The sequence below is a fragment of the Nomascus leucogenys genome, chromosome 14 (genome assembly GCF_006542625.1).
Source record: "Nomascus leucogenys isolate Asia chromosome 14, Asia_NLE_v1, whole genome shotgun sequence".
Taxonomy (NCBI): Eukaryota; Metazoa; Chordata; class Mammalia; order Primates; family Hylobatidae; genus Nomascus; species Nomascus leucogenys.
The window spans coordinates 29,981,730-30,048,173 of NC_044394.1; the positions used below are offsets into that span (position 1 = coordinate 29,981,730).

A 66,444-nucleotide genomic window follows, 5' to 3' on the forward strand; every position below is an offset into this window, starting at 1 on the left:
ATGTGTGTATTTGCTTCCCTGTGGTATCATTTAACTTATTCCTCTACCCTTTTTATTTCCTCTAAATGGATGTTAGCTCTAAAAATCCAATTTTATTCTGGTTCAACATTTTTGGCAGGAATACTTTATAGGTAATGCTCTGAAAATTCTTGGGTTTAAAATAAATATTTATCTCAACATGCTGGAATTAGTCTCAAATCAAGAAGATTAAATTAACCAGAATAAGATTTTAAAAGACTCTGTTTTAGGTTTAAACATTAAATCACAAAGTACAAATTGAAGACACCTGGATAAGCATTCGGGAAGAAGACCAGAAAATTTTAACTGAACATGAGTTCAAAATAAGAAAACTGTATGAGCCGGGTGCGTTGGCTCATGCCTGTAATCCCAGCACTTTGGGAGGCCGAGGCAGGCAGATCACAAGGTCAGGAGTCGAGACCATCCTGGCTAACAAGGTGAAACCCCATCTCTACTAAAAATACAAAAATTAGCCAGGCGTGGTGGCGGGCGCCTGTAGTCCCAGCTACTTGGGAGGCTGAGGCAGGAGAATGGCGTGAACCTGGGAGGCAGAGCTTGCAGTGAGCCGAGAATGCACCACCGCACTCCAGCCTGGGCAACAGAGTAAGACTCTGTCTCAAAAAAAAAAAAAGAAAACTGTATGATATAATTGGTTAAAGGTAATGTTTCACTGCACTTTTCTAGTATATCCTTTGCAGGTGGTGAAACAGGTTTTTGTTTTAGTTTTTTGGAGAGTCTTGCGTCTTGCTCTATCGCCCAGTGGTGTGGCCTCACTCACTGCAACCTCTGCCTCCCGGGATCAAACGATTCTCCTGCCTCAGCTTCCTGAGTAGCTGGAATTACAAGCACTTTCCACCATGTCCAGCCTTTTTTCTTTTCTTTTCTTTTTGTACTTTTAGTAGAGACATGGTTTCGTCATGTTGGCCAGGCTGGTCTGGAACTACCAACCTCAGGTGATCTGCCCACCTCGGCCTCCCAAAGTGCTGGGATTACAGGTGTCAGCCACCGCGCCTGGCCTTGGTGAAACAGTTTTTTGTTTGTTTGTTTGTTTGTTTGTTTGTTTGTTTTAGACAGGGTCTCACTCTGTTGCCCAGCTGGAGTGCAGTGGTGAGATCTTGGCTCACTGCATCCTCTGCCTCCTGGGTTCAAGCGATTCTCCTGCATCAGTCTCCCGAGTAGCTGGGATTACAGGCATGTACCACCACACCTGGCTAATTTTTGTATTTTTGGTAGAGACGGGATTTCACCATGTTGGCCAGGCTGGTCTGGAACTCCTGACCTCAGGTGATCTGCCCGCCTCGGCCTCCCAAAGTGCTGGGATTACAGGCATGAGCCACTACCTCTGGCCAATGAAACAGTTTTTTATCCGACTGCTGGAGGCAACCATGTGCTGCAGTGGATAATAATGCAGATGCTGGAGCTGGATATGATAGGTTTGATTAGCTATGTGACCTTTGGCAAGTAAGCTAACTTCTTGGTTTTCTCACCAATCATAGTAATATTACAGTCGGCGCTCAGGAAATATTGACAGCTAGTATTTTGATTACTTCTAGGTCTAGGAAATACTACACTAGAAAAACTTGTATGTGCACAAGTCACATACAAGGATATTCATTGCAGCAAGCTTTGTAACAGTAAAAAAAACCGAAATGTTCATAAGTTGGGGAAGGGATAAATAAAATGTGACATATTAATATAATAGAATCCTATGCAGCATTAGAGGAACTAGTTCTCTGTATTAGTTTGGATGGATCTCAAAATTGGAATGTTGAGTAAGCAGGCAAATTTGCAGAATGACACTTTCAGGATGATACTACCTATGGAAAAGACACATACAGCAATCAATAGTATGAATTTTATATAGGAACATATATGCATTTAGTGGATACTTTTCAATTTGGCTTTTTAACTTTTTAATAATTATAAATAAACAGAAATTGCAAAAAATAGTACAGGGAGGTCCCACATCCCCTTCATTCAGTTTCCTCCAGTGATAATATATTACATAAGCACAGTTCAATATCAAAACTATTAAATTGACATTGATATAATCCACAACCTCATTCAAATTTCACGTGTTATATGCACTCATTTGTGTGTGTACTTCTATGCAATTTTTATCATATGTGTAGATTTGTGTAACCACCACCACAGTCAAGATATAGAACTGCTTCATCATCACAAAGATTCCTCATGCTACCTGTTTATAGTCACATCCATCCCACTCCCTGCCTCCCACATCCTAATGCCTGGCAACAACTAATTTGTTCTCCATCGCTATAATTTTGTCACTTCAAGAATGTTATAGAAATGGAAGTATACAGTATGTCAGTATGTAACTTTTTAAGAATTAGTTTTTAAAAACTTAGCATAATTACTTTGGGATCTATTCAAGTTGTGTGTATCAATAGTTTCTTTCTTTTTATTGCTGTATAGTACTCCATGGGATGAGTGTATCACATTTTGTTTAACCATTCATTCATTGAAGGACAAAAACCGGTTGTTTCCAGTTTTTGGTTATTGCAAATAGAACTGTTATGAACATTCATGCATACATTTCCGTGTGAATAAATGTTTTCATTTCTCTGGGGTAAATGCCCAATTGTACAGTTGCTGGGTTGTATGGTAAGTGCACATCGGTTGTACAGTTGCTGAGCTGTATGGTAAGTGCATGTTTAGTTTTATAAGAAATGGTATTTTCCACACTGAGTGTATCATTTCACAGGCTGATCAGAAATATATGAGAAATACAGTTTCTGTATTTGGTATTTCAATAGCATTTGGCATTATTTTTAAAAATTTTAGTTACTCAAATATTTTAATAGGTATGTAGTGGTATATCGTTGTGGTTTTGTTCATTTTTTTGTTTGTTTTAGAGACAGAGTCTTGCTCCACTGTCCAGGCTGGAGTGCAGCTTACAGCTCACTGCAGCCTCAATCTCCTATGCTCAAGTGATCCTCCCACCTCAGCCTCCTGAGAAGCTGGGACTACAGGTGCATACCACCACGTCCAGCTAACATTTACATTTTTTGTAGAGATGAGGTCTCACTATGTTGCCCAGGTTGGTTTCAAACTCCTGGGCTCAAATGATCCTCCCACCTCAGCCCCCCAAGTAGCTGGGATCACAGGTGTGAGCCACCATTCCCGGCTAATTTTTTATTTTTTGTAGAGATGGGGGCCTCACTATGTTGCCCGGGCTGGTCTCCAATTCCTGGGCTCAAATGATTTTTCTGCCTTGGCCTCCTGAAGTGCTAGGATTAAAGGTGTGAGCCACCATGCCCGGCCTCATTGTGGTTTTAATTTGCATTTCCATAATGGCTCATGGTGTTGAACATCTTTTCATGTGCACCTAATGAGTGTTTTTTTAAATGGTCTCTAAGAACTCATCACGATTTAAGGCACTACTACTTCTTGGGAAAGTGAGAGGAAACTGGGAGTGATACTGGGAAGAAAAGGGGACTCATGGTACATCTAAAATGCTCTATATGTTAAAAAAAGAACAAACTTGGCCAGGCGTGGTTGCTCACGCCTGTAATCCCAGCACTTCGGGAGGCCGAGGCAGGCAGATCACCTGAGGTCAGGAGTTTGAGACCAGCTTGCACAACGTGGTGAAACCCTGTCTCTACTAAGAATACAAAAATTAGCCGGGCGTGGTGGCGGGTGCCTGTAATCCCAGCTACTCGGGAGGTTGAGGCAGGAGAATATCTTGAACCTGGGAGGCAGAAGTTGCAGTGAGCTGAGATCAAGCCATTGCACTCTAGCCTGGGCAACAAAAACAAAACTCCATCTCCAAAAAAAAAAAAAAAACAGAACTGATAAATATTTGAGGTGATGGATATCCCAATTACCCTGATGTCATCATTACATATTGCATGTATGCATCAAAATATCACCTGTATCCATGAATATGTACAATTACTACGTATCAAGTAAAGAAAAAGAAGTAATCCCCCAGGGAGGTTGACAACATAGACCTTAGGCTTCCAGGCCAATGAAAGAGGCAGGATCTGAGCTTAGTTTTACTAGGCTCTATTTCTATTTCCACAAATTCACATATTTTTTTATTTTAGACGTGTTTGTTAAGCTTCAAGGCCTGAAACAGCTTGTGAAAAAAAGCTCATTCTGCTCCAGGCACACTGCCTTTGGGGGACTTGGCCATGGAATATATTCCTTTTTAATTTTTCATTAGAGACGTAAATTTATCACTGAACACACAAGTCTTCTGTGTACATGGCTATCCAGAACAAGAGCCTCACTGTGTCGCCCAGGATGGAGTGCAGTGGTGTGAGCTCGGCTCACTGCAACCTCCACCTCCCAGGCTCAAGCAATTCTTGCGCCTCAGCCACCTAAGTAGCTGAGACCACAGGCATGCACCGTTATGCCTAGCTAATCTTTGTATTTTTAATAGAGACAGTGTTTTGCCATGTTGGCCAGGGTGGTCTCAAGCTCCTGGGCTCAAGTGATCCGCCCACCTCGACCTCCTAAAGTACTGGGATTACAGGTGTGAGCCACCATGCCTGGTCTGTTCTCTTTTCATTTTTTTTTTTTCTTAAACGGTGTCTTGATATATTGCCCAGGCAGGTCTCGAACTCCTGGGCTTAAGCTATCCTCCCACCTCTGCCTCCCTAAGAGCTGGGATTACAGGTATGAGCCACCGCACCCAGACTGTTCTCTATTCAACTGCAAACTATTATATAAGATTTTAATCACAAAGTTGAGACTATAGCATATCTTATTTAGGTTAAAGATTTATAAATTCTGAATTTAATCACATTTTATACATCTTATCTAGATGGTCCAAATGATTCTTAAGTTTAAACATTTGCAATTGCTGTGATCATTTACTTTTCTTTTAGTGATGACAGATCATGTGGAGGTCAGAAGTTCACATTTTGATGTTGAATACTGTTGTCAAGCTTTTCTTTTTTCCTTAAAATCACATGAAAAGAGAAACTCAAATTTATTTATCTTTAAAACTAGGGGCACTGGACATTTATTGAAAAGTCAGCTACTAGAAGTCAAATTCTGAGAGCAATAAAAATGATACATAATTGTGTAATAGATCCTATAGGCATAAGTTTTATCATCTATGTGTTTTATTGCATATATGTTTATATTTATAGGAGTGATAGACATTTAATTAGTGTAGACCTATTATACAACTTACAATAAAACTTAAACAACAGGAGCATCATTGTTCACTTGTTGGACAGCACATTGGGTCAGCAGGCCTCAAGGACAAAAAAATTAAACTTGGAAACAAAAGCCTAAAAGAATCAACAGTAAGTGGCTGAGTTTTGGTAGCAACACGTATTAAAATGTTGCAAAGGTTTGTAAAAGTGCTGTTGATGAATTTATAGTAGAGTGCCTTCCATATTTTATCCAGAAGCCCAAGGGAGCTCTAGGCTTAACATTTAACTAAACAGGATACACTATCGTCTTGCAATTTATAGTGTGTAAGGTAATGGAGCCTTGACAAAAAGAGAAACAAAAAGCAAAAAATCTGCCATTGTTTATTTAGTACTGAGTATTCCATCCACAACCTACCTACCTACCAATACGTATGCATACGCATGTGCGCGCACACACACACGTGCGCGTTAGAAAGTTAAATGGTTTAACAAGATTTAGAAAGATGAGCATCAGACCCCTGCCTTATTCTCTCTACTCCTAATTTCTTATTCTCTCTACTCCTAATTTCTCATTCTCTTTACTTCTAATTTCTGCTCCCATAAGGCAACAACTTTAACTCCTTTAGTTGTTTCTTCTGATATTTAACCCTCTAATTCTAAACATCCTTATTTGACTATTTCTTGATCTTTTCCAGTGTAGACATCGTCTATTAACCATCTACTGTGGAAGATCATTTAATTATCTTAGGACACCTCTCCAACACACATTTCCTTTCCCCTTATCATCCTAACACCAATATATCATATTGGATTAGACCAGTATTCAATATTTACATTCATACTAAGTCATATAGTCCATAAGATGACATTTCCTTGGTATTACAATTTTATTTATTTATTTTTGACATGGAATCTCACTCTGTCACCCAGACTGGAATGCAGTGGTGGGATCTTGGCTCACTGCAACCTCTGCTTCCCAGGTTCAAGAGCTTCTCCTGCCTCAGCCTCCTGAGTAGCTGGGATTACAGGCGCGTGCCACCATGCCCAGCTAATTTTTGTATTGTTAGTAGAGACAGGGTTTCACCATCTTGGCTCGTCTTGAACTCCTGACCTCCAGTGATCTGCCTGCTTCGGCCTCCCAATATGCTGGGATTACAAGTATGGGCCATATGCGCGGCCTACAGTTCTAAAATTCTTTCCTAGACTTAATCATTTCATAGACTTAATCATTTTTCCCTTAGGTTTTCTTTTTTTCTTTTCTTTTCTTTTTTTTTTTTTTTTTTTTTTGAGATGGAGTTTCTCTCTTGTTGCCTGAGCTTGAGTACAGTGGCGCGATCTTGGCTCGCTGCAACCTCTGCCTCCCGTGTTCAAGAGATTCTCCTGCCTCAGCCTCCCGAGTAGCTGGGATTATAGGCATGCACCACCATGCTCAGCTAATTTTTTGTATTTTCTTTTTTAGTAGAAACAAGGTTTCACCATGTTTGCCAGGCTGGTCTTGAACTCCTGACGTCAGGTGATCTGCCCGCCTCAGCCTCCCAAAGTGCTGGGATTATAGGCGTGAGCCACTGTGCCCGGCCCTTAGTTTTTCTTTGTTCTTGCTATCACTAATTCATCACCAAACTACAAGTATATATTTCTCGAAGTTTTAAAATACATCAGCAAATCTATTGTGTGTGTGAGTAAGAGTGCATGAAAGAGAGAGAGAGAGAGGTTGATTTCCTTCCTTGGGATTTTTGTTCCATCAGCATTCATGGAATTCTTGTCTCCCTCCTGTATTGGATCCCCGGCCTCCTAGTTCCTTTGATTTCATTATTTCTTGAGTAACTCCCCCACTTCCCTTCAGTAACTATCTGAGGAAGAGAGCATATCTAGAAAATTGTTTCTAGACTCTTGAAAATAATATTTTGTTTTTCTCAAATAATTTTTTATCGCTGCTTTCTGCTCTTTCTTTCTAGAAATAATATTCTGATATTGGTCTGATGAGTTTAGGCTGTCATGCCCGTAATCCCAGCACACTGGGAGACCGAGGTGGGAGGATTATTTGAGGCCAGGAGTTCAAAACTGCAGTGAGCTCTGATTGAGCCACTGCACTCCAGCCTGGCTGACAGATCAAGACTCTGTCTCTAAAGAAGGAAAGAAAGAGAAGAAAAGAAAAGAAAAGAAAGAAAATAAATGAAACACTAAAAATGAAACAAAACCAAAAAAGCCCCACTGATTGGAAGCTGTGTATTGAATGCTGAGTCTTGCTGACTAGTGGCTTTCACTGTCAGCAGGGGTTTGACTACTTTTGTTAGGGGACCACCAGCTGTCAAAATCTGATGATGTTGTCTCTGAATAGGTTTTTTTTTTTTTTTTTTTTTTTCACCAAAAGAGAAAGATGAATGAGGTAGGGTGGAAGTGGAAAATTGACTATCGGCTTATTGGGAAGGAGATTAGGTTTCTCATCCTTTGGATATAGACTTCTCATTACCTCCCTGTTTTTAATAAGGCTCTCATCCTCAGATATGCATGTCCCTGAGAACAGACTGCCTTTTTCTTCAACTAACCTGAGAGTAAAACTGCTCTATTCCATTACAGAGGAGTGGGTCATTGGCTGCAAGGGCTGAAGGAGGTTATTTAAGGGTCCAACTGATTTGGACATGTTTTCAACCAGGTCCTTTTTGGGATTCTGCTTCATGAACAGGCTTGCTTTTTTTCCCTCCATTTTCACCTCAGGCATTAAGTTTTCAGCCTTCTAAAGTTTTCTTAGTTAATTATCATTCCTTCATCTGCTCTCCAGTTTATATTTGCTGATCATCTTCTTTTCTCTCTTTTCCATGTCTTTTTGTCTTCTTGTGGGTTTTGTTTTTTTAAAAAACCCAAAACCTTAGCTGTCATTTTGTTGGAATCAAGGAAAGAGTGGAGAAAATGTGTCATGCTTGACCAGATGTCATTATTTCTCAAAGTCTAGTTTTAAAACAAAACCTGCCAAAGGTATGCCACTCTTATTGGACTAGAAGCTAATCTTACTATGGTTTACAAAGCCCTCCATCTACCACTCTTCCCTTTACTTAGTATAGTCTAGCCCCACGAGCCTTCTTCCATTCCTTGAATGAACACACTAAACTAATTTTTTTTTATTTCGCTCTTTCTTTCTTTTCTTCAAAGCAAAGATCACTAGTTGTCCCCCAATATCCATCCTTCCCTCTTTCTTGGAAATAAAACTCCTAATATTATCTCGGCACATGGCTATCCAGAACAAAGACTACATTTTCCAGCTTCTCTGACAGGTAAATAGGACTAGCAAAGTTCTAGGTAGTGAGATGGAACTAGAAACATAGAAATATGGAGCTTCCAGAAACAGTCCTTAAAAGGAAGAAGCTTGTACTTCATCATCTCCATGTCCCAAACCCCACCCTTTCCTCTTTCTTACTGGCTGAGATGTAAAAATGATAACAGTAGCACAAACAACCATTATATACTATGAAGCAGAAGCTGTATGATGAAGATGGCAAAGCCACAAGGACAGGAGGCCAGATCCCTGTTACTGTGGAGTGTCATTCGGCCCTAGAATGTTTACCTACCAACTTCATTTAGGTGGCAGAGAAATAAACATCGATGTTCTAAGACACTGTTACCAGGGTCTTCTGTCGCTCATAGCTGAATCTAACAGTGACAAAATGTTCAGGTTGTGTGCCACCTCCTTAGAGCGGTGTTCCCCATTCGAAGTCACTTTTAATTATTTTTCCTTATAGCACTTCTCATTATCTGAATTTATCACATTTTTTAAGTTTGCCTATTCAGTATGTCTCTCCCAACAAGAATGTAAGTTTCATAAAGGCAAAAACCATGCCCAGGGCCTAGAATGGAGCCTGGCATACCGTGGGTGTTCTGTACATATCTGTTGACTAATAACACCTGGTTGGGTCAGAACTCTACTGGTGTTAGGAAGAGAGGGAGATTCTCTAAGCTCTCTCTGCATGGAATAGTTCCAGCCTCTCTGTTCAGATACCACACTTGCCTATCAATTTTCTGATTACGAATTCAACTCTTCAAGTGTTTTAAAACCAGAAAATGAGACTTCTGAAGAGATGGCTCACATCTGTTGATTAATAAAAGGTATGGGCCAGGCGTGGTGGCTCACATCTGTAATCCCAGCACTTTGGGAGGCCGAGGACGGAGGATTGCTTGAGCTTAGGAGTTCAAGACCAGCCTGGCCAACATGGTGAAACCCCGTATCTACCAAAAAAAAACAAAAACCCAAAATTAGCTGGGCCTTAGAAATTAGCTGGGCCTTGGTGGTGCCTGCCTGTAGTCCCAGCTACTGGCTGAAGTGGAAGGATTGTCTCAGCCTAGGAGGCAGAGGTTGCAGTGAGCCGAGATTGCACCACTGCACTCCAGCCTGGGTGACAGAGCCAGACCCTGTCTGAAATAAATAAATAAATAAATAAATAAATAAATAAATAAATAAAATGTCTTCCATTCTAAATTGATAAACTGGGATGATTATGATTTATAATTGATTAGGATGCACAGTTTTGGAGGTACGTAGACAAAGCTATGAACAGCAGTTTTACTGTTTATGGAAGTGTGAACTTGACCAGTTACTTAAATTTGCTGAGCTTTAGTTTTGTCATTTGTTTAAAAAAAAAAAAAAACTTTGGGAGGCCGAGGCGGGCGGATCACGAGGTCAGGAGATCGAGACCACGGTGAAACCCCGTCTCTACTAAAAATACAAAAAAAAATTAGCCGGGCGTAGTGGCGGGCACCTGTAGTCCCAGCTACTCGGAGAGGCTGAGGCAGGAGAATGGCGTGAACCCGGGAGGCGGAGCTTGCAGTGAGCCAGATTGCGCCACTGCACTCCAGTCTGGGCGACAGAGCGAGACTCCGTCTCAAAAATAAATAAATAAATAAATAAATAAATAAATAAATAAATAAATAAATAAAAATAAAAAAACACAAACAAACAAACAAAAACGGAGAGGAATAGTAATACCCGCATTTCAGGACCAATGGGAGTATCAAATGAGACAATCCATTAAGAGATTAAACAATTTCCTCAAGGAGAGAGCTAAGAAGTAGGGGGTCCAGGTTTTAAATTCAAGTCTTCGATATGATGCTGGATTCTTTGCTCTTAGCCTCTATACTGTGCCACCACTAAAAAGGCCTCTGTGACGTCCTTGTCAGAGTTGGATCATCACTTCAACTGGCTTAAAGAGAATATTTTTTTTCTCTCTAAAAATCTCAGCTTTATTTGGTGAAGCAAGACTCAGCATTTAGGATTTGGAGTTAGTTCAGTCACAGAATCAGAGTATTTGGTAGGAAAGATAACTTTTGGATTGGAAAAAGTACTGACAAAATCAATGAATCAAGTTCTAGTCCTAACAGCGGAGCAGCGTATCCCTGAATGAAGTGCTTTAACTTTCATCCCCAAATTTCTTTTCCTGAAATAATATTAATAGCTTTATTGAGATACAATTAACATATCATATAATTCACTCATTTGAAGTGTATAATTCAATGGTAAAGTTGTGCAACCATCACCACAATCAATTTTAGAACATTTTCATTATCGCAAAATGAACTTTCATACCCGTTAGCAGTCACTCCCTATTTCTCTGCCACCTGCTCCCCTCCCACCCAGTTCAAGCAACCACTAGTATACTTTCTGTCTTTATAGATTTGCCTATTCTGGAAACTTAATATAAATGTAATCATACAATATGTGGCCTCTTGCGACCAGCTTCTTTCCCTCAGCACAAGTTTTGGAGGTTCATCCATGCTGTGGCATGTATCGGTACTTCATTCCCTTTTATGGCCGAAGATAGTCTATTATATGGATATATGAGCACCACATTTTATCCCCTCACCAGGTAATGGACATTTGGGTTGTTTCCACTTTTTGGGTATTGTGATGAATGTTGCTATGAATCTTTGTGTACAAGTTTTCGTATGGACACGTTTTCATTTCCCTTGGGTATATACCCAGGAGTAAAATTATTGAGTCATATGGTAAATCTATGTTAAACCTTTTGGGGAACTGCCAGACTGCTTTCCAAAGTGGCTGCACCATTTTGCATTTCCACCAGCAATGCATGAGGGTTCCAGTTTCTCCACACCCTCATTAACATTTACTGTCCTTTGGCTGGGAGCGGTGGCTCACGCCTGTAATCCCAGCACTTTGGGAGGCCGAGGCGGGCGGATCACGAGGTCAGGAGATTGAGACCATACTGGCTAACACGGTGAAACTCCGACTCTACCAAAAATACAAAAAAAGAAATTAGCCGGGCGTGGTGGCTGGCGCCTGTAGTCCCAGCTACTCGGGAGGCTGAGGCAGGAGGATGGCGTGAACCTGGGCGGTGGAGCTTGCAGTGAGCCGAGATCGCGCCACTGCACTCCAGCCTGGGCGACAGAGTGAGACTCCGTCTCAAGAAAAAAACAAAAAACATAAAACATTTACTGTCCTTTTGATGATAGCCCACTTAGTGGGTATGAAATGTAATCTTGCTATTTTTATTTGCATTTACCTGATGGCTAATGATTCGTGTACTTATCGGCCATTTTTATATCTCCTTTGGCCAAATGTCTGCTCAAATTGTTTGGCCCATTTTAAAATTTTGGTTGTTTGTTTTTTTATTTTTAGAGTTGGGATGTCGCTCCGTCACCCAGACTGGAGTACAGCAGTGGTGTGATAATGGCTCATTGCAGCCTCAAACTCCTGGGCTCAAGTGATGCTCCCAACTTAGCTTCCCAAGTAGGTGGGATTACAGATGCCAGCCACTGTGCCTGGCTATTTTGTTTTGTTTTTTGGCTGTTTTGTTCACTGAGTTGTAAAAGTTCTTTGTATATTCTACATACACGTCCCTTATAGGATATATGATTTGCTGATATTTTCTACCTTTCTGTGAGTTGTCTTTTCACTGTCTTGATGGAGTCATTTGCAGTGCACACATTTTAAATTTTGATGAAGTCCAATTTATCTATTTTTTCTTTTGTTGTTGTACCCTTGGTGTTATATCTAAAAATCTATTGCCTAACCTGAAGTCATAAACATTTATACCTATCCCTTTACGTTTATGATTTTAGCTCTTATATTTAGGTCTTTGATCCATTTTGAGTTAGTTTCTGTAGATGATGTGAGGTGAGAGAGAGATAAAAGAATGAGGGGCCAGGCGCAGTGGCTCACACCTATAATCCTAGCTCTTTAGGAAGCTGAGGCAGGAGGATCCCTTGAGACCAGGAGTTTGAGACCAGCCTGGCCAACATAGTGAAACCTCATCTCTACTAAAAATACAAAAATTAGCTGCATGTGGTGGCACACACCTGTAGTCCCAGCTACTTGGAAGGCAGAGGCAAAATGGATCAAAGACCTAATGGACCATGTTGGCGAGGCTGGTCTCAAACTCCTGACCTCAGGTGATCCACTCGCCTCAGTCTCCCAAAGTGCTGGGATTACAGGCGTGAGCCACTGCGCCTGGCCCTTTTGCTTTATTTTCTACTTTTTTTTTTTTAATTGCTTTTTGCCTAAGACAGACCAAGATTTTTTGTGGTTTTTTTTGTTTTCTTTTCTTCTTCTTTTTTTTATTTTTTTGAGATAGGGTCTGGCTGTGTCACCCAGGCTGCAGCATAGTAGCGCAATCTCAGCTCACTGCAAACTCTGCCTCCTGGGCTCAAATCATCTTCCCACCTCTGCCTCCCAAGTAGCTGGGACTATAGGCACAGCTAATTTTTGTATTTTTTTTGTAGAGATGGGGTTTCACCATCTGGCCTAGGCTGGTCTTGAACTCCTGAGCTCAAGTGATCCACCCACCTTGGCCTCCCAAAGTGCTGGGATTACAGATGTGAGCCATTGTCCCAGTCTAGATTTTTTGTTTCAATACATGAACTAAAAGCTTTACATTTCTATTATGTCAATTATCAATTTTTTCTTTTATAGATCATGATTTTAGTGTCATATCTAAGCAAACTTTCCTTAACTTAATATCAAAAGATTTTCCTGTTTTTTTTTCTGAAATTTATAGTTTTAGCTTTTATATTTAGGTCTATGAGCCACTTAAATCAATTTTTATGTGTGATGTGAGGTAAGAATCAAAGTTCTTTTTTTTCCCTCCAACATCATTCGCTGAAAAGATTACCCTTTCCCCATGGATTGTTTTAGCACCATTGTTGAAAATCAATTGACCATAATGTAAAGTTTTATTTGTGGACTATTTGATTCCATTGATTGATATAACTGCCTCTATGCCAGTATTACAGTCTTCATTACTGTAGCTTTATAATAAGTTTTGAATTCAGGTAGTGGAAGTTCTCCATCTTTATCTGTTTCAAAATCCCTTTATTCTGGTTCCTTTTCATTTCATATAAATTTTAGGGCCAAACTTGCCAATTTTTTTTTTTTTTTTTTGAGATGGAGTCTTGCTCTGTCACCAGGCTGGAGTGCAGTGGTGAGATCTCTCTCACTGCAACTTCTGCCTCCTGGGTTCAAGCGATTCTCCTGCCTCAGCTTCCTGAGTGGCTGGGATTACAGGTGAGTGCCAACATGCCCAGCTAATTTTTGTATTTTTAATAGAGACGGGGTTTTGCCATGTTGGCCAGGTTTGTCTTAAACTCCTGATCTCAGGTGATCTGCCCTCCTTGGCCTCCCCAAGTGCTGGGATTACAGGCGTGAGCCACTGCGCCCGGAATCATGTTCTTTCTTTAAAAATACAAATTAGCAATCCCCTTAATTCCACAAAGAGGAAAAGTAAAAGAACACAGAAATGCTTGAGTTCAATTGGCTGAGACCAATGCACTTTCAAGAAAACTGCACAGCACTAGCATTGGAGGCTACAAAAAAAAGATATGGACTCTATACTCAAGGAATTTATGAACAGATAAATTTTTCTGCTGGCTGAGGTACTTCTCTGACTGTTAAAGCAGGTAAAAGGAAGAAATGTTCCTCCGAGACTTCCTACCTATTCTAACCTCTCAAACTTCCAATTGCAACAATGGCAGCTTTATTTTTATCTTAGTATTTATGTGTTGAGGGTTCCATATAAGATTAAATTTGAATAAAGCACTGTATGCCTTTAAAAAGCTTTGAAAATCACTGGTCTAATGAAAGAACAGTGAAAACTGACAGGCAGCTATATTATAAAAAGAATACTGGATTGAGGGTTCATGATGCCTGTTTTATTCTAGTTGTTGAACATGTACAGCCATGTAGAAGGAAAAGTTCTAGTTCTCACCTCTCATAAAGGATGGCATTTTAAAGGTGAATTTTAATGTCATTCATCTAATAAATATTTGTTGCATGTAATAAGCACAATGTTATTCATATATTCATAGTAAAGTAATAGGGAGAAAGGAAGTAAGGAACATCCTGAGGATATCAGCCGTCATCAGAGATGTGACAAGCTGGGTCTCAGAGCACAAGTTTGCCAATTGATTAAAAAGGAAAAAAAAATGAGGCATCGTAGATAGAATCATAGGTCCAGAAGAACAGAATTAGAAATAGTTACCACTGAATGAACATTTCCTCTATGCATAGACTTTTATCCTTACCACACCTACGGAGATAGAAGTTATTATCCCCATGCAGACAGGGGTATGCCAAAATCACAAAATTCGTGAGTGGCAGCGCCACGTTTGAAACTGGGGTTGTCTGATTTCAAAGCCAAGGCTCTGGGTTCACAGAACTACATGTACTTTAGAGGTGTGATGCAACATGGGACTACTAGAAGAAGGAGGCGGTGAGCCACGAGACTGGAAATGCAGGCACCTGCTCTCGCTCACTTGACCATGGACCAACTTGGGCAAAGAAGGGGTGGGCTGACATTGGAGTACGGAACAAACGCATGATTTCAAATAAGCATGTGTGTATCCACCCCAGTTCTGTCCGCTGAAAAGGCCTAGAAGCAATGACACACCAAGCCCTGTCGAATGGTGGGGTCCGCCAGGACCTCCAGGCTTGCTCCTCGCCCTACCCGCCAGCTTCTCCGCCACATTCCACTGCCGCAGCAGAACCGGTGTCCTTCACCTGCCTGCGTCTTCTGCAGTTCGTTAAGCGACGCCCTTAGCTCCTGTGACACTTTAGGGAGAAAGCCTCAGCACCCGCGATGTTGGCCGCCATTAACGCCCGGCAAAGCGCCGGGAACTAGAAGCAGCGAAGAACCCGGGTGGGCACCGACCGTGACGGCCGAGCCGGAAGCGGAGCTGCGGGCGGGGCCTCGACGCTCCTCCATCTTTTATTGGAGCTCACCGCTGCCAGTCGCGCTGCCCGCCCATCCCACCCTTTTCGTGCGGGCATTCAGCTAAATGACGGGCGGAGCCCGACGGCGGCTTCCGGTCGGGGGAAAAAAGTTGGGCCGAAGGAGGGGCCGGGAAGACGCAGGAGGAAGAAGAGAAAACGGCCGGACGGCGGTGGCTGTAGGTTGTGCGGCTGCAGCGGCTCTTCCCTGGGCGGACGATGGACAGCCAGGGCAGGAAGGTGGTGGTGTGCGACAACGGCACCGGGGTAAGCGCCGGGCGAGGAGGCCTTGGCGGCTACAGACGCGGGCGGGGACGAGCAGCGGGCGCGCGGGCCCTCGGCCCCCTGGGCTGCACCTCCGGGCCCTCGGGGCGAAGGGGCGCGGGGCGGTGCCTCCCACCTCCGCGGGCGTGGGAGCGAGCCGGCCGTTCCCTGGTCTCCCCTGAGCCTGCTACCCATTTAGCCTGCCACCCCCTCCAACCTTCCGGGTCGGGGCGGCGGGCGAGACCGGCACTGGACGCGGAGCCTACTGGCCGCCTGGCAGGGACCTGCTCCGCGCTTATGCGGGGGCAATTGGGCTAAAGCGGACGGAGGGGTAAAAGGCTCGGTTTGTGTGTTCCGAGAAGGGTTCTTTTCCCCAGGGCCGCGGGTTTGTAAAAAGGAGAAAGACCTAGAGGCCTTCCTCTTCCTGTATAGTTGAAGATACACCAAACGAGAAGCAGGAAGCGGGTTTACTTTAAAAAAAAAAAAAAGGGAAGTGCTGTCATGGAGTGTGGACATCAGCCCTTTCGCTGTGTTTGTTGGGCTTTTTATTAGTTTTTTCGAGGGAAGGGGTCCAGATCGGCAGCGCATCGTTCACTTTTTGTTCTACTTACTGGTGATTTGGCCCAGGAGCAGGCCGGCGGAGACCAGCATGTTCCATTGAGTGGTTTTGGGTGACCTAGGACCCCGCAAGACTCAAGTGTTAATTCCACTGGCCTTAGGGGAAGTTAATTAGTGTTGGTTATCCCACCCCCAGTCCCCTTTTTCCCCTTCGTTTCAGAATACAGGTAATGTTAGCCTTTAAGATTAAAAAATTGTAAAATCTGACTAAAGCACTGATTTAGAAACTATTTGAAAATTGTTTCTGTAATCCCAGCACTTTGGGAGGCCCAGGCGGGCAGATCTCCTGAGGTTAGGATTCGAGACCAGCCTAGCCAACGTGGTGAAACCCCGGTCTCTACTAAAAATACAAAAATTAGCCGGCCGTGGTGGCGCATGCCTGTAATCCCAGCTACTTGGGAGGCTGAGGCAGGAGAATCGCTTGAAGCCAGGAAGCGGAGGGTGCAGTGAGCCAAGATTGCGCCACTGCACTCCAGCCTGGGCGACAGGAGTGAAACTCCATCTCAATTAAAAAAAAAAAAAAAAAAAAAAAAGTTGTTTCATTCAGGCCTCCCTCTTGCCAGATTTAAAAAAAAAAAAATGTATTTTGGGTAGCAAAGTCAGCAAATTAGAAGATGGAAATATTATTTATTCTGGATGACTTCTATAGTGATTTCTAACCATTTTGTGACTTTTCTCCCCTCCCTCCCATAAATATGATATATGAATTAAAGTACATTTTACTTGAACAAAACACTTTGGAATCTGAATTGTTGAGGGGGAAAAGAGCTGGTATTTACTGCCATAATACTGCCCTTGATTAGATTTGTTACAGAATTTTACAAGCAATAATTATGGTAGCTTCATCTGAACTGTGTTAAAAATGGACTAGAGTAAAAAGAGTGTTAACATACAATGAGACCAGGCGCAGTGGCTCATGCCTGTAATCCCAGCACTTTGAGAGGTCGAGGCGGGCGGATCACCTGAGGTCAGGAGTTCGAGACCAGCCTGGCCAACATGGTGAAACCCCGTGTCTACTAAAAATACAAAAATTAGCTGGGCGTGGTGGCTGATGCCTGTAATCCCAGATACTTGGGAAGCTGAGGCAGGAGAATTGCTTGAACCTGGGAGGCGGAGGTTGCAGTGAGGCAAGATCACGCCACTGCACTCCAGCCTGGGCGACAGAGTGAGGCTCTGTCACAAAAAAAAAAAAAAAAAAAAAGAAAGCTGATTGTAATATGTTATTGGTTAGTCTTGTGTCTAATCCATATTTTTAAGATTCTTTTCCTTAAGACAAATGATCAATTCCTGTCATAAATGAAAAAAGTGACTGTAATTAATTCAAATAAACTTTATTTGTTCTTATGCTTCTAGTTATTTTGAAATTTTATGCAGATTTTCTATGGACATGATTGGTTTCAAATGAAGAAACAGTGCTGATAAAATACATGAATCATATAACAGGAATGCTGTAATAGTTCTGAGTATGTAGAGGACTGGGAACCGCTTAGATTGTGTATTCTGTTTCTTACCATTTGTAGACATGAATAATCATCTTGATTTTATTTAGATACCTGAAGTTATAATGATTCCTTTATAATTAAATATTAAAGAAGATATCAGATGTAATTTTGAACATTTATGGAAATAGTTGTTATCCTAAGGTGTTTTCATTTGCTCCTTACATGCCTTAGGTTTTAAAATTGTAGGCTGGCTGGATGTGGTTCCTCATGCCTGCATTTCCAGCATTTTGGGAGGCCGAGGTGAGAGGATTTCTTGAGGCCAAGAGTTTGAGACCAGCCTGGGTTAGTATAACAAGACCGCATATCTAGTAAAAACAAAAATAAAAATAAAATTATAGGCTTTTTAAAAAGTTGATGATTCTTTTAACCTCTCTGGCAGACCCAAATTAAATATTCTAGGGCAGGAGTGTCCAGTCTTTTGGCCTCCCTGGGCCACATTGGAAGAAGAATTGTCTTGGGCCACACATAAAATACACTAACAATAGCTGATGAACTAAAAAAATCGCCAAAAAAATGTCATAATGTTTTAAGAAAGTTTATGAATTTGTGTTGGGCCTCATGTGGGCCATGGGTTGGACAAGCTTCCCTGGAAACAAGTTTGTTCTTAACGATCACATGCCCAATGTTGGTCCCGCTCGATTTTCTATCTCCCAGCTTGACCAGTGTCTCAGTAGGGTTGCCCAGAGGAGGAAAACTCATTTGATCCAATAATTTATGTGGATTTTAACCATTCAAACCTCCTTCTGAAATCAAGCCACTCAAAGTGGCCCAGACAGGTGAAAATCTGGAGGTCTGTGAAACTCTAGGTTTAGGTCCTCTTCATGAGCTAGGCCCAGGCCCCTGGTGTTATGTGTCTTGTTACCAGACTAGGGTGATTTCATCCGCATTGAGTTAGATCACCAACAAAATGAACGTTTCCCCAGTGCTTGCTATGTTGCTGGCACAGTGCTTAATAAGGTCCAGTCGTACAGAGTTTATAGCGCTAGAATAATTGCATTTGCATTTATGTAATTGACATTTGTAGTTGATTGTGGCCTGCTTTATCAGGCTTATGCTACTTTATATGTTGAATTTAGGAGTGTTTGAAACAGAAACAAACCAAAACCAAATTTGGTTTCATCTTGCAAAATGCTTTGGGATAAGTAGAATAAATATTTTGGTGGCCTAAGATCAGAACAGTCACTGTGCAGTTAACTTACTAAATAATATCAGTACCATGAGATAAAATTAGTAAGGGGAAAATAAATATTAAATAAACCCAAATGGGGCTTTATAAATCCCAGGTTATTATTTTTTTGAAGAGAAAAAAATGTACTTTTAGAGCAGATGTAGATAGAATTTTTCATTTTTGCTTGAACATTATACTGTTCATATTCTTACAATTTGATGACTCAGTGGGAAGTAAGGGAACGAGTTTAAACCACACTGCTATGAAGAGGAAACTATATATGGTAAAATCTATTTCTTAAACACAGCCTTACTGCACACAATGAAAGAACGAAGTCACCAAGTCTTAAAATGATTGACATGGGGGAGGAATTTCAAGGATTAAGATGATACCAATGATACCAAATGATAGTTTAGAAAAGAATGTTTTCTTTGTATTTTATCACATCATGGTTTAGATTTTTTTTTTTTTAAGATGGAGTCTTACTCTGTTGCCCAGGCTGGAGTGCAGTAGTGTGATCTTGGCTTACTGCAGCCTCCATCTCCCGGGTTCAAGCAATTCTCCTGCCTCAGCCTCCCCAGTAGCTGGGATCACAGGTGCGCACCACCATGCCCAGCTAATTTTTGTATTTTTAGTAGAGATGGGGTTTCTCCATGTTGGTCAGGCTGGTCTCCAACTCCTGACGTCAGGTGATCTGCCCGCCTCAGCCTCCCAAAGTGCTGGGATTATAGACGTGAGCACTGTGCCTGGCCTAGATTTTTTTAAAATACTGATTATTATTATTATTATTTGCAGAAGTAATCAGGTTGTCAGTTTTATATTATTGAAAAATTGGGGCCAGGCACAGCGGCTGATGCCTATAATCCCAGCACTTTGGGAGGTAAAGGTGGGAGGATTGCTTGAGGCTGGGAGTTCAAGACCAGCCTGAGCAACAGCGAGACCCGTCTCTACAAAAAAATATATAATTTTAAAATTATAATTTTTATTTTTTCTTTACTGCTTCTTGCAGAGCAGGACTACCCCATAGGCAGTGTGCCCAGAGTAGCCAATATAATTTTTTTTTAATTATTTTATTTTATTATTGTTTTTGAGACAGAGTCTCACTCTGTCGCCCAGGCTGGAGTGTATTCATGTAATCTCGGCTCACTGCAACCTCTGCCTCCCAGGTTCAAGTGATTCTTGTGCCCCAGCCTCCCGAGTAGCTGGGATTATAGGCATGCACCACATGCCCAGCCAATTTTGTAGTTTTAGTAGAGATGGGGTTTCACCATATTGGCCAGGCTGGTTTTGAACTCCTGACCTCAAATGATCCTCCTGCCTCGGCCTCCTAAAGTGCTGGGATTACAGGTGTGAGCCCCCACACTCAGCCTTTTTTTTTTTTTTTTTTTTCCTGACAGGGTCTCACTCTGTCGCCTAGGCTGGAGTGCAGTGGTACAATCATGACTCAAGGCTCAGCGTAGCCTCGACCTCCCTGGGCTCAGGTGATCCTCCCACCTCAGCCTCCCGAGTTTCTGGGGCTACAGGTGCGTGTCACCATGCCTGGCTAATTTTTGTATTTTTTGTAGAAATGGGGTTTTGCTGTGTAGCTTCAGGCTGGTCTCGAACTCCTGGGCCCAAGCAATCCACCCACTTTGGCTTCCTACAGTGCCGAGATTACAGGTGTGAGCCACCATTCCCAGCCAATTATTTTAATTCTTGTTATTATAACTGTTAATGTTTTCACATTTGAAGTAATGTGAAATAGTGTGATTTTGCTATCTTGCTGGATTAATATATACCCTGTATGAAAGCTGGTGCTGAATTCTATGGCAGCATCTGTTACCAATAAACTACTGCTCAAGCAGAATAGTTTTATTAATAAGTGATTGATAATCTTTAATTTGAATAAAAAGCCTTTTTTTGTTAAGCAGTAATAGTAGGTTTACAGTTTTTATCGTTTCAGGGATTTCAGTGTTTGTCTTCTAACTTGGGAAATGTTTGTTGCTTAAAATATACTCACAAGAATGTTAAGATACAAACTACCCATCTGAACGATTATAATCGGAAGACTTTGAGTGATGTGATTATTTGCCACTTTGCCATGTTGTGTGTCCAGTGTGTGTAGCTCTGAAGGAGAGGGGAGATGTGTCAACCTTAGCACCCTCTTCCCTGCACTAGGATTAGACCTATGCTCCATCCCAGGCTCCTCCTGCCACCTCCAGCTTCTCTTATGATTTCTCACTTAGTAAACTTATTTATTTACATTCAGCATGCCAAAAATGAACCTTACAAACTGGTAGATTCTCTTTTCATTCATTCATTCTATAATTTTTTTGAGATAATTTATACCCATATAAGTGAGCATTTTCATCCTGATAAATGGATACTTTTGACTATATCTGTTTATTACTTGGAGGTAGGCATAATAATTTAATATCAAAATAGTATTAAATTCCCATATTTGAGATATTTGTGTAAATTATGACTGACATTAGGCTGGTGATCATGACAGATGTTATACAGAAATGTGGGAACAATTGGGATAATGACGAGAACAGATTCTCTTCCCTATCATTTAAGTTTGTATCAAGTAAACTGGATTTTGACTTAAAAAAGAGGGTGATTTGGGAGAGAAGAGTGTGTGAGAGCTGTGTGTGTGTGTGTGTGTGTGTATGTTTTAGTTTGAAAATACTAAAAAATACTAGATGTTATTCTTCTCTGAGGTCGTTTTTCCTCCAAGTCTCAGGTCACATTATTTAAGAAGACATTGAGAAAAAATGAACTAGTACTCCTGAATTCTGTTCATTTTAAGGGTGGGAAGTGTATTCCAGTTCATCACTATCAACCACTGCCAAGGGGAAGTAGCTGTGAGCAAGTGGGTTATCTATTGCATATGCTATCATATCATGCTAACTTCTGCCTTAAAAAGTAATCCAGGCTGGGTGCCATGGCTCACGCCTGTAATCCCAGCACTTTGGGAGGCTGAGGCAAGTGGATCACGAGGTCAGGAGATTGAGACCATCCTGACCAACTTGGTGAAACCCCTTCTCTACTAAAAATACAAAAATTAGCCAGGTGCAGTGGCGAGCGCCTGTAATCCCATCTACTCGGAAGGCTGAGGCAAGAGAATCGCTTGAACCCGGGAGGCAGAGGTTGCAATGAGCCGAGATCACGCCACTGCACTCCAGCCTGGACTACAGAGTGAGACTCAGTCTCAATAAAATAAAATAGAATAAAATAAAATAATCCAAAAGAATTGGATTATACTTTTAGAAATGGGTAGCTGTATCTGAAAAATGCTGTTACCTTGGTGGCTCAATATAAACTAAGACTAGGTTTTGTGGGCTTGTAAGAAGACATCTGAATAATATGTTTTATGTAGTTTCTATTAATAAAATGTAAACATGAGGTGAAAGGATAGGAATTGAGGTGGCTTGGGAGTGTGAACCTTCCTCATTTCAGACAAATTTTTCATAAAAGCTTTAATCTGATTGTCATGACTCTAACATATTTGAAAAAACTCTGTTTTTAAAAGACTAAGTGGGGCCGGGTGCGGTGGCTTATGCCCGTAAGCCCCAGGCTGGTGGATTACATGAGGTCAGGAGTTAAGAGACCAGCCTGGCCAACATGGTGAAACCCCGTCTCTACTAAAAATACAAAAGTTAGCTGGGCATGGTGGCAGGTGCCTGTAGTCCCAGCTACTTGGGAGGCTGAGGCAGAATTGCTGGAACCTAGGAGGCAGAGGTTGTAGTGAGCTGCGATGATGCCACTGCACTCCAGCCTGGATGACAGAGCGAGACTACATCTCAAAAAAAAAAAAAAAAAAGACAAGTGAAATTCTGGATGGCAGAATGTCCTAGGCTATTTATAATTAAATGTGGTTCATCAACATCATCTCCAACAGGTCTGCTGTAGAGATCTTTGAAAATATCAAATTTTTATGTTTTGGAGAGCTACATAAGATCTTGCTAAGTTTTACCACGTTAAACAAAAGAGTTTCTTGTAGATAGTAGCTTTCTTTTGTTTGTTTTGTTTTTTGTTTTGTTTTGTTTTGTTTTTTGAGACAGGGTCTCATTCTGTTGCCCAGGCTGGAGCGCAGTGGCGTGATCTCAGCTCACTGCAACCTCCATCTCCCAGGTTCAAGTGATTCTCATACCTCAGCCTCCCAAGTAACTGGGATTACAGGCATGCACCACCATACCTGGCTAATTTTTGTTGGTTTTAGTAGAGATGGGTTTCCATCATGTTGGTCAGGCTGATCTCAAACTTCTGGCCTCATGTGATTCAAGTGATGTACATAGTAGCTTTCTGTCAAGAGGTACATTGCTATTTTCTGTCTACCTTTGTTTTATTACTGTCATGTATCACATTCAGGTTCTATTTTTCATCTTTAATTCTAAGAATGTGTGGTGCCTGGAGCCATAGAAAAATAGACTTTTTCTGAATATTAAATATATTTTTAAACAATCATGGTATCATACTGTTAAGTCAATAGCAAAACTTTTAATATTTATTGATCATTTACTGTGTACCTATTATGTGCCAGACGCTGTTCTAGGCAGTTGGAATTAATCAGTAAACACAGTGTAGCTAACATTAAATAAATGCTTGTTAATGAGGGTGCAGACTATGATTACATTTCCTTTCTTATATAGTTTCCTCCTCCCACCCTGAAATTTTTAATTGCCCTTTCCTTGCAATGTCTGCTCTTACTAAATAGACTATATATTATTTATTTTTTATATGTTTTTTGAGACAGGGTCTCACATGATCACGGCAGCTTTGACCTCCCAGGCTCAAGTGATCCTCCCACCTCAGTCTCTGGAGTAGCTGGGACTATAGCACATGCCACAATGCCTGGTCAATTTTTAAATTTTTTGTAGTTTTTTTGGGGGGGGAATCTTGCCATGTTGCCCATACTGGTCTCGAGCTTCTGGGCTCAAGTGATCTACCCACCTAAGCCTCCCAAAGTGCTGGAATTACAGGTGTGAGCCACTGGGACCAGCGTAAACAGACTGTACAAGAATTTGTAACTGCCAGGCACAGTGGCTCATGCCTGTAATCCCAGCAACTGAGGAGGCTGAGACAGGAAGATCACTGGAGGCCAGGAGTTCCAGACCAGCCCGTGCAACATAGTGAGACCCCATCTCTACAAAAAAGTTTAAAACTTACGCTGGGCATGGTGGCTCATTCCTGTAATCCCAGCACTTTGGGAGGCCGAGGCAGGTGGACCACTTGAGGTCAGGAGTTTGAGGACAACATGGTGAAACCCCGTCTCTACTAAAAAAGAATTACCTGGGGGTGGTGAGGTACACCTGTAGTCCCAGCTACTCAGAAGGCTGAGGCACGAAAATCACTTGAACCTGTGGGGGGGTGGGGGGGAGGCCAAGGTTGCAATGATCTGAGATAGAGCCACTGCACTCCAGCCTGGGCGACAGAGTGAGACTGTCTCAAAAAATAATAATGAAAATAAAAACTTGTTCGGGCCTGGTGGCACATACCTGTAGTCCCAGCTACTTGGGAGGCTGAGGTGGGAGCATCACTTGAGCCCAGGAGTTAGAGGCCACAATGAGCTGCAGTTGTGCCACTGCACTCCAGCCTAGGCAACATACAAGACCCCAACTCTAAATTTTAAATATTTTTTGCCAGGTGCAGTGGCTCACGCCTGTAATCCCAACACTTTGGGAGGCCAAGGCGGGTGGATCACGAGGTCAGGAGATCGAGACCATGGTGAAACCCCGTCTCTACTAAAAATACAAAAAATTAGCTGGGCGCAGTGGCGGGCACCTGTAGTCCTAGCTACTCGGGAGGCTGAGGCAGGAGAATGGCGTGAACCCGGGAGGCGGAGCTTGTAGTGAGCCGAGATTGCGCCACTGCACTCCAGCCTGGGCGACAGAGCAAGACTCTGTCTCAAAAAATATATATATATTTTTTTTAAATTAAAAAAAATATATATTTTTTTAAATTAAAAAATATTAAAAGCTCTTGATTCTCTCAAGTTCTACTGTAGTTAAATCCTTCAGAATATCGGTTTCTTATGTATAAAATGGAAGTTTTATCACAATGATATGTTCTCCTTGGAGCAGTACACAGAGAATGAAATTATGTTACCTGGTATTACTAAATACGTTTATCTAAATATAAAAATGTAAATAGGGCCAGCGCAGTGGCTCACGCCTGTAATCCCAGCACTTTGGGAAGCTGAGGCGGACAGATCACGAGGTTAGGAGATTGAGACCATCCTGGCTAACACGGTGAAACCCCGTCTCTACTAAAAATACAAAAAATTAGCCGGGTGTGGTAGTGGGCGCCTGTAGTCTCAGCTACTCGGAATGCTGAGTCGGGAGAATGGCGTGAACCTGGGAGGTGGAGCTTGCAGTGAGCCGAGATGGCGCCACTGCACTCCAGCCTGGGCGAAAGAGCGAGACTCTGTCTCAAATAAATAAATAAATAAATAAATAAATAAATAGCTAGCCAGGTGCGGTGACTCAACGCCTGCAATCCCAGCACTTTGGGAGGCCAAGGTGGGCAGATTACCTGAGGTCAGGAATTCGAGACCAGCATGGCCAACATGCTGAAACCCTGTCTCTACTAAAAATGCAAAAATTAGCTGGGCATGGTGGCGGGTGCCTGTAATCCCAGCTACTTGGGAGGCTAAGGCAGGAGAATTGCTTGGACCCGGCAGGCAGAGGTTGCAGTGAGCTGAGATCACGCCACTGCACTCCAGCCTGGGCGACAAGAGTGAAACTCCGTCTCAAACAAATAGCCAAAAATGCCTAATAAATTTTATTTTCATAATATAGTGATATTAGTTTAAATGACACTTGGTTTTCCCATTTTGGAAAATGACATTGTCTAAGTGATTTGCCCAAAATGAATGAAAGTCTGCTTTAGAATTGAAGCTTTAGTTCTGTTCATTTTCTCACATTTCTCTTTCTAAAAATGCTTAGCATTTGGCCGGGCACGGTGGCTCACGCCTGTAATCCCAGCACTTTGGGACGCTGAGGCAGGCGGATCACCTGAGGTCAGGAGTTTGAGACCAGCCTGACCAACATGGAGAAACCCCGTCTCTACTAAAAATACAAAATTAGCTGGGCTTAGTGGCGCATGCCTGTAATCCCAGCTACTCAGGAGGCTGAGGCAGGAGAATCACTTGAACCCAGGAGGCGGAGGTTGCAGTGAGCCGAGATCATGCCATTGCACTTCTGCCTGGGCAAAAAGAGTGAAACTCCATCTCAAAACAAAAACAAAAAAAACCTTAGCATTTGTTCAGCGAATTTGTCCATCCCACAGATACTTCTGGAGTGAGCACTGTGTGCCAGGAGCTCTGTTAGGTATCGGATTCCAGCACAAACTGATCAGCTTAGCTCCCTGCTCTTACGAGGCTTTTGCTCTAGTGAGGGAACTTAGGCACTAATTTAGAGTAAATAAACATGAACCCTGGAAGTAGGCAATGCCATGAAAGAAGTAAAAAGGAGACGTTGCGATAGATTGAGTGGCTACTTCGGGTGGACTGAAAGCACCAAAAGTTTAAAATGTTATATAAATGCAAAGTGGTATTTTTGAGATGCTGTCTTAAAATATAGTAAATATCCTGATGCTAACCCACTTTTATTTTACTGTTTCATTCCAGTTTGTGAAGTGTGGATATGCAGGCTCTAACTTTCCAGAACACATCTTCCCAGCTTTGGTTGGAAGACCTATAATCAGATCAACCACCAAAGTGGGAAACATTGAAATCAAGGTAATATTTTATTTATTGATAAATGATAATCAAGACATGTGAGGTGTTCTTATAAAAGTAGTTTAACAGTTCTTTTAAGTAGTTTTAAAATATGTTGCCATGAAAAGCAAAGGGGAGGGCAGAAGTTCTCATATTTTTAATTTATATCAACACCTGAACAAGGGCACAAAAATTGAAGTTAATTTCATCTGATTTTGTTTATGTATGGCTTGATGCCATTACTCTTTGGAGTAAAATACTTAAGTTTATTACATTAATGTGAAACACTGTGTTAGTGACTTAAGTCCTATTACATAATATAATTTTTAAAAGAAATTGGCCCGGTATTTTTATGTCTTTCAATTCCATATATTTGTCATTGTATGTGAGTGTCTCTTTCGCACCTTAGACTTTTTCTTTTCATGTTTTTATGACCTGATCCCTCTACTTTTTTATATAGCCATTTAGGAAGACATAGGGTGTAAATCTCATTGATTTCTCTTTTCATTAATGTAACTTATTTCCATAATGTGCAGAAGGAAGCCATTCAAGCCTTTATTTGGCCTTGCATTATGTATCTTACCATAAAGAGGAAGGAAAGTTTTCATTGCCTACTCGCTGTATTTAAGATGAAAGACTACATGTAAAGATGATAGATTTTTCTCCCATATTAAAGGGATCAGAAATCAAGTAGGAGTTACAATATTTGAGAAGAAAGAGAACAGTGAGAGGGCAGTAGTCACCAGTTGGCTTTAAGTTCTTCAGGTGACTGAGGGATCAAGTTATACAGAATGCCGTAGAATTTAGGGTCTTTTTTAGTGAATTATTTGTGAACATGCTAGCATTGTTGGTCCTATCTGGATAGTCTTTAGCAAGCCTTCAGTGTAAGGTTATGAGTCATTTGAAATATGCATTAGGGCGTATCTCTTTGGGACATTTGTTTTATGTAGGAAGGTGGTAATAGGTGGTAGAGATTTGCTATGTAGCCTTCTGCTTTTGGGATAGAGAGTTGAGTTACACAATGAATAAAAATACAAGCTGAAACTTGGGTTCTGTGTTAGTTTTTTTTTTTTTAAGAGTTAAAGTAGCAAATTTTTCTGGCCTCTCCTGTTAACAAAAAAAATAAAATGGGACACTCAATATAAGTTTTTCCTTTTTAAGGAGCTTTTGGAATATTTGTGGGATTCCTTACTTGCTTATTGTGAACTCCTTTCATTCCAAATGAATTCTATCTTAAATGAACTTTGACTGGAAATTAGCTAATAATAGTGATAAGGATAAACTGTTTAATGAAGCTGAAGGCTATACTTTTTATTCAGTGTCAGGTTTTTAAAGAATGGCTTTTTTATATACTGGACAATAAAATTTTTGGGATAGGAAGAAATATCATGTATAGCCATAAATTTATTTTCCAACATAGGCACAAATAACTACACATCTCTTCATGCCCACTTTCTTCGTTTTTAAGGCCAAGTGATAGAAATCAAATCTGTCAATATGCTAATAAAACATTTTTGCCAAGGAATTCCCTAGCAGCATTTGCTTGTATGGTTTGTCTTTCTGTATTCTATTGGCTCAATTCTGTTCACTCTGTGCAATCTTATAAGCCTATCAAGTTAAATTGTTCTTCGAGTAGAAAACAGCAAAAGATACCTGTGTCAAATAAATTTAACCTGAACACTAGAGCTTGGAAAAACAACCCTGAGCTATCTAACTCTCTGCCTACTCAGCTAGACCTTTGCTGTTATCATTTATTTTTCTTAATTAAAGTTCTTAAGTTCAGTAATGAATTAAAGAAGCTTACTTTTTGGAATTCCTGTGCTTAGTATTTTGACTTATACTTTTTGTGTCTTGTTAGCTAAAATGTGGTAGACTAAAAAATGAAAATTTAAATCGTTTAATGAGTTAATTTGCATTCAGGAATAACTGTCCATGTTAATTTGGCCCTAATTATTAACTCCATTAAATATAGTAGTACTGCATCTGACCTCAACCTAATTGTCTCTATTGCTTGTATGTTTAAACATTTCAGTGAGGATTTTATTTAGGCCTTTTCTGACTCTTACTTCTACCTTCTCTCTCTTCACCTTTCTTGACCCGTTGAAGTAGAATAACAAAAAGATGGTAAGTGAGGTTACACACATGCTCTGTTTGTTTTCCACTTTTGCTTGATGGGACAGTAGTTGTTGTTTTGTGTCCCTTTAGTATTGGGGAGGGGGGGTTATTCCATATTTTTATTTTAAGTACTTTGATTTTTAACCTTTTTCATTGCTTCAATTTGATAGCAACTAATTAAGTCCTATACTTTCCTGATTGCGTACAATGGACCAAACAAGAACTAATTACTAACATAGTTTTGAATTGTTTTCCTTGTTTTTCTTGTAGATGAATGTTATAGTTAAAACGGAATGTGTTGTGCATAATATTAGAAACCAAATGGCTTTATATAGGATATGTGTGATCCAGAAAATTCAAGTGAAGTTGTTACATTTGAATAAATTCACTTTATTGACCAGTATTAAATTGAACATTGACTGTCATAGCCTGTATGTATATTTGCATCTAGTATGGTATCATATGTGTACTTAATAAACTGAGTAAAATTTTAATATGTAAATAAACCATAGATAGAAAAAGAGAATTCTTTCCGTATCATCCTTACTGATGAGCAGATTTCACAACGTTATCTGAGGATAAATAAGAAAAAGGTAAAGCTTTTCTATAAACAACAGATTTTCCCCCCAAATAAATAACATTGTGCAGTGCGTTTTTCTTTACAACTATAAGCTTGCTGGGCTTATCTCAGACATTTAACTCTTTCATTGTATTTTTCTGTGATAGTCTAAGTGCTTCTGTAGTAGACACTTTTCAAGTTTGTTTTTAATACTGTTTGTAAGAATCTCTGACAAAAATCAGGCACTTCTAAATATGTTTTAACTAGTAATAGTAACTTTGTGAAGTTTTCTTTTGAACAATCAAAAACATTTAAAAGAGGAAATTTGTCCTAAATCGAAGATCATACATTTGTGTTAATATTCTAATGAGATTAAGAAAAGGGTGTGCCTGCTGGGCACGGTGGCTCGTGCCTGTAATCCCAGCACTTTGGGAGGCCCAAGCGGGTGGATCACAAGGTCACAAGTTCAAGACCAGCCTGACGAACATGGTGAAGCCCCGTCTCTACTAAAAATACAAAAATTAGCCAAGTGTGGTGGTGTGTGCCTGTAATTCCAGCTACTCAGGAGGTTGAGGCAGGAGAATCGCTTGAACCTGGGAGGCGGAAGTTGCAGTGAGCCAAGATCACACCACTGCACTCCAGCCTGGGCAAGAGTGATACTGCATCTCAAAAAAAAAAGAAAAGGAAAGAGTGTGCTTGTAGAGAACAGTGTAGGCTTATTTTAACAGAAGTTTTTGACCGAGTGAGGTGGTTCATGCCTGTAATCCCAGCACTTTGGCAAGACGAGGTGGGAGGATAGCTTGAGCCCAGGAGTTCAAGACCAGCCTGGGCAACATGGCAAGACCCTGTCTCTACAGAAAGTTTTTTAAAAAGTAACCAGGCATAGTGATATGAGCCTCCCAAGCTACTTGGGAGGTTAAGGCAGGAGAATTGCTTGAGCCCAGAAGTTCGAGGCTGCAGTGGGTGATGACAGGGCCACTGCACTCCACCCTGGGTGACAGAGCAAAACCCTGCCTCTATTAGTTAATTGAACAAACAAATGTTTTCAGTGGAATTTTCTTCTAGGGATTTAATTGTGCTTTTGAACTTGAGTTTACTCTGTATTCTAATTTGAGGTGACATTGTTCAAAATGATTCTTGGCAAATATAATCCCTACTACCCACTTTTCATGAAGTATAAATACCTTTGAAACAGCATCTCAGTTACTGTGATTTTTTTCATTGTTTCAGATAGGTGATGTTCAGTGGTGGGGCAGGTGGTTAAAACCTAAGGTCTGATCTGATCACTTATAACGTGGTTCTGAGTGATGAAGGCAAGTTATATAACACTTAGTAGGATTTTTTGATTAAAATTTTAGCTATGAAAATTTTTTAATTGGATAGCTTGAATAGTCAAACTTCGTACTTCTTAAGTAAGTTAATACTCCATTTTAAATGTCCTCTTTGTTCTGAGGAAGGTAAGGATACTCAATTCCAAACATTTCTTTCAGTTAATCCTTTATAGTATGTGTGGTCCTAGAAGTAGATACACGAGGCATTTATTGAGAGTTGGCATTGGGTCACGTAAATGGAAGCCCCTATTCGTACATTAAACAAAAAGTAAATTTCTGTTGAAATCAGATCAGACTTATTTCAAATTGGCTGAAATAATACTGATTATATTATCTAATTATCTAATCTGTTATCTTGTACAACACAAAAGACGTAGAGGAAAGTTAGTAACAAAAATAGTATATATAATTACAGGTATAGATTCTCCCCCAACATTTTATTAAGCAGTATTAAGAAAACAGCAATATTGAAATGATTTTACAATGAAACTTGTATATCCATCACTTAGATTCTGACATTAATATATATCATACTGATTTATTACATATCTGTTCATCTATTCATTCATCAGTGCATCTTGTTTTTTGATGGATTTCAGAGTAAGTTGCAGATACCAGTATACTTCTTCCTGAATACTTCAACATGTGCATGTTATTAACCAGAATTCACAAATACAGATTTTTAGTTTTGCATATTCCTCATAGAAGAATCTAAACGGTTGGGTGTGGTGACTCATGCGTATAATCCTAGCACTTTGGGAGGCTGAGGTGGGCGGATCCCTTGAGCCAGGAGTTCAAGAACAGCCTGGGCAACATGGTGAAACCCTGTCTCTACTAAAAATACAAGAATTAGCTGGGCATGTAGCCTGTAGTCCCAGCCACTTGGGAGGCTGAGGTGGGAGGATCACCTGAGCCTGGGGAGGTTGAGGCTGTGGTAAGCCATAATGGCACCACTGCACTCCAGCTTGGGTGACAGAGTGAGACTCCATCTCAAAAAAAAAAAAAAAGGAGTCTAAACATTTAATATTTCAGAAATTTGAGTAGTAAGTTAGTAAGTTATGGTAAATGAACTTCATAAGAAATTGCAACAGAAATTTTTACTGAACATTTCTAGCATCTGTTTTTAACTATGTTATACTTTTTGATGTTGCTTTTAGTGGATTTTCCAGACATCTGTTTGTTTTTTTATTAGAGTCCTCACCTTGGTTTCATCTCTGATATTTTCTTTTTCTTTTTCTTTTTTTTTTTTTTTATTTAAAACTCATATATTTTTAAGCCTTCTTTTTAAAACATCTCATGTTGGCCAGGCACGGTGGCTCATGCCTGTAATCCCAACACTTGGGAGGCCGAGATGGGTGAATCACTTGAGGTCAGGAGTTTGAGACCAGCTTGGCCAACGTGGTGAAACCCCATCTTTACTAAAAATACAAAAATTAGCCGGGCATGTTGGCAGGTGCCTGTAATCCCAGCTACTCAAGAGGCTGAGGTAGGAGAATCGCTTGAACCTGGGAGGCAGAGGTTGTAGTGAGCTGAGATCATGCCACTGCACTGTAGCCTGGGTAGTAGAGCGAGACTCAGTCTCAAAAAAAAATCTTGTGTTAATTTTGCTGCTGCTTTTTTTTTTGTCTCTCCATAATTAAAACTTAACATATTGTAGCAAATGTCTACTTCTGATACTAGTTTTTTTAATTGAATTTATCAACATATGTAGAAATTAATATTATTTAACATCTTGACTAGCTGTTTTCTAAAAATAAGTCTAAATGCTAGGACATCCTTACTTATTATATATACAAAATGTGACTTTCAAATGTGGGTCATCTTAAGTATGCTCTCATTGGAGACAAGACTTGTGAGTATTATGCTTCATGTGTGATGGTGTAGTTTTCCAAAATACTTTAAGATTGAAAATGTTGCTCAGGAGACAATTTTAAAGGATGGGTTATTTGCCTATATCTTAATATTTTATAACTACAAATTCTCATTCACCTTGGTGAGGCATATGTAGAAACAGTTTAAATTCTTATTCAGGCATATGTAGATAGAAGTTTGTGCCATTTATAAGTTAGTTGGTGTATATATGCGTTATTATAGAGTAATAATCATTTTATTTTTTGCTTCTTTCATTATGCTTTATATTACTTACATTTATCATTTTGATATTTAGTGCAAAGAAATGTGCTGCATGCATTGAGCATTTTTCTACAAGTTTTTTCCCCCAATGTGCTATTTCACATATCACAGGCCTTATTTTTTGAACAATTGAGCAAAAGAAACAGATGAAACCTCATACAAAACCCTCCAAAATATGAAAATGTGGGGTTTATTTGTGCTATTGCTCTTCTTTTGGAAACATTTGTGTTAAAGGTAAGGTCAATTTATTGATTTAAACCACATTGTACGCAAAAATTTATTATCCATGATTAAACTTTCTAAGACATCGTTCTTGATAGAAAAGATTTTCTAACTTGTGGAATAAAAAGATTTATTTTGCAAGTGTCAGAAAGATTAAAATTAATTATTCCCAAGTTTTCTTAAATATTATGCAAAATTTTGATCTACAGCTTTGACATAATTTTCTAGGATCTTATGGTTGGTGATGAGGCAAGTGAATTACGATCAATGTTAGAAGTTAACTACCCTATGGAAAATGGCATAGTACGAAATTGGGATGACATGAAACACCTGTGGGACTACACATTTGGACCAGAGAAACTTAATATAGATACCAGAAATTGTAAAATCTTACTCACAGAACCTCCTATGAACCCAACCAAAAACAGAGAGAAGATCGTAGAGGTGAGTTTTTCTGCAGGATATGCACATGTATTTCTGTGATATTATGTTAAATCAAAAATTTTCTTTTTTCTTACTGTTGCTGTGGATAAAGAGAATAAAAACAATTGTTTTCCTTCAGATCTTATTAAGTATCTACTATGTGCTAGTCATTATTCTAAGTAGGAAAGTAGGATAGATCAGTAAACAAAAAATCCTACTGCCATGGAGTGTATATATTCTAACAGGGTAAAACAGACCAAAAAAATTAAGTTTTTAATTTAGTGAGTTAATTAAGTTAATTTTTTATGGAGGAGCCAGCAGAAGGAGATTGAAAAGGCTAATACAATAAGCAGTTACAGAGTTAATTAAATGGTTTGTTAGAAGGTGAGCGATCCAGTTGACCCATGAGCAATGCAGGGTTAGGGGCACCAACCCTCCCTACTCACGTGCAAAATTAACTACCCCCAAAAATACTTAACTTCTAATAGCCTACTGTTGACCAGAAGCCTTACCGACAACATGATATGTATTGTATACTATATTCTTAAAATAAAGTAAGCTAGAGGAAATGCTGTTAAGAAAATCATAAGGAAGAGAAAATACATTTACTATACCTTAAATGGATGTGGATCATCATAAAGATCTTCATCCTCATTGTCTTCACGCTGACGAAGAAGAGGAGGGGTTAGTCTGGCTGTCTTGGGTGGCAGAGACAGAAGAGGTGGAAGGGGAGGCAGGAAAGATTTATTGACAAAAATCGTGTATAAGTGGACCTGTGTGGTTCAAACTTGTTGTTATTCAAGGGTCAGCTGTAGGTATTAAAGGCAAAATAAATCAGGTTAAGGGGGAGTGGGAGGTTGTAATTGTACATAGGTTGTGAGAAGGTGATGTTTAAACAGACAGGGTAAGTGAGTTAGCCAGGATATATAGGAGAATGGTATTCCAGATAAAGGGAGTAGCCAGTGTAAAGGTCTTAAGTTAGGAACAAGCCTGGCATATTAAAGAATAAGCAAGGAAGCCAGTGTGAGGGGAAAGCAACAGAAGATGAGGTCAAATAAGTAATATTGGTGTCTTGTAGGCTCTAATTAGGAATTGGGCGGCTGGACGTGGTGGCTCACACCTGTAATCCCAGCATTTTGGGAAGCTGGGGCGGGTGGATCACAAGGTTAAGAGTTCGAGACCAGCCTGACCAACATAGTGAAACCCCGTCTCTACTAAAAATAGAAAAATTAGCTGGGCGTAGTGGCGCACGCCTGTAATCCCAGCTACTTGGGAGGCTGGGGCAGGAGAATCGCTTGAACCTGGGAGGCAGAGGTTGCAGTGAACCGAGATCACACCACTGCATTCCAGCCTGGGTGACAGGGCGAGACTCAGTCTCAAAAAAAAAAGGGGGGGGGGAGGGGAATTGGGCTTTTACTGTGGGTGAAATATGGGGCTGTTACAGGAAAGGGAGATGCTCAGATTTAGATTTCTCTGTTGTGTTGTGAGTTTCCCACAAGGAGGCAAAGATAGAACAGTTGGGGACTTTTTCAGTCATTTAAGCAAGAGATAATGATGGTTAGGGTTGGAGTAATAGTAGTAGAGATAGTGAGAAATTACCAGATTACAGGTCTATTTTGAAGGTAGGGCCAAAGAATTTTCTAATGCATTTGATATGGGTAATAGAGAGTGAGGAGTCAGAGATGACTCCAAAGGTTTTGGCTTGACTGGAAGATGGAGTTACCATTAACTGAAGTCGGGAGAACAACTGAGAAAAGTAGAGCAGGGTTTGAAGGGGAATGAGCAAGAGTTCAATTTTGGACATGTTAAGTTTGTAGGTCCCTATTAGACATCCAAGCAGAAATGTCAAAACAGGTAGTTATATATATAAGATCAAGTTCAAGAGAAAAGACTGGGCTGGAGATACAAACTTGAGAGTCATCCGGATATAAATAATATGGTTCAACAAAGAAGAGAGGGTGGACGGTGGTGAAAAGGCCAAGGACCAGAGAGATAGGAGGAGCCAGCAGAAGGAGATTGAAAACGCTAATGAGGCCGGGCTAGGTGGCTCCCAGCACTTTGGGAGGCCAAGGCAGGTGGATCACTTGAGACTAGGAATTCGAGACCAGCCTGGCCAACATGGCAAAACTCCATCTCTACTAAAAACAGTAGAGTAGTAGTGGTGCACGCCTGTAATCCCAGCTACTCGGGAGGCTGAGGCAGGAGAATTGCTTGAACCCAGGAGGTGGAGGTTGCAGTGAGCTGAGATCACCCCCACTGCACTCCAGCCTGAGCAACAGAGTGAGACTCTGTCTCAAAAAAAGAAAAAAAAGCTAATGAAATAATGAAATAAGCAGTTACAGAGGAAAGAGAGAGCAAGAGAGCTATGATCCTCATAGTTTAAATAAGTAATTTTTCAAGGTTCTTTTATTTTTGTATATATGAAGTAGAAAATAACTTCTGTAGCTTTCCAGTTACTATTTAATGTACATATTTTATGAATATGTTTAAATGTTGATGGAAATTTTTGAAAGGATTTAGAAGAAAATGTTGTTAGTATTTTTAAAGCCTGTATTAAAACTCAATTTTGTATTGTTTTGAAAATCTAAGATCATGGTTTTAAAGAATCCATATGATTTCTTACGGCTTATATTTTAATATTCTTATTTGTTTATGACTACAAATATGTCTATGACTGATAGTATCCTACCTTAATCTCATTAACATGCTTTCACATTGGTATGTGCATATATATGATCATTCTTCCATTTTCATCCCTGTGGAGGTGGAATAAAGGATGATGGAATAAAATACTATTCAGACTATCTAATTGCTTAATTGATGAGTATGAGTATGTGTTTCAGAGTTGTAGAATTTAAATTCTGTGTAATTTTCATTGTGGTCAATTGTAAAATTTCTAAATATTTAGATATTCAGAGTGATAGGCAACCCTACCAGTCAAGGAGTGCTCAGTCTAGATCACCAAAAAAAATCATGCAGGATGTTCCCAGCTGACCTGGGCTACAGAGAATGAACATGTGTGTGACCAGTGAGGGCACAAAGGAAACAACTCCTCCTTCCAGGATAGTTCATTTGGAGGTTGTAATTACAGTCTTGATTCAAGTAGGGACTGGGCTCAGCAGCTAAGCCATTTCTGTATCTTCCAGCAATCAGGAATTAACCATTGATTTTTGTCTTTGCCATGCCATTTTACTGTTTTCTTTTTCCTTCCTTCCTTCCTTCCTTCCTTGCTTCCTTCCTTCCTTCGTTCCTTCATTCATTCATTCATTCATTCATTCATTCATTTTTAAGCTCCTCAGGGTAGACAGAGCTATACTCCTGGCCCAGATTAAGGGAGGGGCTACGAAGCTCTGTAAAGCAATTTCTATATTTTGTCTTTGAATTAAAAGATATTTCCTGTCCAGGCACGGTGGCTCACGCCTATAATCCCAGCACTTTGGGAGGCCAAGGCAGGCAGATCACGAGGTCAGGAGTTCGAGACCAGCCTGGCCAACATAGTGAAACCCTGTCTGTACTAAAAATACAAAAATTAGCCAGGCATGGTGGTGCATGCCTGTAGTCCCAGCTACTCGGGAGGCTGAGGCAGGAGAATCAGTTGAACCTGGGAGGTGGAGGTTGCAGTGAGCCAAGATTGCGCCTCTGCACTCCAGCTTGGGCAACAGAGTGAGACTTCATCTCAAAAAAAAAAAAAAAGAATTTCCCTTAAGGGACGTCAATTAAGAGAGTCTTGTTCAATACAGAGAGCTTTCTTTCACACTAGTTAGTTATTAACTAATACACTAAGAAATCTTTGCTTTGTCACGCTTATGAAATGCTTGGGGACTTAGTATGTATCCAGAAATCTGTCTTCAGACTTGGAGCTCTGTGGCAGCAGAACTTTAATAAGAAACAAGAGGAGCTGATGAAAATGGAAGACTATTTCAGGTCCATTTGATTCTATTTTGGGCAATTAATTCACTCTGTGACCATGAAGAAAACATTTATTTATTATGTAATTTTCTAAATACCAGTTTTTTTCTTTCTGTCTGCATTTACAGGTAATGTTTGAAACTTACCAGTTTTCTGGTGTATATGTAGCCATCCAGGCAGTTCTGACTTTGTATGCTCAAGGTAGGTGAAGCTTAACTGTTAGAAAAATCACTTCATCAAACATTTATTATGTACGTTTTATGTCCGAGAATTTGGTTTCTCAATAAGTTATAAGCCCCAGAAAACTACATTATTTATATACCACACTTTGAAATATTTTCACAGTTTTTAAAATTTGTGAAAGAAGATTTTGTTTTTTTTTTTTTTTTTTTGAGACGGAGTCTCGCTCTGTCGCCCAGGCTGGAGTGCAGTGGCGCAATCTCGGCTCACTGCAAGCTCAGCCTCCCGGGTTCACGCCATTCTCCTGCCTCAGCCTCTCCGAGTAGCTGGGACTACAGGCGCCCGCCACCACGCCCGGCTAATTTTTTGTATTTTTTTAGTAGAGACGGTGTTTCACCGTGGTCTTGATCTCCTGACCTCGTGATCCGCCTGCCTCGGCCTCCCAAAGTGCTGGGATTACAAGCGTGAGCCACCGCGCCCGGCCCATAAGATTTTATATACATTTTTATTTGCTAAATATGGATTTAAGGTTAAAAAAAGGCTGAAAGACTTATTTTTAAAAAAATAGGATGTTCTCTCTTTTAAGCTATTTTAATTTTTTTTTTTTTTTTTTTTTTTTGAGACAGATTTTTGCTTTTGTTGCCCAGGCTGGAGTGCAATAGTGCAATCTCGGCTTACCACAACCTCCACCTCCTGGGTTCAAGTGATTTTCCTGCCTCAGCCTCCCGAGTAGTTGGGATTACAGGCATGTGCCACCACACTCGGCTAATTTTGTATTTTTAGTAGAGATGGGGTTTCTCCATATTGGTCAGGCTGGTCTCAAACTCCTGACCTCAGGTAATCTGCCCGCCTCAGCCTCCTGAAGTGCTGGGATTACAGGCATGAGTCACCGTGCCTGGCATTGCTATTTTAATTTTTTATACATGGAATTTGTCCCCAGGATTGGCTTGAGTTAAAAAAAAAATACGCAGAGATTTAAAAAGGTAGCATAAAATCATGCCTGTCAAATATATAGTAGATTAAAAAGGAGAAGGTAAACATTTGGGAGTGCATTTCTAACTTTTGAGGTGGGTTTAATGGAGGGGACTACTTATATATTCTCTTGATATTGCCATTAGCAACTGCCTCCCTCTTTATTGGAAATAAAATATTGGCCATGTTGGGAGAGCTCTTTTTTTTTTTTTATGGCCTTATAAATTCAACAGGAACTTACTGAGAATGTCTGGGCCTGTCAGATACGTGCCAAGGAGTCTTTTAGGCACTTAAGGGGATAATCCAGTGGGAAAAGTGTGTGGCACTGGAAATGGGTCAAGTGTGTTTGGAGAAAGGCCAGTATGTAACCTGATGGAAGTGGTAGAAAATAAGGTGAGGTGGGTAGGGAGGGCTCTTTGGGAAATAAAATGTAAATTCTTGGCATTAGTCAGTGTTACTGGGAGTATTTTTGAATTGATGATGGTGTGAATTCCTCTTTTTTTTTTTTTTTTTTGTCTTTTTTGCAATGGAAAGCCTCTTCTTTTTAAGAGTACAACATTCAAGGGCTGTATATGAGTTTTATGAGGCTTATTGCATCAAGGAAGGACAAATTATATCAACTTAAAAAGGAGGTAGTTTTAGGCTGGGTGCGGTGGCTCACGCCTGTAATCCCAGCACTTTGGGAGGCCGAGGTGGGTGGATCACAAGGTCAGGAGATCGAGACTATCCTGACTAACACGGTGAAACCCTGTCTCTACTAAAAAAAAAAAAAAATACAAAAAATTAGCTGGGCATGGTGGCGTGTGCCTGTAATCCCAGCTACTTGGGAGGCTGAGGCTGGAGAATCACTTGAACAACCCGGGAAGCAGAGGTTGCAGTGAGCCGAGATTGTGCCATTGCACTCCAGCCTGGGCGACAGAGCGAGACTCTGTCTCAAAAAATATATAAATAAAAATATAAAAAAAGTTTTTTTGACCAGGTATGGTGGCTCATGGCTGTAATCCCAGCACTTTGAGAAGCCAAGGCGGTCAAATGGCTGTATCTCCAGTGTTTGAGACCAGCCTGGGCAACATAGTGAGATCCCTATCTCTATAAAAAATAAAATTAGCTGGGTGTGGTTGCACACACCTATAGTCCCAGAGGCTGAGGTGAGATGATCACGAGCCCAGGAGGTTGAGGAAACATGGGAAACAAAGAAGCTTCTTTGCTGTTCTTTTATTACGAGGTTTAACTGACATTGCCTTTTATTATAAGGTTTCCAGTGAATAATCAGAGTGATGCTTTGGTTAGCCACGTTTAATTTTTGTTAGATTTCTAGCTGTCTAGTATCAATAGGCATTTTTCCAGAACAGACAGTATATGTTATTTGTAGTATATTCAAAACTATCTAAGTTGAGAAAAATAAAGAATTGTACAGAGCTTTAAGAACATGTTTTGCGGCCGGGCGCGGTGGCTCAGGCCTGTAATCCCAGCACTTTGGGAGGCCGAGGCGGGCGGATCACGGGGTCAGGAGATCGAGACCATCCTGGCTAACACGGTGAAACCCCGTCTCTACTAAAAAAAATACAAAAAATTAGCCGGACGTGTTGGCGGGCACCTGTAGTCCCAGCTACTCGGGAGGCTGAGGCAGGAGAATGGCGTGATCCCAGGAGGCAGAGCTTGCAGTGAGCCGAGATTGCGCCACTGCACTCCAGCCTGGGGGACAGAGCAAGACTCCGTCTCAAAATAAAAAAAAAAAAGAACATGTTCTGCTCGGTGTGGTGGCTCATGCCTGTAACCCCAACAGTTTGAGAGGCCAAGGCAGACAGATCACTTGAGGCCAGGAGTTCGAGACCAGCTTGGGCAACATGGCGAAACCCTGTCTCTACAAAAAAATTACAAAAATTAGCCAGGCATGGTGGTGCATGCCTGTAGTCCCAGCTACTCAGGAGGCTAAGGTGGGAGGTATGACTTGAACACAGGAAATGAAGGTTGCAGTGAGCCTAGATTGAGCCACTGTACTCCTCCAGCCTGGGTGACAGAGCCAGACCCTGTCTCAAAAAAAAAGAAAAAAAAAAGTCCTGTTTTTCAGTCCTCAGTCTCAGGGTCTGTTTCTTCTCATCTCCTTGGGCAGCACATAATAGTAGACTAAAAGTCTTAAAAGAGAACACTCACTTTAATACTTATGCATTGGAAACAAACTGCAAAATAAGTAAATAATAAATTCCGGCTTCTAGTTGGTTGCGTTTCTATTTTGGCTTCCCTACTGTATTTGGAACTTGCTGGCTTTGGTTTTTCTGATTTGGCTTTTTATTTAAATCCCCCTGGCTTTTATGCAGGTTTATTGACTGGTGTAGTGGTAGACTCTGGAGATGGTGTGACTCACATTTGCCCAGTATATGAAGGCTTTTCTCTCCCTCATCTTACCAGGAGACTGGATATTGCTGGGAGGGATATAACTAGATATCTTATCAAGGTAAGTGAAAGGAAAATATCATGGAAATTAAATTTTGTAATTTGTTTACCACCCTAACACAGAATTGAATCTGTCGTTTTAGGATTCCAGCAAATCTGTACCACTAGAGAAATTACCCAGTTACCTCCCTTATTTATATAAAAATTCATGTAAGATTTATACACATGAAGAAAAAAAGAAAAAGATACATTAAAAACAAGAAAAAAAGATGTACACACATGATCTCTGTATACTAATGAGAGTACATTATATCATTACATAATTATATTTGTCATTCCTGAGGAATGAGTAGACAGATATTTCAAGGATAGAAGAGACCCCTAACTTGAAACTTTCTTGGACAGCTCAGGCAGCCTTTTCTGCCATAAATCCTTTCTTTGAGCAGGTATGTTTTAAGCCATAATCTTGGTTGGGTTGCCTGCTCTTGTCCTTTCCTACAGAATACAGTGATAGCAAATTAATGATAATTTGAGAAAAACAGCCCAAATATGCCAGACTTTACTATTTAGTAGTTTTCATGGAGTAGATCCAGTTTTTAATATTTACTATTTTAGTTCACTTCTGAATATAACTAGTTATAATTTTCTTTAAAACATTACTGGAGAAAGTACGTAAGGTGTCTACTTGCTAACATATATCATTTTTAATGTTAAAATAAAATTTAGAAAATTGTTTATACCGGAATTCTATAATCAGTCTATCCTCTCCAGGACAGTGGTTCTCACCAGGGGACAGTGCTGTCCTCTGGGGGATATTAGCAATTTCTGGACACATTTTTGGTTGTCTGAGCTGGGCAGGAATGCTACTGAACATTCTATAGTGAGTAGGGCTGGCAGCACAACAAACAATGTATAGTCTGTCAGTGGTGCTGCTGTTAAGAAACCCTGTCTCTGCATTAAATTGGGTTGCACTGTCTTTACCTTGACATTGGGTTCCTTCAGTCTCATTTAAAGTAATCCTCCTCATGAGGGGAGATTAAATTAATGAGAATTATAATAGTCTCATTTTAGGCCAAAATTCAAAGCGTAACCAACAGAATTTCTGGGGTTGTCTTTAGAACACAGACTCAAATATTAGAGGATTTTTTTTTTATTTGTAAAGTCTAGTAATTTTTTTTGTCTCAGTGGGTTTTTAAAAAAATAGTATTTTCTAGCATTTAAGAAATATAACAATGGAGATTATGCCTTTGAGTATCCGAATAATTCCCTTATCTTCGTTAAACAAATGCTATTGTCCTTCTAATATGTGCCAGACACAGTACTAGAAACTAAAGATAAAACTTTTAAAGACTTGGGGGCATTTCATAAATATGGCATTAATTGTGTGAGCAAACTGCAGGCTACAGGAGTCCAGTACTAAAATAATATTTATTCATTAATATACTTTTGTTTATCAAAACTATCAAAACATTAGTACTCATGCAGTGCTTTTCAAAAACTGACTTTTCTAGTCATTTTACTGACTTATTTATGAATTGCTAATTATTTTACCCTCTCTGAAACTGAAATATAAATCCTTTTATGGTGGGTAAAATCCTACTTCTGAAATAGTAGGAGCTGAGGATCCACTGCCCATTCTGTTTGTTATTGATGTGACATATTTAATGAGCATTATTAATAGCTTTTGCAGAGTAGAACTCATTCAGATGTATTATGAACTTACTGCTATTGTTTTGTACCAGCTACTTCTGTTGCGAGGATACGCCTTCAACCACTCTGCTGATTTTGAAACGGTTCGCATGATTAAAGAAAAACTGTGTTACGTGGGATATAATATTGAGCAAGAGCAGAAACTGGCCTTGGAAACCACAGTATTAGTTGAATCTTACACAGTAAGTGTTTCCAGTATATAATATATATGTGTTTTAAAGTGGACAGCCATGATTATTGGTGTCAGCTTAAGGAGGTTTTCTTAGAATCAGTATTTTTGTCTTGGGTTGTTGTAATATGTATATGTGTGTCTTTTAATGTCTCTTTCTACATTAAGATTCTATTTAATTATTTTAGGGCACCATATAATGCAAATTAAGGCAAGAATCATAAATTACTCTCTATACTAGGATATAATTAGATGCGAGATATTATTTTGAGATTGTAGTATTTGGCATAGCATTTCTCAACATATGTTTTACAGAACTTTATTTCCCTGAGATGTTAATAAGCATTTCACAAAAATTAAAAAGGATTACATTGTCACATAAGTTTGGGGAAGAGTTGATTTCACTTCACTGTAGAACTCAGAGCCTTTGGTTTGCTAATATATGCACAATATAGTATGCGTGTTTCTCAGACTCATATTCTAGGGCTTTTCAGAATTTCATGGGATTAGTGGTCTAAGAAACATACTTTGGAAATGGTCATTCTAGAGCATTGCTTTACTAATTCAGTAGGTGGCAGCCTTTCCTGACTTAATATTTTTTAATGAGGTATTAAATGTTAACTTGAAAATTGTAACTAATGAGATTTAGGACCTGGTTATAGTTTATAACACCAGAGGAGTTGATCCTACTTGAATTTTTAGTGAATTACCATCTTAAGCCTATTAAATTCATCTGAGTATAAAGTACCTCCAGGTCTCATCTTTGATCTAGTTATTACTAAAATGAAACAGTAATAGGCAATAAAGGCAAGTATTTTAAAACCATATGATTCATACTAGCTCTACATATTCACAAATATGTGCAAAATAGTCATTTTTAAAGTAATTATAAAAAATTTGTTGTTGGCCGGGCGCGGTGGCTCACACCTGTAATCCCAGCACTTTGGGAGATCGAGGTGGGCGGATCACCTGAGGTCAGCAGTTGGAGACCAGCCTGGCCAACATGGTGAAACCCCGTCTTTACTAAAAATACAAAAAATTAGCCAGGCAAGGTGGTGGGCACCTGTAGTCCCAGCTACTCAGGAGGCTGAGGCAGGAGAATTGCTTCAACCCAGGAGGCGGAGGTTGCAGTGAGCTGAGATCATGCCACTGCACTCCAGCCTGGGTGACAGAGCAAGACGCCATGTCGGAAAAAAAAAAAAAAAAGAGTTGTTAAGATAGTGATCCAAATATTCAGTAAACCCATTTAAAAATTTTTTTAATTTATTTTTTATTACACTTTAAGTTCTGGGATACATGTGCAGAAAATGCAGATTTGTTACATAGGTATACATGTGCCATGGTGGTTTGCTGCACCCATCAACCTGTCATCTGCATTAGATATTTCTCCTAAAGCTATACCTCCCTCCCCTTGCCGCCCCCCACCCAACAGGCCCCATGTGTGATGTTCCGCTCCCTGTGCCCGTTATGTTCTCATTGTCAACTCCCACTTATGAGTGAGAACATTTGGTGTTTGGTTTTCTGTTCCTGTGTTAATTTGCTGAGAATGATGGTTTCCAGTTTCACCCATGTCCCTGTAAAGGACATGAACTCATTGATTTTTTTTATGGCTGCATAGTATTCCATGGTGTATATGTGCCACATTTTCTTTATCCAGTCTAACATTGATGGGCATTTGGGTTGGTTCCAAGTCTTTGCTATTGTGAATAGTGCTGCAATAAACATACGTGTGCATGTGTCTTTATAGTAGCATGATTTATAATCCTTTGGGTATATACCCAGTAATGGGATCGCTGGGTCAAATGGTATTTCTAGTTCTAGATCCTTGAGGAATCACCACATTGTTTTCCACAATGGTTGAACTAATTTACTCCCACCAACAGTGTAAAAGCGTTCCTGTTTCTCCATATCCTCTCCAGCATCTGTTGTTTCCTGTCTTTTTAAGGATCGCCATTCTTACTGGCATGAGATTTTGTGGTTTTGATTTGTATTTCTCTAATGACCAGCGATGATGAGCTTTTTTTCATATGTTTATTGGCCGCATAAATGTCTTCTTTTGAAAAGTGTCTGTTCATATCCTTTGCCCACTTTTTGATGGGGTTATTTGTCTTTTTCTTGTAAATTTGTTTAAGTTCCTTGTAGATTCTGGATATTAAGCCTTTGTCAGATGGATAGATTGCAAAAAATTTTTCCCATTCTGTAGGTTTCCTGTTCACTCTGATGATAGTTTCTTTTGCTGTGCAAGAAGCTCTTTAGTTTAATTAGATTCCATTTGTCAATTTTGGCTTTTGTTGCAATTGCTTTTGGTGTTTTAGTCATGAAGTCTTTGCCCATGCCTATGTCCTGAATGGTATTGGCTAGGTTTTCTTCTAGGAGTAAACCCATTTTGTAACTTAATCATCTCCAGATTTGCTCTGGAGATTCCTTCCTGAAGTCTTCTTGACAGTTTCTCTAGTTGTCAAATTTTCCATCTACCTGATGATTTTGGAAGAAAGTGGCTGGCACAGGGCAAAAGATAAGCAAACTAGAAATGTAAAACATGTTTTATTTCTTTCTTCTCTCTTCTTCTCAAGGAATTTGAGGTAGGCTACAAAAATATATACAAATAGGCTGGGTGTAGTGGCTCACACCTGTAATCCCAGCACTTTGGGAGGCTGAGATAGGAGGATCACTTGAGGCCAGGAGTTCATGGCCGGCCTGGGCAATATAACGAGACCCTGTCTCTACAAAAAAATACAAAGATTTGCCAGGCGTAGTGGCACGTGCCTGTAGTCCTAGCTAGTTGAGAGGCTGAGGTGGGAAGATTGCTTGAGCCCAGGAGTTCAAGGCTCAAGTTTTGAGGCAGGGAGCTAGGATTTCACCACTGCACTCCAGCCTGGGTGAAGGAGCGAGACCCTGTCTCAAAAATAAAACAAAATCCATATATATATATATATATTTGATATATATATATACACACACATATACACAAGTATAAAGTAATAAGCTGATGAATAAGTGAAGAGGGACATGGGTGGACAAAATACAGAACAGGATAAGATTTGGTGCAAAGAAATGGGATGCCTACAGTTTAACAGTTCATTAAGGTGGTCAGAAAACTTAAACTTGATCCCATGCTGGCCAGCAGCCAGAACATGGAGAGAAGCCACACTATCAGTCTTCAAGTGCTTAAGGAAGGAGGTTTTGCTAATAAGATCTGCTGTGTGAAGTTTTTCCAGATATTTTGGGTGATTTCATGTGAACCCACCTGAAGGTGGAGGTGGTTTTTTTAAGGGTATAAGTTTTGGTAACCTTTTTTTTTTTTCTTTCTCTTTTGAGACAGGGTTTCCTCACTCTGTTGCTCAGGCTGCAGTGCAGTGGCATGATCTCGGCTCACTTCAGTCTCAATCTCCCAGGGTTAGGTGATCCTCCCACCTCAGCCTCCTAGGTAGCTGGGACCAAAGCTGGAATCTAAACAATCATTGTAATTGGCCAGGTGCGGTGGCTCTTCCCCGTAATCCCAGCACTTTGGGAGGCCAAGATGGGAGGATCATTTGAGCCCAGGAGTTCAAGACCAGCCTGAGTAACAAAGCAAGACCCCATCTCTACAAAAAATAAAATTAGCCAGACATAGTAGTGTGCATCTGTAGTGCCAGCTACTTGAGAGGCTGGGGTGGGAGAATCACTTGAATCTGGGAGATTGAGGCTGCAGTGAGCCATGATCATACCACTGCCCTCTAGCCTGGACAACAGAGCAAGAGCCTATCTCAAAAAATATATATATGTATTGTAGGGCCAGGCATGGTGGCTCATGCCTGTAATCCCAGCACTTTTGGGAGGCCAAACCGGGCAGATCACTTGAGGCCAGGAGCTCAAGACTAGCCCGGCCAACATGCAGAAACTCTGTCTCTACTAAAAATACAAAAATTAGCCAGGCGTGGTGGCACATGCCTGTAATCTCAGCTACTTGGCTGGCTGAGGTATGAGAATCATTTGAACCCAGTAGGCAGAGGTTGCACTGAGCCAAGATCAAGCCACTACACTCCAGCCTGGGCAACAGAGCGAGACTCTGTCTCAAAAAAAAATTATATTATAAATGTACTGTTAGACTTGTTAATGTAAAATTAATTCTGGTATCTCGTATGGAAATGTGTCAAATGCCAGCATACATGGGCATGCTTATTACTTAAGACAATCCAGTGAATTGTGAAGTGTTAGGAGAGGAAGTTTCTGCTTAACACTTCTCATTTAATTAAATATGAACACGATGTGTGACTGACAAGATTTTTTTGTACAAAGTCATAATATGATACCTGATTTGTTTAAATCTTATTTGCTTAAATTGAAATTATATTTATCAGTTATTTAAAATGTATTAGGACCTAGTAGGATACAACAGACCTGCCTAATAAAAATAGTCTAGATCAGTGTTCTGTAAACTTCTTTGATCATAAAACATTTTTTGGATTAAATGATTTGTTAGAAGTGGCATACGTTATAAAGTATTTTGATGGCAAAATAATAGTTTCACAGAGTAATTATTTGATGAAATAAAATTATTTAAAATGTTTAAAGTGGCTAGGTGCAGTGGTTCATGCTTGTAATCCCAACACTTTGGGAGGTCGAGGCGGGCAGATCACCTGAGGCCAGGAGTTCAAGACCAGCCTGGCCAACATGATGAAACCCCGTCTTTACTAAAAATACAAAAATATGCTGGCATGGTGGCACGTGCCTGTAATCCCAGCTACTCAGGAGGCTGAGGCAGGAGAATTGCTTGAACCTAGGAGACAGAGGTTGCAGTGAGCCGAGATCGTGCCATTGCACTCCAGCCTCGGCGAGAAGAGCGAAACTCTGTCTCAATCAATCAGTCAATCAATGTTTAACATGTCTATTCTACATAGCAGAAATATCCGTAAAATCACAAATATGTTAAAATTATAAAACTGTAGTAACACATACCAGCAATAATCAAAATACAATGGTTGGTCAGTGGTGCTTGTTTCTGCTTTGCTGCAATCATCATGCACTTATGCATCAGTGATTTCTCCAAGAAATTCCTGATATTTGGGGGCGTGTCATACCCTTTTTTTTTTTTTTTTTTTGAGACGGAGTCTTGCTCTGTCGCCCAGACTGGAGTGCAGCGGCGCGATCTTGGCTCACTGCAAGCTCCGCCTCGGTTCACGCCATTCTCCTGCCTCAGCCTCCCGAGTAGCTGGGACTATAGGTGCCTGTCACCACGCCCGGCTAATTTTTTGTATTTTTAGTAGAGACGGGATTTCATCGTGTTAGCCAGGATGGTCTCGATCTCCTGACCTTGTGATCCGCCGAACTCGGCCTCCCAAAGTGCTGGGATTACAGGCATGAGCCACCGCGCCAGGCCTGGCATACCATTTTTAAAAGCAAAACAGAATGTGATGATAAGAACAGTTACCTAAATCTATTTAATTTACCTTTTTTTCCCCAAAATATATTTTAGGAAAAATTGTTGTTGGTAATGATTTTGGTTAGAGAACAGATGTATTTATAAGTACTAGTGTTCCGGAGAACACTGGGAAATTTTAATCTTTTGCTGATTAGTACCTGATTATTCTTGGTTTCTAGCTCCCAGATGGACGTATCATCAAAGTTGGGGGAGAGAGATTTGAAGCACCAGAAGCTTTATTTCAGCCTCACTTGATCAATGTTGAAGGAGTTGGTGTTGCTGAATTGCTTTTTAACACAATTCAGGCGGCTGACATTGATACCAGGTACATTAGAAATGGTGATTTCAAAGTTATTTATCAGAAAAATAATAAAAAAAGTTTTAAAATTATTTATCAGAAATAGATGGAATTAAATAGAATGACTAAGTTGTTTATAAACTTACTTGAAATTCAGACGTACAGAAAAGTTGCAAGAAAAATGCAGAAAACTTATCTATATCCTTTATCTAGATTTACCATTTTACTAATTCTGATGTTCTTCATGTTTGCTTTTTCATTCTGTTTTTTCTGAACCGTTTGAGGGTAGATTAAATGCATCAATTCTTTACTAGTTGGTGTTTCCTAAGGATAAAGATACCCTCTTACATAGTCATGCTGATTTCAGATCCTTTGGAGATACACCCAGTAGTGGAATTGCTGGATCATGTGGTAGTTCTATTTTTAACTTTCTGAGGAACCTCCATACTGTTTTCCGTAATAGCTGTACTAATTCACACTCCCACCAGCAGTGTACAAGGGTTTCCTTTTCTCCACATCTTCGCCAGTATTTGTTACCTTTCCTCTTTTTGATAATAGCCATTCTAACAGATGTGAGGTGATATCTCATTGTGGTTTAATTTGCATTTATTTCCCTGATGATTAGGGATGCTTAGCATTTTTTCCATTTGTATGTCAAAGGACTATGAAATGTCTGTTCAGGTCCTTTGCCCATTTATTAATTGGGTTATTTGCTTGCTTGGTATTGAGTCATTTGAGATTTGAGTTCCTTATATATTTTGGATATTAACCGCTTATCAGATGTCTGGTTTGCAAATATGTTCTCACATTCTATAGGTTGTATCTTCACTTTGTTGATTATTCCTTTGCTGTGCAGAAACTTCTTTTGTTGTTGTTGTTTGTTTTTTGTTTTTTGAGACGGAATGTCACTCTCTCACCCAGGCTGAAGTGCAGTGGCGCAATCTTGGCTCACTGCAACCTCTGCCTCCCGTTTTCAAGCGATTCTCCTGCCTCAGCCTCCCAAGTAGCTGGGATTACAGGCATGTACCACCGTGCCCAGATTTTTTTTTTTTTTTTTTTTTTTGTATTTTTTAGTAGAGATGGGGTTTTGCCATGCTGACCAGGCTGGTCTCGAACTCCTGGCCTCAAGTGATCCACCCCCCTCTCAGCCTATCAAAGTGCTGAGAGAAACTTCTTAGTTTGATGTAAATGCATGTATTTTTGTTAGATATTGCCAAATTTCCCTCTGGCAATTGTATCATTTATCCTTTTCCACCAATCTGATGAGTGAGAAATTATTTCAGTGTAATTTTACTTTTTATTTCTCTCATTAAGAGTGAAGTCAAGCCAGGGGTAGTGGCTTCTGGCTGTAATCGCAGCACTTTGGAAGGCTGAGGCAGGAGGTTTGCTTAAGCCTAGGAGTTTAAGACCAGCCGGGGCAACATATGGAGATCCTGTCTTTACATAAATTTTTTTTCAAAAAGATTAGCCAGGTGTGGTGGTGTACTCCTGTAGTCCTAGCTACTCAGAAGGCTGAAGTGGAAGGATAGTTTGAGCCTGAGAGGTAGAGGCTGCAGTGAGCCATGATTGTGCCACTGCACTCCAGTCTGGGTGACAGAGTGAGACCCTGTCTCTCCCCACCGCCACAAAAGTTACCAAAAAAAAAATATATATATATATATATATATATATAAACATATTTTTATATGTTTAAGGAACTTGTTTGAGATAGAGTCTCGCTCTGTCGCCAGGCTGGAGTGCAGTGGTGCAATCTCGACTCACTGCAACCTGGGTGGAGCGATTCTCCTGCCTCAGCCTCCCAAGTAGCTGGAATTACAGACATGAGCCACCACGCCCGGCCTTAAGGGACATTTTTAACTTTTTTTTTTTTTTTTTTTTTGCAAATTGTTCCTGGCTTTTTGTCTGTAGATTTTGGAGTTTTTGGTGTTTTTTCTGTTTCGTTTTGTTTTTTGTTTTGTTTTTGTTTTGTTTTTTTTCCAGTTTTGAAAAGTTTTCTTTTAGCTTTCTGATGTCTTTCACAGATACTTTCTCTGTTTGCCATTTGTCTATTGCTCTTAGTGTTTTGGCCATGCAAAAGTTTGTTTTTATTTAGTCATATAAAAAGATTTATAGTCTTATTACATCTAGAGCTTGAGTCATAGTTAGAAATCCCTTCTCTACACTCAGGTTATAGAGGAATTCACCCAGAAGCATTTTGTACAGCAAGCATTTATTTGTGTAACCCTGAGTTAAATAGCCACCTAATTAATTTCGATGGGATGGCTTTGGAGCCAGGATAGTAATAGAAATTAATAAAAATAGCAATTGACTCGTAACAAGCTATAAACCTGGTGGAAGAAGATCAGAAATCTAATCTAGCCTTCATAATTATGGTAAATTCTCATGATAGGGATTAGAGAGATGATTTTGTTCTTTGATTTGATGTTCATTCACAGCAAAATTGTATTTAAAAGTTCATGCCAGCTGGGCGCAGTGGCTCATGCCTGTAATCCCAGCACTTTGGGAGGCCGAGGCCGGCGAATCACGAGGCTGGCGAATCACGAGGTCAGGAGTTCGAGACTAGCCTGGCCAACATGGTGAAACCCCGTCTCTACTAAAAATACAAAAAATTAGCTGGGTGTGGTGGCGGGCGCCTGTAATCCCAGCTACTCGGGAGGCTGAGGCAGGAGAATGGCATGAACCTGGGAGGTGAAGGTTGCAGTGAGCCGAGATGGCGCCACTGCTCTCTAGCCCTGGCGACAGAGTGAGACTCTGTATTAAAAAAAAAAAAGAAGTACATGCCTGTTGCTGATTAGAGCTTTGACGTACCTAAAGCACAGATTCAGTACCTTCTCCACAGAGTTTGCATTGCAAAGTGGAACAACTCAAATTTTGTTTTGTGTGTTCTGCATGTTGAAAATGTACATGTAAATGCTTATGAGTACTTATCACATTAATCTGTATTTCAACTGCCTAGTTTATGTGACATTCACTGGGCTTGCTTTGGCAATTAAATACAAAAGCAATGCTTTGTTAGAGTTGCAGTAGCTTTAGCCATTGAGAACCTGGAAGCCAGGTTGAATAAGGCCAAAATGGGTGCAAATCAGTTCCCAAACTTTACTGTGAGAATTATTCCTCAGACCCTCACTCAGATTCTGTTACTTTTACTACATATGCAGTCTTTTTAGATTGGATTATCTGATATCATAGATATCAGAATAGAGGGTACTGTATCAGAAAAGAGGGTACTGCTATAAGAAGCATACACATCAGTCTAGCCAAAAATAACAGCAGACAGCCTCTAAGCAAAGGAACAAAAAAGAGAAAACTACAAAAGATAAATGAAAAATTAAAAAGCAGGAATTCTGGATTAAAGTAGAATAGGGCTAATTATAGTAAACAACCACATCTTAGTGGCTGTAGGGAAGCATGTGATAAAATACTTTGTAATGTAAATCTTGGTCATTATTAGAAGTCTCAGTTACATTCACAAAAAAGTGTATTATATACTTTTAGAAGTATTTTATTTTCATCAAAATTGTAAAAAGATTTTATATGTAAAGAGGGGTCGTTACTTCACAGTAGTAATAACAGCAAATATTCAGCCCTGTGATTTACATGTGGAATTTTATTTAATTCTCCCAGCAACCCCGAGGCTGACATAAGTAACAGTAACCCTGAGGTACCATTTTCCTAACCTAAAACTCCAAATGAATAACCATTGTGCCTTTCTAGATCTGAATTCTACAAACACATTGTGCTTTCTGGAGGGTCTACTATGTATCCTGGCCTGCCATCACGGTTGGAACGAGAACTTAAACAGCTTTACTTAGAACGAGTTTTGAAGGGTGATGTGGAAAAACTTTCTGTAAGTATTAGTAAATCAGCTATTACTAACATTCTTTTAAAAGGCTATACAGTAGTTTGTGAATCTTGACAACCACCAGAGGGAGCAAGACGTCTTCCAAAACAAATTCCTGCTGCAGTCAAGTACATCCTGGAAATGATAGGAAGAAGGAAATAGTTCAAGATAAGCTCTGGTCACCTCTATAGAGTGGATGGATGGAGGCAGTGAGGTCAGGGCCAAAAGTTCTGGTTCATCTGTAACAACCAGCACGGACTCTGAGGCACCTGTATATGCATGAGAAGAACCTGCTGTACTATAGGGAAATAAATGCCCCACTTGAGTTTTGTTCTTTTTTTAAACTTATTTTTTGGATATGCAGTCAGCCTTCAGTGCTTCTCTTGGGCTGTCTCATATTTCTGACTTTATTTGTTGCATATGTTGTCTTCTCAGTCAGATTGAAAAACATCATGTCTCAAATTTTTTTGCATCCCGGTAACTGTCATAGCTCTTGAAACAGACTTTAATTGGTAATTGTTGGTATGTACAGTAGAAAGAAATTTTAAACTAGTAATAGTTGATGTTTCTTTTTTTTTTTTTTTTTGAGACGGAGCCTTGCTCTGTCACCCAGGCTGGAGTGCAGTGGCACACGATCTCGGCTCACTGCAAGCTCCGCTTCCCAGGTTCACGCCATCCTCCTGCCTCAGCCTTCCGAGTAGCTGGGACTACAGGCACGCCTGCCACCAGGCCGGCTAATTTTTTGTATTTTTAGTAGAGACGGGGTTTCACCGTGTTAGCCAGGATGGTCTCGATCTCCTGACCTCGTGATCTGCCCGTCTCGGCCTCCCAAAGTGCTGGGATTACAGGCGTGAGCCACCGCACCCAGCCGTAGTTGATGTTTTTTTGGCATAGGTTTTTGTGTTTTTTCCACCAAACTCTGGACTATGTGAAGTATACAGTATGTGCTGTATACTCAACCAAGAGTTATCTAATCCTGAGTTAATCTCTGAGCTTTGTCTCACTGACTTTGATCAATTGTTTTAGATAATGAGATTATGTACAGAGTACTGTATGTTACATCTTTCATATATGACTCATTGTTGAAATTAAATTGAGTATGGGCTCACATACATTAAACAGATTAACAGACTGGAAAGGAGCCATACTGTCTAAGTACTTCACTTATTTTTCTGATTTTATTGAGTTTTACATATGATTTATAATTAATCTCAGGTGATCATTTATTCAGCAAACATTTCTTGAACTCTTGGGTGCCAGGCATAGGTCTAGGTGCTGGGGACAAACAAAACAATGAAAACAGAATCCCTGCTTTTAGTCTAAATAATGTATTAGTGGTAATAAATGATATGAAGAAAAGTAAGGTGAAGAGCTGGAAAATGTTAGTGGTTGGGGAGGTCGTGTGCTCCTTCATAAACTGTGATCAGGAAAGGCCTTTTGGGTGAAGTGACTTTTGATCAGAGACCTAAGTTGAGCGTGAGAGGAGTGAGCCATGTGACTGTCTGGGGGAAGAATCTTCCAGGCAGGAACAATGCAAAAGCCCCAGGTTGGTGGGAGTGTGCCAGTGTGGCTGGAGCAGAGTGAGCAAGGGAGGGGGACAGGTGGGATATGAGGTCAGAAGGGTAGCAAGAGGGCAGGTCTTGTTCAGCCATGGTAAAGGGTTTGGCTTGACTCCTAGTGAAATGGAAAGTCTTGGGTGCGCGGGCGGTTTAAGCAGAGAAATGATAGGATCTGATGTATATTTTTAAAGGATCATTAAGTCTGGTGTGAATAGACTCTTGGGGGAAGAGGGAACAAAGGTGGGCATAGAGAGACCAGTTAGGAGGCACTGAGAGGAGGGGAGGGGTGGTAGAGTTTTAGAATAGAGGAGGAGGTTGAAATGGCTGTTTTGGAGAATGGAAGAGAGAATAGAGAAATGTAATAGGATTGCCATACAGCAGGAAGGGCTCAATTGAGGTTAGTGATACTTCAAAGCAAGATGTTTTGTTTCTTTCCTATCTTGTTCAGCTGCTTGAGAGCGGGTGCAATTTGTGTGTAGGAATCTGTAGATGAGTTCAGCAAGGAGGGGAGTGGTAGATGGAATGATCTGATAGAATGAGTTTCAGTGGGGCTGTGGAATTTTAGGGATGAGCGAGATAGAAGCAGCAATGAAGAGCAGGAACTCATATTACCAAACTTCCAGGATTAAGGTAGTGTGTGAGAGAGAAACAGTAAGCAGTTGAGATATTTACAGAAGCAGTGTCTTCAGGGCCTAGCTAAGTTTCCCTTAGAGTAGAGGTGGGCATCTATAGCCCTTATGCCAAAACTGTTTTTTTTTTAAGTTTTATTGGAACACAGCCAAGCTCATTTGTTTACATAATGTTACCTGTTGTCACATATTGTCTGTGGGCACCTTCTAGCTACATGTGGGGTTGGGTACTTGTCACGCCTGCCTCAAGTATCTGGCCCTTCACAAAAAAAGTTTGCCGACCCCTACCTAAGAGCAAGAAAGTTAAAGGAACAATTAAAACAGTCTCAGAATTGGTAAATAAACTGATGTTTTTCTTTATCTTGGATTGTCAGAACCCTTATAGTTCATATATGTGACATAAATATACAAATGATTTAGAATGACGTAGTTACATTGGGTCTTTTTTGCAGGATTGTGACACTGTAAATGAAAAACTTGCTATGTCATTTTAAGGTTTCTCTTTCAGGTGTTGACTAACCATAAAGATAAGGGCGTGTCCTTCCTAGACACTTAATAGTAGCTACAGAGTATAAAACTTTTCCCAATTGCCTTTAATTTTGGTTACTGTGTTCATTTTCTCATAACATCCTGATGATTTGTTTTGACCATATTTGGCCTTGTTTATTTTAAGAACATTTCATTTGATTTTGAGACAATAGAAAGTAAGCTTTGCTTAAAAGAACTTCAGTTTTACTCTATTGCACTAGACTAGAATCGTAACAGTATGAGACCTTGAGGAAGTCATGCAAGTCCTCTTTTTTTTTTTTTGAGACGGAGTCTCACTCTCGCCCAGGCTGGAGTGCAATGGCGCGATCTCGGCTCACTGCAAGCTCCGCCTCCCAGGTTTACGCCATTCTCCTGCCTCAGCCTCCCGAGTAGCTGGGACTACAGGCACCCGCTACCATGCCCGGCTAATTTTTTTGTATTTTTAGTAGAGACGGTGTTTCACCATGTTAGCCAGGATGGTCTCGCTCTCCTGACCTCGTGATCCGCCCGCCTCGGCCTCCCAAAGTGCTGGGATTACAGGCGTGAGCCACCGTGCCCAGCCATGCAAGTCCTCTTATCCAGACTTCGTTTGACAGCAAAGTGACTTTCCCAAGTGGTCATCTGCCAGTGGATGGGAAATTTGCTCTAATTATGTCTCTGATGTTTGGTCTCTCAGTAGGGTGTTAAGTCATGTAATTTACTGATCAAATTAGGACACTCAAGAATGAAAAGGGTGGTATTAATAATGATGGGACACCACATGTAAGTCAGGACTGTTCCAAGCATGCTGGGATGGATGTATTGTCTCCTAAACATGAGCTTTGGGCAAATTACTAAATGTTTCTGTACCTCAGGTACCAAATCCTACTGTTCTACTTAATATCACAGGACTGTTGCAAGGTTGAGCGAGAGCATATATTTAAAAAGTCATTTTCATAAAAGCAGAAAGCACTGTGGACATGTACCATTTCATTATCCTTTCTTTCTCCTTTAGAAATTTAAGATCCGCATTGAAGACCCACCCCGCAGAAAGCACATGGTATTCCTGGGTGGTGCAGTTCTAGCGGATATCATGAAAGACAAAGACAACTTTTGGATGACCCGACAAGAGTACCAAGAAAAGGGTGTCCGTGTGCTAGAGAAACTTGGTGTGACTGTTCGATAAACTCCAAAGCTTGTTCCCATCACACCCGTAATGCTTTCTTTTTTCCTTTATTGCCAATCTTTGAACTCATTCAACTCCAGGACATGGAAGAGGCCTCTCTCTACCCTTTGACTGGAAAGGTCAAGTTTTATTCTGGTGTCTTGGGGAAGCTTTGTTAAATTTTTGTTAATGTGGGTAAATCTGAGTTTAATTCAACTGCTTGCCTACATAGACTAGAGGGCTAAGGATTCTGTCTGCTGCTTTGTTTCTTCTAAGTAGGCATTTAGATCATTCCTGTAGGCTTCCTATTTTCACTTTACTGCTCTAATGCTGCTAGTCGTAGTCTTTAGCACACTAGGTGGTATGCCTTTATTAGCATAAGAAAAAAACTTTAACAGGAGCTTTTACATATTACTGGGATGGGGGGTGGTTCGGGATGGGTGGGCAGCTGCTGAACCCTTTAGGGCATTTCCTCTGTAATGTGGCGCTTTCAGCTGTACTGCTGCAGCTTTAAGTACCTTAAAGCTTCTCCTGTGAACTTCTTAGGGAAATGTTAGGTTCAGAACTAAAGTGTTTTGGGTGGGTTTTGTTGCGGGGGGAGGGTAACAGTGGGTGGTCTTCTAATTTTTATTTTTGAGGTTTTTTCACTGGAGTACATAGAGGAACTTTATTTACAGTACTTTGATTTGGCAGGTTTTCTTCTACTTGTGCTCTGCCTGGAGCTGTTTCCATATGATATAAAAAGCAAGTGTAGTATTCCATTACTTTGTGGCTTAGGGATTTATTTGTTTTTTAAAATCAACCATGTTAGCTGGGACTGGACTCCCTACAATCCTTCAATGTAAAAGTAACATTTAAAAATCCTTTGGGTAATTCAAATTACAGATTTAAAAGTGCTTAAGATCTGGTGTTTTGTTAATGCTTCTGTTTATTCCAGAAGCATTAAGGTAACCCATTGCCAAGTATCATTCTTGCAAATTATTCTTTTATATAACTGACCAGTGCTTAATAAAACAAGCAGATACTTACAAATAATTACTGGCAGTAGGTTATAATTGGTGGTTTAAAAATAACATTGGAATACAGGACTTGTTGCCAATTGGGTAATTTTCATTAGTTGTTTTGTTTGTTTGTTTTGATTTGAAACCTGGAAATACAGTAAAATTTGACTGTTTAAAATGTTGGCCAAAAAAATTAAGATTTAAATTTTTTATTTGTACTGAAAAACTAATCGTAACTGTTAATTCTCAGTCATCTTTGAAGCTTGAAAGAAGAGTCTTTGGTATTTTGTAAACGTTAGCAGACTTTCCTGCCAGTGTCAGAAAATCCTATTTATGAATCCTGTCAGTATTCCTTGGTATCTGAAAAAAATATCAAATAGTACCATACATGAGTTACTAAGTTTGAAAAATAAAAAGAAATTGCATCACACTAATTACAAAATACAAGTTCTGGAAAAAATATTTTTCTTCATTTTAAAACTTTTTTTAACTAATAATGGCTTTGAAAGAAGAGGCTTAATTTGGGGGTAACTAAAAAGAAATGATTGACTTGAGGGTCTCTGGTAAGAATACATCATTAGCTTAAATAAGCAGCAGAAGGTTAGTTTTAATTATGTAGCTTCTGTTAATATTAAGTGTTTTTTGTCTGTTTTACCTCAATTTGAACAGATAAGTTTGCCTGCATGCTGGACATGCCTCAGAACACATGAATAGCCCGTACTAGATCTTGGGAACATGGATCTTAGAGTCACTTTGGAATAAGTTCTTATATAAATATCCCCAGCCTTTTGAGAACGTGGCTTGTTAAAGGACGCGTATATAGGGCCAGTACCTACTGGCAGTTGGGTTCAGGGAAATGGGATTGACTTGGCCTTTGGTCATAATTTTAAAATATGGGAGTAGAAAACAACAAAGAATGGAATGGACTCTTACAACAATGAAAGAGCGTTTATCATTTGTCCCTTGAATGTAGAATTTGTTTTTGATTTCATAATTCTGCTGGTAAACGTGATGGTTAAAATGATGTATTATGTATATATATTATAATTTAGAAATAACATTTTATAATTTTACTATTCCAAGGTGACATAATGCATTTAAATTTGGGATTTGGTTGGAGTATTATGTTTAACTGGAGTTGTCAAGTATGAATCCCTCAGGAAAAAAAAAATTCTGTTTTAAAAAGCAATCTGATTCTTAGCTCTTGAAACTATTGTTACTTAAATTTCCAATAATTAAAAATTTAAAATTTTTAAATTAGAATTGCCAATACTTCTACCTTTGAGAAGGGTTTCTTAGAAATACATTTAGTAATGTCCCCAAGACATTAGTCTTACATTTAAACTTTTTTCTTTAAAACATGGTATTGGTGGTTAACTTTTACACAGTTCTGAGTACTGTTAATATCTGGAAAGTATCTTGAGATATCAGTGGAAAGCTAAACATTCTAAATTTAACATGAAATACTTCATTTTGATTCAGAAAATAAAATCAGATTTTTTCAAAGTCAACTTGAATTTTGTCATTTCTTTCTAATAGTTATTTCTTGTTTCATTTTCTTGTTAATGCAAGATGAATTGACAGCTTTATGCTAGTCGTTAGGTCAAGTTCATGTCAGTGTTCTATTGACAAAACAACTCATTATTTCTGGTATGATTTTATAAATACATAAGAAAATAGAAGAGCGATTTATAGCTACATCAAAGGCTGTTTTCTTCCAACAAACTGTTTTGTCTCCCAAAAGATTTAAGGTGGCTTTCACAGAATTAGAAATGCTAAAGAGACCTGTGTGTAACGTGCCCCCTTTCAAGGACATATTAGCTCATCTGCAGACTTTTAGGCATATTATTTTTAACAAATAAAAGAAGGATGAAAATACGTTTAACTGACCTTTTCTTGTTTTATACTAGCCTTGAGGATGAGGGCTGGAGAGTAGAGAGAGTATTTTTGCCTTTCCTTCTTAATGGACTTGTATGTGCAAACCTCATTGCCCGCTTCAGGGCCGGAGTCCCAGACAACGAACATAAAGGTTGTCTCTGGTGTTTCATCTAGTTTCTTCTGAGTTGCGGAAGAAGAATGTGATGACAGCTATCTCCATATGTAATGGAGGAAGAAAATACCAGGCACTGCATAGTGCCCTTGATGGAATGAATGTCTCTCAGTGCCCTTCATTTTTTTCCTCCACCCACAAACTTTGACCATTATACAATTGAGTGAGTTTATTAACTGTATTAATTTTAGAACCATCAAAGAGGGTAGCCAACTAAAGTGAACCAGAAACTCTAGGATTAATCTAAACTCGATTTTTTTTTCTTTTGAGACGGAGTTTCACTCTTGTTGCCCAGCTGGAGTGCAATGGTGCGATCTTGGCTCACCACAGCCTCCACCTCCCGGGTTCAAGTGATTCTCCTGCCTCAGCCTCCCGAGTAACTGGGATTACAGGCATGTGCCACCACGCCCGGCTAATTTTGTATTTTTAGTAGAGAGGGTTTCTCCATGTTGGTCAGGCTGGTCTCAAACTCCCGACCTCAGATGATCTGCCTGCCTCGGTCTCCCAAAGTGCTAGGATTACAGGCGTGAGCCACTGTGCCTGGCTAAGCTCAATATTTAACATGCTGTCTAACCTTGGACTAATTGGCCAACTACACACAATACTGGGATACTGTTTTCCTCTGGCTCAAAAATCTCTGACCTCTTTGAAGACTGAAAAAATGCTACATCAGAGGTAAGTGGAGGAGGTAAGGGGAAGTACCTGGGAAAGCATGTTTGCATGTGTGAATAACTAAAAGGCTAAAATTAGTGACTTTAACCATTATATTGGAAGTAACTTTTAGTCATAGAATAGAAATAAACTTGATTTAGAGGAGGTGAGAATAAGGCAGCTATTACATAAATTTCAAGTGATGTTCACATTAATATAACATTTTAAAAGCATTCTAAAGCATTTTTCTTTGTATTGTTTAACATCTGAAATTAGGAAGAAAGAAGCTATTGAACCATAGTTACTTTTGTTTAAATTATCTAGACTGGCAGTGACAAAAAGTCTTGTTGCCTATTGTAAGTGTCTCAGTTTGCATTATCTGCAGATGTAAAATATCTGAGTAGGGGGAATTCAAATGATTTATCTCTTCCTTTTGGCAGAATGGAGTTCCTGTCTCTTTCATATCTACCCCCTCAACTCCTCCCACCCACCAGAGGAAAAAAGGAAAGACTGGAAAAGACTTGGCATATAATTTTCCATGAAACATTTGACGTAGGAATAGAAGAATTAGAGAATGTTGAATAGATTTTCATGGACCAGTTGAAAGGTTTGGGTTTGGCAAGTGCAGAAAGCAATCACAAAGGTAATACAGAGTGATTCTTATGCCCAGGGTAGCCTTTAAGAACTGTACCCTTTGCCATTCACAGCAAGTGGAGCTTTTGCCTGATGAATGCTTAAAAAAATCAGTAAAAAGAAAACCCCAGTGATGAAAATACTTGTTCTTCCTTAAACATGGGTTTGAAAAAGAGGGCCTCAACTCTCAAGGATAAGGATTCTTAAAATTACACTTTTTGTGCATAAAAGTGTAATTACGACCGGGCATGGTGGCTCAGGCCTGTAATCTCACCACTTTGGGAGGCCGAGGGGGGCCGATAACCTGAGGTCGGAGTTCAAGACCAGCCTGACCAACACGGAGAAACCCTGTCTCTATTAAAAAATAACAAAATTAGCCAGGTGTGGTGGCACAAGTCCGTAATCCCAGCTACTTGGGAGGCTGAGGCAGGAGAATCACTTGAACCCGGGAGGCAGAGGTTGTGGTGAGCCGAAATTGCACCATTGCACTCCAGCCTGGGCGACAGAGCGAGACGCCATCTCAAAAAAAAAAAAAAAAAAAAAAAGGGAAATTCTGAAAGTCTGCCACAATATTAATTGGATCATTTTAAATGAGTACGTTTATGTGAGTGCCTTGATGTTCTGTAGGGGTTGAGATTTTTTTTCGAGGTGTCTATGCACAAGAAAATTAAGCGATCTATTTTACTTTAGAAAACCAAATCTTGCTGGGCATAGTAGCTCATGCCTGTAATCCCAACAATTTGGGAGGCCGAGGCAGGCGGATCACTTGAGGTCAGGAGTTTGAGACCAGCCTGGCCAACAGCAAAACCTGTCTCCACTAAAAATACAAAAAATTAGGCGTAGTGGCACATACCTGTAATCCCAGCTACTCAGGAGGCTGAGGCAGGAGAATTGCTTAAACCCAGGAGACAGAGGCTGCAGTAAGCCAACATCATGCCACTGCACTCCAGCCTGGGCAACAGAGCGAGACTCCATCTCAATAATAATAATAATAATCATCATCATCATCATCATAATATTAAAATCTAAGGGTTTCCTGAGTTGTCAATTCTTATATTTTCATATTTTCTTATGTTTACATATATATATTTTTATATTTTGTGACAACTTAGTGTTTGAAGAGTAAGAAATTTGGGCCTTAACTGAGGCTCAATTGTTAAATTGATAATACACATTTGACCCCTTTATTGGAAACCTACAATTTACCTCCAAATGTGTTCCCCCCACCACCCCCAACCCCCCCCAACTTAGATCTACATTTGAAAGCTTCTGGCATTAAGTTTTATTTAAGAGCTATTAGGAAAGAGTGGAACCTAAACTATGGTGACAATTTAAGGGACCTTGATTGAAACAATCAATTAAGGAGGCTGTCCTCTTTGTTTTGCTTTTACTTAGTAGTTTAGGTGGAATTCAAGCAGATAATATTCAGCCTCTAAGTTCCCTGCTTACACAACTTGGAATTCTAAAGGAGTCTCTAAAATGGAAACATCCCACAGGAAGTGATGTAGCTAAAGTATGATTATCCGTATTTTTAAAACAAATTACTTGTCCTTGAAATGTCTTTTTCAGTATGGGGTCAGAATCACAGGTTCCTTTTGTTAAAAATGCAGGCTCTTAGGCGGGGCGCGGTGGCTCACGCCTGTAATCCCAACACTTTGGGAGGCCAAGGCGGGGGGATCACCTGAGGTCAGGAGTTCGAGACCAGCCTGATCAACACGACAAAACTCCGTCTCTACTAAAAGTACAAACCGGGCGTGGTGGCGGTCGCCCGTAATTCCAACTACTCCTGCTCAGGAGGCTGAGGCAGGAGAGTGGCTTGAACCCAGGAGGCGGAGGTTACAGTGAGCCGAGATCAGCCACTGCACTCCAGCCTGGGTGACAAAGCGAGACTCCATCTCAAAAAAAAAAAAAAAGACTACCGAATCGAGCCTGAGGGTTTGCTTGTTTTCCAAGTCTTCCCCCCACAACTCGTATACTCCTGTTGTAGGGGCTTAGAGGACAATCAGGCTTCAAAGTATGAACCACTCTCCTGGGCCCACACCTGCAATGCCCTTCTTTCCTCCTTTTCCTGGGGAAAACTAGAGCCTTTAGCAGATGGATTCAGAAGTGACACAGGAAGCAGCCCTGGGAAGCTGGAACCACTTAGAGACCAACTGTTTTGCCAGTGTGCTGACCTCTGCTCCACCTCCCCCAAATGGATCTTCAGTTCAAATGGATGATAAACACCTTTCATTAAAAAGGCAAATTCTGGGATGGTTAAAGCACCATCAGTCATTTACACATCCATTTGTGTTAAAAGGAAATGCAGAGACTCACACTGACACCTAGGGGAGATTAGCAGCTCTTTGTGATGTAAGTGAAAGGAAGGTCTGTAACTTTGGCCTAAGGCGTGCATTGGAGAAAATTGGTAGGTTCCTGAGGAAATTCAGTTTTTAGAGCAAGCTCACTTTATAGAGCAAGCTCACCTTGGTAGATGAGAGTTGAGTGCTGGAAGTGGTAAAATAACCAAAGCAAACTGCTCATTTCAACATTCTTTCTCCTCACTTCCGACTTGCAGTGTTCCCAGCTTCCTGAACTCAAGCTAGTACAGCTAATGCTACAAGTTTAGCTGCTTGATACATGAAAGTGATTTATAATCAGGCCAAGAAACCCACCTACCAGATGTAGCTTTACTTTTAGAGAGCATGTATGTATTTCAAGTTCTATGCAACTGACAAATGAACCTTTGGATGCAACTTGTTCAAAAGTAGAAGTATTGAATTGTTCATGGTGACCAAGAGTCCACACATTAATGACTGCTATAATCATGTTTCTTATGATATCAAAACTGACATGGTCCCCTAATACAGAATGCAGTTCATAATGTGGATTTGGGGAGTGCCAGTGTTCACCATTTGTGTTTTTGAAACACAAGGTATAGGTGGTGTGAGGAAAACTATCTTCTGACTTTAAGCTACTATTTTTTAAATAGTATGACAACTTTATGTTGATTTCTTTTGGTTAATCCGACCAGTCTCAGCGTTGCATGAAAATGATCTTCATCATTTCCATTTCATAGCAACTCTTTTATGCCTTAAATATTTTTTTTCTGCTCATACCATTCAAAAGAAGCTAAGATTTGTGGTGTGAGCCAACAAAAATCCTCCCTCAGGTGCTTTAATAACAGTAAGACAGGCTTCCTTGAATATCCTAAATGAAAGCTTTGTTTTGTTGCACTTTTGAACAAATATGTGAAGAGAATGATTTATATAATGAAATTCCATGTTTTAAGAGTCTAAAGAGAATTAGATTTATGGTTCTTCCACCCCCAGCCCCACCATTGAAACTAGAAAACTTGTGACTTTGGCCCAGATCGCAAAAACCTTTGTTGCTCCCAAGTTCCCTGAACTGTTAGGATAAAATAGAATACTGAAGAGTACCTTAAACGCAAAAGGCATGATTTGCTAACTGGCCACCTAAGCCAAATGGCAGTTCACACCACTAGCTGATTTTATTCAGAAGATAGGGCTAAAGGAGAAACTTTCCCCACTAAATTTCAGTACAGTTATTACTTTCAAGAATACACCCTGTTTTCTTCAGGCTCTGAGCTTGTCTGCTAAAATAATTAGCTGTGAGGCAGACGGGGAAAGAATTGCATCTGCAAAAGGCAGGAAGACAAGGTCAGGAGAAGAGGAGGCAGCTTGACTCACAGCTGCCCACCCTGCAGAGGAGCAGAGCTTGCCAAGAATATCCACATTGATTTATGGAGAAAAAATCAGGAAACCATTCACCCCAGATAGCTTGGATTTGTGACAATATCAGTGTAAATGATTTCCATTTAGACTGAGAATTCCGAGTCTCTGTAGGTGCTCCATCTTTTCCCGCCTTCGCCCCTTCTCCGAGCATTTCTAGCAACGCCAGTGATTCTCAAACTTTGGGGTGCCTGAGACTCTCTTGAGCTAGTGACAATGCAGACACCTGGCCCCACTTCCAGAAATTGAGGTGACACTCCTAGGAAGGGGTCTTTTGCACTTAGAAAAACGTGGATCAGAAACCAGGGAAATTTTGTAAGATTTAAGCTACAGACTAGATGATATTAATAAAAATCTTGGTATGTTTGTCCAGAAGGTTTCACTTAATTGGGAGTTTCCTAAGAGAATGAAGGCAAAGGCCTTTCCGCCTGGGGACTCTTGAGACTCTTCGGGCTTACTCTCGAGGGTCCCACTGTGTACCTTGAGCAAACTGCTGGCTTTCTTCATTCTTGTGCCTAATCTTGCTCACAAAGGAACATGCTACCATCTCATCTGCTTCCAAAGGGCTTTGTTTCAAATCCCTTTTGGAAAAGGAGTGCATTTTTCTGCCTTGGTTTACTGCCTTTTGGAGAACAAGAATGCATCTCAAACGTGTTTATTGAACGTTTAAAGTTCCTTGACTTTCTGTGGGCAGAGCCAACCATGGTCTTCAGACCCTGTTAAGAGAGCTAAATAGGAAGCAATGACAACAACAGTGAGGACACGACAAAGCTGTAATGGTCACCATTTATGAGTGTCTGTGACGTGCCAGGCACTGTACCTTAAGCATTTGCCAGCATTCTCACTTAATGCAAGTAGGAATTATTGCCACTTTATAGATGAGGAGACTGAGACTTAAGAGATAAAGTAACAAGAACAAAGACTCAGAGCTAAAAAGTTGTAGAGCCAGAGTGGAGCTCAAGCATCTTCCTGACTATACAACCCTTGCTTTTCCAACACCCATTGATGGCTCTGTGTGGTGGTCATTGAGCCCTGCCCTACTTCAAAGCCTTGATCAGTTTAGGAGGCTGTCTTGACCCTGCCCTTCATCGCAAGCCTTGGGAAAAGCGCTTGTCTTTTGTGTGCCTTAATTTAACTCAGTGAGTCAAGTGCCCCAAGCCTGGAGTGGTTGGCGTCCCAAGTGCCATTTGAAAAGTGCTTTGATATGAAGTGCCCACAAGGGCTTGCTCTTCTGTTGATAGCAAACCATTTCCATGAAGAAACTTAAGTGGAAGCTCTGGGAGTGAACGAGTGAAAGGAGTGTTGGCCACAGGCATTTGGATCCAGAGGAGCTTGTCGCACTTTTAGGAGTGATCAATTGAGCCTTTTTTCCCCTTGGTAGGTTTAATTTTTGACCAGCAGGTGTACACTCTGGTCCAAGGCCCTGGATTTGGCTCAGAGCTTCATAAATGAAGTCAATGGAGTTTATAAACTCTCCACTTGCAAGAGGAAGGCAAGAAATGGAAAGAATGACAGTTACTAAGGTTAGCAGTGGCCCCTGGAATCCAAGTGGCCCTTGAGAATAACACTTGGGGAGGGGAAGCATTTGAATCACCTACATCTGCTAAGAACTTGTCCTGCGTTTGGCGACTACATGAGCTAGCTCTCAGACCAGCTGTCTTCAGAGGGGACCACCTAATGGGAGGCTGATCGTAGAGGCTAAAACGTGCAAGTTACCACCTGGGAAACGGTAACAACGCTTCCATGCAGAACAGCTGTGTGTTACTTTAAAAGCAGCTAATTTCACTATCTGAATTCAAGGATGTTTCCCAGATCTCCATGCTGTGAATAGCAGTGTTGTTTGAGATGGCCATTATTGCTTACATCCTCCTCGAGCCAGGAGCAGAGGGAGGAGCCTGGATCTGTGTCTCCTGTCTCACTGCAGCAAGAGGACATGATTAGTGGTTAGCCTATCTCTAAAAGCCCTGGGGAGCAGAGTGTAGGAAGGAAGGAAGGAAGTTGTGTAGGATAAACAAAACAAAGCAAAACCCCAAAAAGCCGCAAGAAAGTACTTCAGATGTGCAAGAATCTGTAATTCACATACTCATGGGATAGTTGAGGGTTAGGACCTGGATTAAATATTTTCACGTGGAATGGGAATACCAAGAACAAAGCAACTGAAGAGTGGGGTGACTGGCTTGGTTTTAAAGAGTCCTGGAAACAGAGTCCTCTTATTGTTTCTGGATGTTTAGACACATCAAGGCCGACATA

At 40.3% G+C, this 66,444-nt stretch overlaps 1 protein-coding gene across 3 annotated transcripts; it reads left to right on the forward strand.

Annotated features, from left to right (window-relative positions):
- The first annotated feature begins 15,353 nt into the window (after positions 1–15,353).
- ACTR2 (actin related protein 2) lies at positions 15,354–58,640 on the forward strand. Of its 3 annotated transcripts, none has more exons than XM_030826978.1 (10): positions 15,362–15,624; positions 26,522–26,632; positions 28,721–28,735; positions 33,200–33,415; positions 37,432–37,504; positions 40,774–40,910; positions 42,592–42,741; positions 48,309–48,454; positions 52,142–52,274; positions 55,979–58,640. In XM_030826978.1, the coding sequence occupies exons 1-10, from the start codon at positions 15,577–15,579 to the stop codon at positions 56,147–56,149; spliced, it is 1,200 nt and encodes a 399-aa protein (XP_030682838.1). In that variant the 5' UTR covers positions 15,362–15,576; the 3' UTR covers positions 56,150–58,640. The 3 variants fall into 3 exon arrangements, with proteins under 3 accessions (XP_030682839.1, XP_030682838.1, XP_030682840.1); XM_030826980.1 differs by having other exon boundaries at positions 15,402–15,624; positions 28,718–28,735; XM_030826979.1 differs by lacking the exon at positions 28,721–28,735 and having other exon boundaries at positions 15,354–15,624.
- The last annotated feature ends 7,804 nt before the right edge of the window (positions 58,641–66,444 follow it).

Coding starts and splice junctions, on each gene's coding strand:
- ACTR2 (XM_030826978.1), top strand. CDS start 15,577: ATGGACAGCCAGGGCAGGAAGGTGGTGGTGTGCGACAACGGCACCGGG. Junction 40,911..42,591: donor TAACTAGATATCTTATCAAG/GTAAGTGAAAGG, acceptor GTTTTGTACCAG/CTACTTCTGTTGCGAGGATA. Junction 42,742..48,308: donor TATTAGTTGAATCTTACACA/GTAAGTGTTTCC, acceptor CTTGGTTTCTAG/CTCCCAGATGGACGTATCAT.